This window comes from Notothenia rossii, assembly GCF_949606895.1.
Source record: "Notothenia rossii genome assembly, chromosome: 7".
Lineage (NCBI taxonomy): Eukaryota > Metazoa > Chordata > Actinopteri > Perciformes > Nototheniidae > Notothenia > Notothenia rossii.
Window position 1 is genome coordinate 48,861,369 of NC_136905.1, and position 72,089 is coordinate 48,933,457.

General features: G+C 42.0%; 1 long non-coding RNA gene across 1 annotated transcript; it reads left to right on the forward strand.

Annotated features, from left to right (window-relative positions):
• Positions 1-37,246: 37,246 nt before the first annotated feature.
• LOC307013721 lies at positions 37,247-40,403 on the forward strand. Its single transcript, XR_013801034.1, has 3 exons — positions 37,247-37,311; positions 38,374-38,466; positions 39,465-40,403. It is a non-coding gene; the product is annotated as an uncharacterized lncRNA (long non-coding RNA).
• The last annotated feature ends 31,686 nt before the right edge of the window (positions 40,404-72,089 follow it).

Here is a 72,089-nt window from a genome sequence, read left to right on the forward strand (position 1 = left end):
TCGCTGGTACAACCTGGGGTGCCTCCGCCAGGACGCTACGAATATCCACACAAGCCCTGGTGTTCTCTGCTGCCGAATATTGTGCCCCAGTCTGGTGTAGAAGCCCACATGTGAAGAAGATTGATCCTGTCATTAACAACGCCCTTCGGATCATAACTGGTTGCCTGAAGCCCACCCCCGTGTCCTACCTGCCAGTCCTAGCGGGAATTGCCCCGGCCGGCCTCCGACGAGAGGCCGCTACCCTTGCACTTGCAAGGAAAGCCCAAGAACATCACTGGCATATCCTGCATGAAACCACAACTAAGGCAGCGACCCCAAGCAGACTCAAGTCCCGTCACCCCTACAACAGGAGAGCACAAGAGATGCTTGGTTCCATCCCTGAGGACCTGTCTACAAGGGCATGGTTAGCGACTTCCTGGAAGCAGGAATGGGAGTCGGCTGAGCTCACACGTCTGCACCATCACATCCAAGACCCGGGAGATGGAGTCGAAGGAGAACATCTACCACGCCGGCACTGGACCCTACTGAACCGCCTCCGTACTAGGGTTGGTCGTTTCAAATCATCAATGAAGGAGTGGGGCCTGGCAGACAGCGCAGTATGCGAGTGTGGCGAGCCTGAGCAGACTGCCGACCACATAATCACCACCTGTCCTCTGTACAGACCTCCTTCAGAGGCTGGCCTCTTCCAAGTGGGACCAGAGACGAGAGCGTGGCTTTGTGACACTGAGCTGGACATATGACGACGATACACGAAAGAAGAAGAAGAAGCTACTTTACTTTAGTTGATGAACATTATACTTCTATTCATATGCACATGGAAGCTGATATTGTGCTTTTTACTCATTACTCTGACGTGGGCCAATCTGCAGACAGAATACTTTTACTTTAATTATATTGTAGTTATATTTATGTACTTTTACTTTTAGTACAATATTTCACAAAGGTCTTGACTCGAATATTTCTAAAATAGAGTAAAATAGTTCATTTATATATCATACGAAACCAACACACAATTCTAATAATTACAACATTTTGACACGCTTTCTGGTGTAATGACCTTATAATTCAAACCTTCACTATTTCTATGTTACTGCAAAGAGCCACATCAAACACACAGTCACTGATACCGCTTGTTTCCGTTTTTTGTTTTCTGGAGACAAGATTTCAACCACGTCACTGATGCATTTTTGTGGCATTGGGATATATATTTTTTAAATCCTCTGGAGCAGAGAGAGGAGCTGTGGATTATTGTTATTGATTCATGCATCAGTATTTCTTAGGGTCAAAAACACTAAACTCACTTCTTAAAATGGAAGCGTTTAGTTTATTTAATAAAAGAGCACATGTTCAATGTGAAAAGTGACAGTAGTTATAGATTATTTGCAATTTGGTGCTATATATATATTTTAAAAAAAATGATATATATTTTTTAAACACCTTGAATTTCAGGGGGGGCGCGGAGCTCCGTTGGCGGGGCTCCGTTGGCGAGGCGCAGCGCCCCTCCAAGACAATGGTAGGGGAAATACTGGATATTGTTTAATCAACGACAGGTTTTCCCCCCCTCAAAGGTGATTGGTTCACTGCATCGCAGGTATTAATGTGATTGGCTCTTGGGCCACATCAAAATTAGATGCGCTGTCATCCTTTCATACTGACACCTGACACCACACATACACACGTAGGAAGAGCCTGGACGAAAGTAACACGGGACGAAAGTAACGGAGCGATTTTATCCGAGCCCAAAAAACTTTGACCGGCCAAATTATGTCAGAATTATCAGCATTCAATACTTAACAGACCTACTAAATATCAGGTTTAACTGTCAGGAGGAGTGTTGTCACGATACCAACATTTTGGTTTTGATACCAAGTCAAGAATTGCGATTCCGATTCTTTTTCGATACTTTTCTTAAAAAAAGGATCCAAATGGTAGATAGGTTATATTTACACCATAACGGTGCACAGCTTTCTGTAGTTGTTAAAGATATTATTTACTGAACTACCTTTCCAATTCCTCATGCAGTTGACTGTTACAGGTCTATACAGGTTCATGGTACAATGCATAAGCTTCAAATCGAGAGACTGAAACTGTATGTTCCTTTACCGTTCTGTTTTCACAATCAAGTTAATATTCATATTATGTTTGATATTATTATGTTTTATTAACTACACCACTGGTTTTTTAACCCGCACCGCCTAGTGGTTAAAGCACGTCATTGAATTTTGTTGTTGAATAAGTTGTATTTGATGAAAACATTTAAATATTAAGAGTAGCCTACATACAAAATCGGGGGAAAGTAGAAGGAATGATAGAAATATAGAATAGAAAATATCAAGAAGATACTGTAGTGATCTCTACAATAAAACAGTTTAGTGCAGGACGTCCAAAGATATTAACAGGAGGATGTGCAAAACAGACAAACTAATAAGGCTTTATTTAAACATTAAAGAATACTTTAAGTTAAGGTCTTCTTTTGAATAAGAAAAAAACGTTGGGGTTATCCACAGATAAATATGAAGTCTGACAAATCACCTTCCCTGAATTTGATTCAGGTGTAACGAAAGTTTGATTTAAGGGTTGTTTATATTTCACATCATTAATCAGAATCTGCAAAGTAACTAAAACAAATGTAGTGGAGTCAAAATACCAGGTTAACCTCTGAATTGTAGTGGAGTACAACAAAGTAGTATGCTGCTGTAACAAAAACATTTCCCAACTTGGGATCAATAAAGTACCTTATCTTATCTTATCTTAAGATGATCGATGGCTACTGCCATATTTGCTAAATTTGCCTCTGAACCTTGACAAGTGCATGTTTCAGGCTTATCAATGAACAACAGGAGGGGTCACAAACATAAGACCAGCTGTTAAATAAAGCTCTTCTGACCTTATGTGGGTATATTAATTCACCCATTTATTAATTATATGTTTTAAATTTGATAACGCCACTGTGTTTCGTATCCCCTAAACCTCCAGGGTGTACACAGTTTAATACTGGCAACTTCTAATTGTGGGAAATACGAAAAGGTCTTATAAAGAGACGTGCCATAGAACATGTTGCGAAAAACACAATAGCCAGCATGTGTAGTTCTGGGGGGGCTGGACCTGTCCAATTCCAGTTTTGAAAAGTCTGCCGTGGTTCCATTCCATTTCATAGAGCTTTTTGACGCTCAGCGTAACCTTGTCGCACTGCCACTCCAACATCCAATCACAGGGCTTGATGAATAATCACAGGGTTTGTAAAGCAAGGCGGCTGTTGTAGTCCCAAGCGATAGCTGGGGATTCTGGGTAGTGTAGTGTCTTCGGAAACTCAACTCCGAAAAAACTATTTGTTTCTCTGAATCGAAGGTTAAAAACACAAAAGCATTGTACACAATTTAAACCAATCAATATTGTGTAATTAACAAGGATAAACTGATGTTTTTTAGTGGATGAGTAATGCAGATATCACTGTATAATCATTTGACAGTGAGGGGAATATATCCTGTTTTATTATGAAAAAATCGAGACTGGAAAAACTGTTTTCACCCATGCTAACTTTACATGGAAGCTGCATACACGTTATCCTGGCGAGACCTCAAATCATCTTCGTAATATCTATCAAACTATAGTTCCTAGTCTAGGAATGTCCCGATCACCTTTTTTTGCTCCCGATCCGATTTCGATCATTTGATTTTGATAATTTGCCGATACCGATTTTTCCCGATCCGATCTTTATGCAATGCATTAAGACAAAAAAAAGAAAAAAAGCATTCAAGTTTTCCCTTAAGGTTATTTTTTTTATTTAAATTGCATATTCTATCCAACATGGATATAGCTTCTTTTTTTAACAGCAGCATTGGATCAGTTCAGTTGTGCAGCATTGGATCAAAACAAAAATAAAGCTTATCAGTACTCGTTAACTTACTGCTACAATTAGACACTGCGCCCTGCCCACTCTGTTGCCAGATTTGAGAGAAATAAGCAACCAGGTCTATGAAATCAAGCCCTAAAGCAACACATACATGATTTTGTGTAATTTGAAACCAAAACTAAGGCCTCAGGGTGACTTTAAGACTTGAACATGATCATTTTTGTTTTGTAACATTGAATACAACATTTAAAAAAAGTATTTAAAAAAGAAAAAAAAATCCCGATCCCCGATTTTTTCCTCCCGATTCCGATCTTTTGAAAATCACGTGATCGGCTCCAATCCCCGATCACGTGATCGGAACATCTCTAGTTCCTACATATCGACTGGACGTGGATTCTAAGAGTACAATATACACTTCTCGCCAGAAATCGAATCAAAAAGCATTTTAATTGCCAAACTATTTCACAATTTAGGATTTTCCAGAGAGGGTTATTTGTGAATAAACGTCCCTCCGGAGTGTTTGCAATGAACGGGCCGGGAGCATGTTGTTTCGTACACGACCACTAGAGGTGCTCTAGTGGTCGTGTAAGAAACAGCATACACTTTAAAACGTGCCTCTGGCTCGTAATAAGGGCATGAACTATCAGCCTATATGGTCGTTTTTTGTGGGAGGACAGGCTATTCTGTTTATGTAACCCAGTCTCACGGCATTTCGTGTTATAGTCACGACATTTAATCTATTGATTCGTGTTCACCAACACCATTTCCCCCTTTTTTTCGTGTCACACAGAACGATTATAAAAGCAATGTATTTCTATTGGTAGTATTTTTCGTGCCTGCAGCACGTCTTTTTGTCCGTTCGGGTCTTGGAAGACCGGAAGCTGTGGGGTTCATAAAAACATGTTTTTACTCAATATCAAGCCACGATTATTGTTTTTATTTTAAATCCTATAATGTCTGACTTTTTTTGTCGTCTGCTACTGACAGTAGCTACTGACCATTCTACAGCAGTGAGCAGCAGAGGTGGGGAGAGTTGGGGCTATGCCTTCATCGAAAACAATGTATGTAAACAATGGAAAATGAGAAATCTCCAACGAGATGTTTTGGGGTAGCATAGACTGTGTTAAAGTTTTACTCGCTACAGGGTGTACTTTGAGGGTGTTTGACTCTGCAGACCGTTTACATGCATAAAAACCTTAATAACATACAAGGGGATGGGTAATAACCGGAAAAGCATGACATGGGACCTTTAATTCTGCGTGGTTTGAGTTATATCTCACAGGCTCCGCCCTCTACTGGACTCTATGGGTACTGCCCTTGACCTCACTATGCGAGCGTTCACCTAATGAGAAAGAGAGAGAAGATCGAGAAGAATGGAAAACTCACCAGTCCTTGAGCACCAACCTTGTCCTACGTGCACCGGCATAATCGCAGGTGCCAATCCCCACCGCCTGTGTTTCGAGTGTATGGGGCCTGAACACGCCGGGGACGGCTTGCAGTCTCCCTCCTGTAATGCCTGCCGGATGCTACCACAGCTTAGCCGCTGGCACCGCATAGAGCACTTTCAAGCCTACTATGTGTCGCCGGAAGAGACGGACGACCAGGTGGACCTCGAGGTGGTGGAGATGGAGGAACAGGAATGCGGCTGGGGGGGTTCCATTTGTTTTCGCCATCCCGGCGGGCCGGCCGGCCCTGTTCGTCGAGGAGGAAGACGACAAGGGTTCCTCGATGTCGAGTGCTTCCGGTTCCGGCGCACAAGACGGGCCGCCACACAGGTCCGCACGTCAGGACTTCCCAGCGGTGATGGCCATCGTGGCGGAGCATTTAGGGTTGACGCTCCCCCCGCCAGTCTCGCGAAAGCCGGTGAGTCGCCTCCGTCAGGGGTTTTACGGCCCGGCTTCCCCAGCGCAGCCGGCCTTCGTTTCGCCCACGTTGCCAGACATCTGGCTGTGTGGAGGCGACGTGGCAACAGCCACTGAGAACGAGGGCTCCAGTGGCAGGTATGACAGGTATCTTGAGGGTGCAGGGCCGCTTGGACACGGTGTGTCTGTCACGGTTTTAAGTTTGTGTGTCTGGTAGTGAGTGTTTTTCTGTTGTCCTTGTCATGTTTTCCTCCCTGTATATTGTCTGGTCTTTTTTCCCTGTGTTTTCCTGTCTGTTGTTAGTTTTCCCTGGTGTGTCTAATTTCCTGATTATTTTCACCTGTCACCCCTTCTGTGTCTCCTGTGCTAATCAGCGTCAGTCCCGCCCCTGATTATTCCCACCTGTGTCTTGTTACCCTGTGTTTAAATTCCCCTATCTCCCAGTGTTCAGTGTCAGTTCGTTTTCGTCCCTTGTCATGTTTAGGTCTATGTGCTCCTTTTCCTTTGCCTTGGTAAGGTCTATGCTCTTTTTTGTACTCGTGAAAAGATTTTCTTTTTGTTCTCATTTTTTGTTATCTCATCCTGGGATTAGTTATTGACCATTTATTGCTTTATTTTGGAAAATAAAGTATCCTACCAATACTTTACCTCTGTATCCCGGGTCGTGTAATTTGGTCCTATCTCCTAAGTGCATGAGTTCGTAACAGAACGAATTGACCAAATATGGACCCAGCGGATTTGGAAGATTTTGAGTTAGATTTGTTCGATCTAGATTGTTCTCTTCAATGTTATTTTGCCGAGTGGAGTGGAACCTCATCAAGAAGGGACAAAGAGACTAAACTCAGAAAGGCACAAATGGAGATGGCCAGCATGCAATGGTTGAGAAGCATGTTGCCTGAATGGCTCAGAGTTTTCTCACCCAGCCCTGAGTGACAGTCTTCATTTTCTGACCCTTTTTTGGGATCCCGCCTGGCGTTTGGAGGTCCACAGAGCCTCCAAAAGACCTCAAAGGAACGCAAGGTCAGGAAGCCAGCTCGTAATCTTGTTCCTGCTCCAGAACCGGCCCATAAGGCCATGGATCCGTGCACCAGTACCGGCCCATGCAGCTTTGCTTCCGTGTTCCATTACCTGGCTTACAAAGCCAGGGTCCAGGCTTCTGCTCCGTGCCCAACAGCCATGGTTCCGGATCCAGTGCCGGTCCCAGCAGCCATGGTCCTTGCTCCAGAACCGGCCCCAGCAGTCATGGTTCCGTGCTCCAATGCCGGCCCACACAGCCATGGTACCGTGCTCCAGTACCATCCCACACAGCCATGGTTCCGTGTTCCGGTTCCTTGCCCAGCAGCCATGGTTCCGGCTCCAGTGCCGGCCCCAGCAGCCATGGTCCCTGCTCCAGAACCGGACCTTAAAGCCATGTTTCCGGCACCAGAACCGGCCCATGGAGCCATGGTCCCTGCTCCATAACCGGCCCATACAGTCGTGGTTCCGGCTCCACTTCCAGCCATGATTCCGGCTCAAGTACCGGGCCCAACAGCCATGGTCCCGACCCCGGCACTTCGTCTCCTGTTGGCTCTCCAGCCGACGCCAGCTCCCCGAGTCCTGTCGGCATACCGGCCGACGCTAGGTGCCCGAATCCTGTCGCCGTACCGACCGTCTCAAGTCACCTCTCCAGTTCCCTCTCAAGTCTCCTCTCAAGTCCCTGCTTGAGTTCCCTCTCAAGTCCCTTCTCAAGTCCCCTCTCAAGTCTCCTCTCAAGTTTCTCTCTCAAGTATCCTCTCGAGTTCCCTCTCAAGTCTACTTACAAGTCAACTCTCAAGTTCCTTCTCGAGTTCCCTCTCAAGTCTCCTTACAAGTCAACTCTCAAGTTCCTTCTCGAGTTCCCTCTCAAGTCACCTCTTGAGAGCCCTCTCAAGTCTCTTCTCCAGTCCCCTCTCAAGTCATCTCTCAAGTCTCCTCTCGAGTTCCCTCTCAAGTCATCTCTCAAGTCTCCTCTCCAGTTCCCTCTCGAGTCCCCTCTCGAGTTCCCTTTCAAGACACTTCTCGAGTCCCCTCTCGAGTTCCCTCTCAAGTCAACTCTCGAATTCCCTCTCGATTCCCATCTCAAGTCTCTTCTCCAGTCCCCTCTCAAGTCATCTCTCAAGTCTCCTCTTGAGTTATCTCTCGTGTCCCCTCTCGAGTTCCCTCTCGTGTCACCTCTCGAGTTCCCTCTCAAGTCACCTCTTGAGTTCCCTCTCGAGTCCGTCTCTAGTCTCTTCTCCAGTTCCCTCTCAAGTCATCTCTCGAATCACCTATCGAGTTCCCTCTTGAGTCACCTCTCAGTCACCTCTCGAGTCACCTCTCAAGTCCCCTCTCGAGTCTCCTCTCGAGTTCCCTCTCAAGTCCCTACCCAATGTCTTGGTCCGTTGGAGGTTCCGCTGGGGGTCCTGCCAACCCTATGTCCTGTGCCGTTGGAGGCCAAGACGACTACTGTTCTGCTGGTGGTCCTGCCAACCCTATGTCCTGTGCCGTTGGAGGCCCCGCCGACTACTCTTCTGCCGGGGGTCCTGCCAGCCCTATGTCCTGTGCCGTTGGAGGTCCAACCGACACCTGTTTTGTCGGGGGTCTTGCCAACTCCATGTCCTGTCCCGTTGGGGATCCCGCCGACTGCTCTTCTGCTGAGGGTCCTGCCAACCCTATGTCCTGTTCCGTCCAAGGTCTCGTCTACGCCGGACCCGCCAGAGATTCCACCAGCTACTGCCTCGACCCGGGTCGTCCGCCCAAGGACTCCATTATGAACTCTGCCTTGCCCCCGGGCCGTCCGCCCGAGAGCTCCATCATGGACTATGCTTTGCCCCCGGGCCGTCCGCCCGAGAGCTCTATCATGGACTCTGCCTTGCCCCCGGGCCGTCCGCCCGAGAGCTCCATCTTGGTATCTGCCTTGCCCCCGGGCCGTCCGCCCGAGAGCTCCATCATGGACTATGCTTTGCCCCCGGGCCGTCCGCCCGAGAGCTCTATCATGGACTCTGCCTTGCCCCCGGGCCGTCCGCCCGAGAGCTCCATCTTGGTATCTGCCTTGCCCCCGGGCCGTCCGCCCGAGAGCTCCATCATGGCAAGGCAGAGTCCTACCAATACTTTACCTCTGTCTCCCGGGTCGTGCAATTGGGTCCTATCTCCTAAGTGCCTGAGTTCGTAACAGTGTCGGCGTGCCCATCTGCTTCCGCAGGCAGCAGGATGGGCGGAGGGGAAAAAGCCCCCGCTGCCGCGTGACCGAGAAATGCTGGATTATTGCCGGAGTAGTTTTTGTCTATGATGTAACAATATATACAACTTTATAAGCTATCAACCTATCAAATGTGACCTGCTCTATCGGAATCAGTCGGAAGTCGCAACGGCTCATTTAAAAATAAACGTGGATTTGCGTATAAAAATTGTTCAGGTGTTTTGTTTGATTTTAAATAAACAAAGTCTTGGCTTTCAGAATATGAAACTTTTATTTCCAAAATCACATGATAAATGCATTTTTGAAGCTTGTAAAGGGAAGATGACAGCTCTCACTCGCCACTTTGCTGTTCCGTAGCGCAGCTTCCCCTCCCTCCGGCTGAAATTATGAATGTAAGGTGTATAGTAATCATAGATAACACGGCAGGGTCCGTTACAGTTTGTTTTCATCTGATTTCAATTAAACAAGGTCTTGGCTTTCAGAATGTTAAACTTGTTTCAGCAAATTCAGATGATAAATACAACTTTGAAGCTTGTAACGGCATAATTACAAGCAGAGTAATTTAACGTCACAGCAGGTATAACAACAGCCGGTGTTTCTCGTGAGTGTTTCCCCGGGAAACAAACGCAATGCACACCAATGTAAAATTACACAAACACACCCGTATATACACACACACTCGCGAGTTTCCCCCAGACCAGTAATCGAAACTAAAATATCTTCCATCCGTAGTATTTTGATAATTTGCTCCGCTAATAATCAATCAGATCGATGGGTTCCAGAGAAGAGGAAACTTTAAAGGCCTTTTTTCTCAAAATGATGACTCGTTGACAGTCATTATGTGACATATTTTGCTTAATATTTGGAGTACAAAAACAATCCTGATATCATTAGAAAGCTAGGAATCTCCTCTTTCCAACAGTGTATACAACTGAACATGTGTCTTCGGCTCAATGCGACTGATTTCGATGAAGCAGGTTACATATGTTTTGCGGCTCCAGACAAAAGAAATTGGTGGAAAAGGGGACAAAATGGCTCTTTTTGTCAAAAAGGTTGCAGACCCCTGGTATAGGGCGTACACACGGAGCTGTTTGGCCCACCAGAGCGTTCCGTTTGCAGATCTATCCACCTTGGGACCCGTTATCGTTTGCGGGGTCAGTTTCCGTGTTTCCGTTACGGCCTCGTGTGAACTAGAGAAAAAGTAGCGGATGCAACCGTTTTTGTTCTCGTGTAAACAGCACCTACCACTGGACATGTTTTACAATGCCCCAGTGATGTATGTTCAAAAAATAAATAAAGCATGTGCAATAAAGTTTACACTATCATCCAACACGATCAAATAATTTAAGAAGAGTGACATGAGGTGCCAACTCTACCAAATTATATAGTGTGTGTGTGTGTGTGTGTGTGTGTGTGTGTGTGTGTGTGTGTGTGTGTGTGTGTGTGTGTGTGTGTGTGTGTGTGTGTGTGTGTGTGTGTGTGTGTGTGTCTGTATGTGTGTGTTTTTACTCTTTCTTAGACCACACCTGTTGTAGGGCGAGTGACTGGGAGTACAGGATAGGCATCTCCTGATCAGCTGATAGACGGTGATTAATAGCCTTGCTGGTTAGCCAATCATAGTCCAACACACAGGAATAATCAGTTAATTGATCATATGAAGACTCATCTGGGATAGAGTGTGGGCAGCTTCCAATCCTGTAGCAGTGAGAGAGTGGTCACAGGTACAGAACAACTGTATGCCCCACAGAATACCAAGTTAAAGAGTGATGGTCTCAAGTGGGTTTGAACAAGATTATGACTTCTTAACTCTAATGAACCATACCGTGAATACACTTTAATGCCACATAAATATTGTGCTTACCAAGTTAAGCTAAATGTTCATTTAAATCTCACTACACTCAGCCCTGACAGTCTGGTCATTCTAGCTAAGAAGGAACGTGTACTTTCTTTATATTTCCTAGTATGAATAACATGTGTTATTAGTGGATAAGTAATCCTAAAGTAAAAAGTAAGTAACCTAAAGCAAAGTAGCAATTATTGCCATATCTCAATTTCTGACAGTGGAGCCTATCCGTCTTTACATTTAGTACTGCTCCCTGTTCACTCTAAATTAAATCCTTTGTGATTGTAATGGAATTCACATGATTTCATAGTCAAATCACCAATGACAAAGAAAAATGTTTGCTTTGCCCAAAACATTTTGTTTAAATAATAATCTTTCTGAGCCGCCGTATAGCTCACCTGGGGGGTATACTACGAAGCAGGATTTTCGCTTAGCCGGCTAACTTCAGGGAAAACTCTGGGTTTACGGTCCTACGAAGCTGGTTCTCTTTTTAGCAGGCTAGATCTCCAGGTAACTTATGCTGTGTGGCTAACCTGCCCCAGAGCAGGTTAGGTTGCAGGCTAAGAGCTCAACTCAGTGAAAGCACTGCCTGGTGACCAATCAGAGCTCAGTGTGCGGAGTTTAAAGCGATCAAGTCATATGAAAGGAAATACAAAAAAGCTGCCGTTGCAGGAAAGACGGCCGGCAAAAATCACCGACTGTGTGAACGTGAACATTAATAGAATATCACCTCCCATCTTCAGAGCAATCTGACTATTATAATATTAGCGTTAAGAAAGCTTACTTAAATATCTGCCACAACATAAGTAACCGGATCAAAGTAACATTAAGTATAGTCCGCGGTATATCACATCATAATGTATCATATATTTCCTTATCTGAGTCAGCTGAGCAGTATCTGGCCGTGCAACACTCACAGTGTCACATACTGTATGCAGAAGTATTATTTTAAGCAACACCTTAAGTTGACGAAACACTTGAGACAAATGTAATTAAAATCAGATCCACTCGTGTCTTAGACGGGGCAGTGATATCATAAACCTGTTAATGTACGCATTCAAATACTTTTTCTTTTACCAGCTGTATTCACCTTGCAGGTGCAGCTATGTGACTTTGATCCTGGATAAAGTGTTTAAGTCATGGATGTTTAAAGTTTAACTTCTTCATATGTCTAATATTATAGTTGACTTTTCATTCAGTAAAATGACGCTGCGCTGTCAGTATGCTTCTCCATGTTTGTGATTGGTTGAATGCTCCAAATACCACCCCTTTCATTTGAACGCGCACCTAACTAGATAGGACACGGCTGGCTTGAGCGATCCACTTGATAACCCGCGTCGTAGTACCGTTTAGCGACAGCGCGTATGTTTTGGATTAGGCCAACCTGCTAACTCAAACATATCCAGGTTAGGTTGAACCAGCTTCATAGTACAGGCCTCTGGTGGAGTTGGCTGCCCGTGTGTTGGGACTCAGTTCCAAGCAGAGGACCCAGGTTCCAATCTCAAACATTTACTGTCCCTCTTCAATATAGGCCAATCTGGCTAAAATTGTATTAAAACAATTATAATCCTTCTAAAAGATGTCAACATGTTAATTTGACACATTTTCCTGTAGCCTAAAAAGGTAAAAAGTTTTGTTTGTGTTAATTGTATTCACCATCACAGGTTCAGACATTTTTATTGTCACTGTGACTGATGAAAGTCAGGCACTCTAAGCATATTAAGTCAGATACACATTTTATGTTAATCCTAACACTCACTTCTCTCTCATTCTGTGTCTCACACACACGCACACACACACACACACACACACACACACACACACACACACACACACACACACACACACACACACACACACACACACACACACACACACACACACACACACACACACACACACACACACACACACTAGGGGTTTCACCAACTAATCGACTACTCGACTAGTCGACTACCTTTACCACTAGTCGGCGCTGTAGGCCCTAGTCGACTAGTCGTGGAAAAAAATGGAGGTAAACGAGGTGCTGCAAAATGCTACAAAACACGTCCGACATTCTTATGTATGGCAGTACTTCAACGAAGATGTAACCAACTCCACAGTGAAGTGTCAGTTGTGTACAGCTGTACCGAAGTACAATACAAATGCATCTGCTATGCGCAACCATCTGAAGATGAAACACCCGCTGCCGACAGCTAGCACTAGCAGTAAAGCTAGCACCAGTGAGCAACGGACCAGCGTCAGCACTGAACAGAGGCAAACGAACAGCAAGAAAACACGGGTCAACAGTGATGCGGATGATGAGCTACGGGATTACTGCCAGCGGACACCGCATATCCCCACAATGGATAATCCACTGGAGTGGTGGGCAGAAAACGTGCACCGCTTCCCCCGCTTTCGAGGAGCTACCTGGCTATTCCAGCCACAAGCACCCCGAGTGAGAGGGTTTTTTCCCTGGCAGGCAACACTGTCACCCGAAAGCGGTCAAGCCTCCTTCCCTCACATGTCGATGCGTTGGTGTTCAAACCAAAAATATGGAAAGGTGGACGTTATCGTGGAGGACAGCGAATAAAGTGTTGCACAATGCGCTGTTGCGCACTGGATTTACGTGGCATTTATGTAAACAAGAGTTTTTTGCGGTCGATTTTGGTGAGTCCAGTGTTTGTTATTTACTCAGCCATGTAACACAAATTAAAATGCAGTGTTTAATGTTACTGTATGAGTTCCAATAGAAAATACAGTTGTAAACCTCTCTTTGTGTGTCTCTATTATGACGTAACGACTAGTCGACTAGTCGACTACTATTTGAAAAACTAGTCGACTAGTAAATATTGGTAGTTGTGAAACCCCTAACACACACACACACACACACACACACACACACACACACACACACACAATGTTTGAGTGTTAAACAGAAGCCTTCGTGGGCCTATCATACCGCAGCTGAACTGACTGTATGGGATAAAATATGAACAAAGGGCAGCGGACGAGAGACATAGAGGCACATAGAGGAGAGGGACATCAGAGAGAAGAAGAAGACGGCCGAGGGAGTCGCTGACACCTTCACATCAAAGAGGTGCAGAGGTCCCACACACACAAACACACTCTTTCCTTTGGTCACTTCATCATTATGTGCACTGTGAGCTGAGCTGTGAGTGACATGCGTGTGTGTGTGTGTGTGTGTGTGCGTGTGTGTGTGTGTGTGTGTGTGTGTGTGTGTGTGTGTGTGTGTGTGTGTGTGTGTGTGTGTGTGTGTGTGTGTGTGTGTGTGTGTGTGTGTGTGTGTGTGTGTGTGTGGGTGTGTGTGTGTGTGTGTGTGTGTGTGTTTTCCTCTTACCTTTTTTTACCCAGAGAGGTTGACAGAGTACTGTGCAGTTTCTGACATTCCCAGAACAAATGACTATATCTTCCCTTCTAAAAGCGGTAAATTAATAATCTTTTTTCTCAAAGCAATGATAAACCTGTGAGTTGGATGTAAAAAAGGTCAGAATTAATCTAGATATTTTTTTAAATATATGTAAATTCAGATTGAACATAGTACTTACTTATAGTGAAAAACACCCTTGAAGGATGGGATAGTAGACTAAAAGCTTTTAACGCATAATAAGTACCCTGTATCAAGATTGATGCAAAACAAGTGAAATGTGACCTTTTTAGAGGTTTAGAAAAAAAACACCTCTGCGGTCATTTGGGTGCATTTTCCATATCTCTGGCTCCCCTCGTTCGATTTTGATGATTGATTACATTACATTGCATTTTACATTACATTACATTGCATTTAGCTGACGCTTTTATCCAAAGCGACTTACAATAAGTGCATTCGACCAGGAAGATACAACCTTGAAGAAAACAGAATCATATAAGTACATCAGGTTTCATAGAGCCAAACATTTCAAGTGCTACTCAACTGGCTTTAGATAAGCCAGCCCTTTATTAGTATATAAGTGCTTTGTTAGTAATTCTATCGCTGGAAGTGGAGTCTAAAGGGATGAGTTTTCAGTTTGCGCCAAAATATGTGTAAGCTTTCTGCTGTCCTGATTTCAATGGGGAGCTCATTCCACCATTTTGGAGCCAGGATAGCAAACCCACGTGTTTTTGCTGACGGGAACTTGGGTCCCCCTCGCAGTGCGGGTGCAGCGAGCTGTTTGGCCGATGCAGAGCGGAGTGCACGTGCTGGGGTGTACGGTTTAACCATGTCCTGGATGTAGGAAGGGCCAGATCCCTTCGCAGCATGGTACGCAAGTACCAGTGTCTTGAAGTGGATTCTAGCAGTTACTGGAAGCCAGTGAAGGGAGCGGAGGAGTGGTGTGGTGTGGGAGAATTTAGGAAGGTTGAAGACCAGACGAGCCGCTGCATTCTGGATGAGCTGCAGAGGTCGGATGGCACATGCAGGTAGACCAGCCAGGAGGGAGTTGCAGTAGTCTAGGCCTGAGATGAAGAGAGCCTGGACCAGAAACTGCGCTGATGTCTGGGTCAGCTGGGGACGTATCCTCCTGATGTTGTAAAGTGTGTATCTGCAGCAGCGGGTTGTTGCAGCAATGTTTGCAGTGAAGGACAGTTTGTTATCTAGGACCACACCCAGATTCCTTGCAGTCTGAGTCGGGGAAACAACAGAGGTGCCGATGTTGATTGTTAGGTCAAGAGTGGGACAATCTTTTCCCGGAAGGAAAAGCAGTTCAGTCTTGTCGAGCTTGAGGTGATGAGCAGACATCCAGAGAGATGTCTGCTAGGCAAGCAGAGATGCGTGCGACGACCTGGGTCTCTGAGCGGGGAAAGGACAGAATTAGTTGGGTGTCGTCAGCGTAGCAGTGGTATGGAAAACCATGCGGGCTAATGACAGACCCGAGTGAGTTTGTGTACAAGGAGAAGAGGAGGGGACCAAGAACAGAGCCCTGAGGGACCCCTGTAGTGAATTGACAAGGGTCGGACTCAGACCCTCTCCAAGTAACCCTGTAGGTGCGGTCTTTGAGGTATGAGGTGAGGAGGGAAAGTGCAGTGCCTGAAACTCCAAGTTCTTGGAGAGTGTCAAGGAGGATCTGATGATTCACCGTGTCGAATGCAGCAGACAGGTCCAGAAGGATGATGACAGAGGAGAGGGAGGCTGCTTTAGCAGTGTGCAGTTCTTCAGAGACAGCAAGGAGGGCAGTTTCTGTTGAGTTACCTGCCTTGAAACCAGACTGGTGTGGATCCAGAAGGTTGTTCTGATGGAGATAACAGGAGAGTTGTTTAAAGACAGCGCGTTCAAGTGTTTTAGACAGGAACAGGAGGAGAGAGACAGGCCTGTAGTTTATAACATCAGACGGGTTGAGAGTGGGTTTCTTTAGGAGAGGGTTTACTCTTGCCTCCTTGAGACTGTTTGGAAAGTGACCAGAAGTTAGAGAAGTGTTGATGAAATGGGTGAGAAACGGTAAAATATCATGAGCGATAGTCTGAAGGAGGTTTGAGGGGATAGGGTCCAGAGGACAGGTGGTAGGACGGGCAGAGGTAATGAGGGTAAGAACCTCACTTGGAGAGAGAGGGGAGAAGGAGGTCAGTGTGTGGGTGAAAGGTGGGTCTGGTGACCCAGCGGTGATTAAAGGTGAGTCAGAAAAAGAAGAGCGAATATCATCAACCTTTTTTTCAAAGTGGTTAACAAAGTCGTTTGACAGAAGGGAGGAGGGGGGAAGGGCTTTGGGGGGGTCCAAGAGGGTGGAGAAGATAGAAAATAGTTTTTTGGGATTGGAATAGGAAGATTGGATCTTATCTTGAAAGAAAGTGCTTTTTGCCTGAGAGATGGAAGCAGAGAAAGAGGAGAGGAGAGCCTGATAGGTTAGGAGGTCGTCATGGTGTTTGGATTTCCACCATTTCCGCTCTGCTGCCCGAAGGATGGTTCTATTAGCACGGAGTGCGTCATTTAGCCAGGGAGCAGGAGGGGACTGACGAGCCGGCCGAGATGTGAGAGGACAGAGAGAGTCCAGAGAGGATGAGAGAGTAGAGAGGAGAGTTTCTGCAGCCAAGTTTGGAGGCAGGAGTTGGAACGAATCAGAGGAAGGGAGGGCTGAGAGCACCGATGAGGCAATGTAGAGGGGGAGAGGGAACGGAGGTTGCGGCGGACTGGTGCAGAGTTAGAAGAGATTAGGTTGTTATGTTTGGAAAGGGGTAGAGAGAATGAAATAAAGAAGTGATCGGATGTGTGAAGCGGGTTTACAGAGAGGTTAGAAGTAGTGCAGTTCCTTGAGGATATGAGATCAAGGACATTGCCAGCGTTATGTGTTGGTGGGGATGGAGACAGTGAGAAAGCAAAGGTGGTTAACAGAGATGTTAGTTCGTCTATCTTCCCTGTCTGGAGGTTGAAGTCTCCGACATCTCTTTTTAATCGTTAGAGCCAATAGAATCGAGGGGAAGTTCCTAAAATCCATCTAAACATTAGACATTGGTGAATGAGAGCTGCACAGACAGAATGCCCCAGAACCGGAAGCTGCGATACAATTAGCAGCTAATATTAAATCAACGATTTTTACATAAAAATTGAATGATGGATTATCAATAATTTTTTAAGATTAAGAGACACATTGGATTAACCTATGGATTAACCTTCAGCCGCATTTGTATCGCTTTAATGCCATTGAACACGACTTTTGTTCAGAAACCAACAGCTAAAGTGAGAATATCTCCGCGAATGCTCCGTAATGCTACGTCTGTGTTTGCTTCCCCTGTCGCAAATTCTGATTGCTCAGTGATGATACCAATAACTATAGAATCTGTGGAATCTCAGCTTTAATCGGATATCTTGTATGTGCAGTTACGATAAGTAATACGGGCATTTTTACCTAGAGTTCTGTGCTATGTGCGTTAGCATTTTTTCGCTCAGGGCTAATTTAGACGCTTCTTGTGAGACTTGTGCTTTGTTTCGGTAAAAAAAATTCATATCTTCCGTTAGCTGAGTTTCTAACCATTAAGTGAGTATGACACATTAATAGGTTTTTAAATATTAAGAAGCCCTGAGACACAGTTTTGTGAAAAAACTACCCGGATTAGGGTCCTCCTAGGTTTAATAGGTTAAGGAAGAAGTTACCTTTGACCTTGTCAAAAAAAGCTTGAGTATAATCCCTCTGTGTTTCCACAGTTTCTCCTTTACAGCACCAACACCCAGCTACTTTTTTTTCAGAAGACCGCTGCCCAACACAGGATATATTTTGTTTCCACTTTCAGGATGTATTTTTATGAACTAGAGTTCAAACAATTTCTACTTTGAAAAGGGTCTCTCCTTTTAGAGTTTTAGCCTCTTTAAGATAATTGTTCTCTTTTCAAGCCAGAAAACAGCACTCTGCTCAGCCGATCTCATCAGTCGTATCCAGCAGAAACAGGCAGGTGCTTCCACTGAAACTTTTGATAAACCCACTGTACAGTAGCAATAATCTCTCAAAACAGATATCTGCATGTGGATGCTATAGGCAACCAATTATTTGCTGATCAGACTGTTCACAGTGACCCAGGCATGGAAAAGTACGGTGGCTGAGAAGTGCAAACGAGAATTACAAAGTGTGAAATACTTTAACAAAGCTTGAGACAAATTTACATTTTATAAAAAAAAATTACATTAGCGAAAAACTTTTACGAGAACAGTTTATTTAATTTACAAGTCCCGAAACACTTTAACATTTGCCGAAACACTTTAACAAACTAGAGAATCAAACCGGAAAGGGAATGCCCATTATACCAGAAGTGACGTGCAAGTGATTGACACAAACTTAAGTTTGTTTTTGCGAATAGACCGCCGGTACCTATGGACGGTACGAATGTGTTTATGGTCGTTAAACATGTTTTGTCTGTTCTGTGGAAACCACCTGGGCCAAGTGACACGGTTTTGCTCATCACGATATACTTTCTCGTCTGCACGAGATACGTTCTCATGCGCACGAGAAAGTTACCGGTTCGCCAAGTGGAGCTGTGCCTTTGCACCGCTTTCGCTGTGTTTACCTTCATTAGAACAGCTAAAGAGCAACTGCAGGCTGCTTCGTTTAACCACACACACACACACCTCCACACACACACCTCTACACACACACCCACACACACACACACACACACACACACACACACACACCCCCCCCCCCCCCCCCACACACACACACACACACACACACACACACACACACACACACACACACACACACACACACACACACACACACACACACACACACACACACACACACACACATCGAACATCGAACTGCCCAATTATTACGCCTTATTACTTGTTTTATGAATGTCCTTTCACTGTAGTAATTCTAGAACCCCGGTGATGCGGTGGTGTACAAATGACATTTCAAGAGGAGGCGCTCTCCCCATGTCCGGTCAGCCCAGGTCAGGAGAAGAAGAGATCAGGCTTGTTTGAGACGTGTTGCGGCTCGCCTCGAAAGTAGACGAGAATAGCCGATCGCAGCCGGGGGAGGTCTCAAAATGCTTGTCTGAAGTCGGACAGCTTCGAGTCGGCTTCTTCTTCTTCGCCTTCTTCTTTGCCTTCTTCTTCTTCTTCTCTCGGTTTTTTGGCGGATTGCAAACAACTTTAAAGTGCATACCGCCACCTCCGGAGTCGGCTTGACTCGGTTTGCATTTATAAAGAATGCACACATGTGTTTAATCGTTAATGTCAGATATGTACAGTACTAAGTATATATACATTTTTTCCTGCTCAAGATTAGATTCAACTTTATTGTTATTACACATATTACAGGTACTGAGACAACGAAATGCAGTTTAGCTTCCAACCAGGAGTGCAACAAGCAGTAAAGTGAAAAGTAATGTACACAATCTACAGAATAAAATATAGAATGAATTGAATGATGAATAAACAGTGAGGAGGGGTATGAATACACTAGATATACAAAGCAGCCTGTGAGCAGTATAAACAGTGTGTATGAATATGCTAAGATATATAAAGTATGAAAACGGTAAGCAGTGCAAGTATAGTATAACATAGATATTAATTTCATGATGATAAACATTGTGGAACAATTATGAAAAATGTTAATGGAGGGGGCGACGTAAAACTGACACAAAACAACAACAAACTTTTGCCGAGCCAATTGGTGTTTCATCACCAGCACTTGGTAAAAACCACCAATGAGCGCTCAGTTCGAGCAACCCAGTCTCATGACATTTCGTGTTCACCAACACGATTTTTAATCTATTGATTCGTGTTCACCAACACGATTTTTCCCTTTTTTTCGTGTTGCACAGCACGATTTTTAAAACAATGTATTTCTACTGGTAATGTGTTTCGTGCCTGCAGCACGTCTTTTTCTCCGGTCGGGTCGTGGAAGAACGGAAGCTGTGTGGTTCATAAAAACATGTTCTTACCCAATATCAAGCCATAATTATTGCTTTTATTTTAAATCGTATAATTTCGGACTTTTGTTTCCGTCTGTGAGGAAAATAAATGGGGCTCAGAGCCTCAGAACACTGAAATCTGTATTTTTTAAATCTTTTTTTCTTCTAATTTGTTATTCTTTTCAAAATAACACACTGTTATTTACTCACCAATAACACACAATTATCCTTGCTTTTATTTATTGGTTTAATTCCATAATCTCGGGCTTTATTGGCGTCCTTCAGGAACTGAATTTCAAAATAAAAATAACCGGAAACAGACGTAGGCATTTCGAGCGATTACCCAAGATCCTCAGCTATGGTTTAAGCTCGCTTATTGGATGGTTTAGCCGCAATGCATGCTGGGATTTGGTGTTTATATGATATGAAATCCGGAAAACATTTTAAAAGAATAAAATAATACTTAATTCCGAGTGTTCTTGCTTTTCTCTTTGAAAGTCATCACATAACGGCATTGTAATACACGGTTCGGCTGCATTACATATTACAGATCTGCCGTAGTTCTTTATTTATAGAGCCCTGATGAGAAGACCTTTGGAAAAACTGGAAGAAATGCCGCCGAAACTGAATACTTAACGTGGATCATAAATATATCAACAATTAAACAACATCTTCAATTTCTCTTCACACAATAAGTCTCCTTGCAGTATCAAACTTAATTCGGCTGACTTTTATATTTGATCTAATTCGTAGATAGGTTATATTTACACCATAACGGTGCACAGCTGATATAAAAGGACTTTGATTTTCTTTGAATATGAGAATGTAGGCTAAATACTGAGTCTGAAATAGTATAGCAATATGCTATAAAATTATGTGAAAACATGAATAAAACTACACATCGTCAGATGTTGTACATACACAAGTGTCTTACACTAATAATACAAAGTTATTAGCTGTGTGTACCTTGTGTGCACCGCCTAGTGATTAAAGCACGTTATTTAATTATTGTTTTTATGTGTTATATTTGATTACAAAAATATTAAGAGTACATACTTTCATAGGGGGAAAGTAGAAGGTCTGTGATAGAAATATAGAATATAAAAAAATCAAGAAGATACTGTAAGTGATCTCAATAACAACAATAAAACAGTTTAGAGCAGGATGTACAAAGATATTAATAGGAGGAGGTGCAAAACAGAAAAACGAATTAACCTTTATTTAAACATTAAATAATACTTTAGATTAACGTCCTCTTTTAAATAACAAAAAAACTTTGGGGGTATCTACTGTTAAAATGTGTTCTTTATTCTCGCGTCCAGGAGAGAAGCTTTAAAATGAGACCAAATGGAGTCTCTGAAAAGATTCAAATGGGATACTTTAATTAAAAAAGGCGCGGTAGTGTTACAGACAGAATATTGTTCCGTCAGACAAACAGCTGTGGTCCGGTTCTCCTGAGCAAGAAAGACAGCGGATCTCTCCCCCGGCGCTGCTATATATATCCTCTGCTGGCTCCTCCCCGCCAGCCGGCTCACCTCGTCTCCAATGTCCGTTATTGCATTTAAACAGAGGATAGGTTCTTTTCACATTCAATATATGCTTAACACGCCGTTTCTCCTCATATTCTCTTTCATCACTTTTCATTTAACACATTCTAAACGCTGTAATCAATACTCTAAACAATACTTCTCGGCTCGTTTGGTTGCCGGTCATTCCGGATGTTGTCACATGCTACTCGTCTGTAAACAATAATGTATTCAAATAAACTGTACCTTCATTTAATATTCAGCATGGTAATATCTCGACATCTATCGTTGTAGTGTTAAATCAGTAGGTTTCGGTTTTCACCACACCAAGTCATTTCGCTCCTCAATTCACCTCTTTAGGAAATCGTATATTAGCCACATGCTACATGCTAACCGTAGATGAAGGATTTTCAGAATAAAAGCTTAACTGCTTGTGCACAAGAATTTCTGTTTTTTCACTATAAAAGAGCGTTTGAACTGACGGTATGTTTAAGCTACATTATACCATCAAAACATTGATTTTAATTTCTAACACTACAGATAAATATTAAGCCTGACAAAGTACTTAACGTCTAATATATTGCTTTCCTGCAATGTTAACTATGTTGAAGCACTTATTTTATCTGATATTATACATATGAATTATACTCACTTATACTTATAAGAAATGTGCAGAATATGAAAGTTTAATGGTGGAGGTACAAACACATATTGATAGATGTCTTGTAATGTGCTGTTGAGGAACCTGTGACCCAAGATTTTCATTCATTGCATACACCGTAGTTGTGTATATGATAAGTCAATAACCTTTGAAAATCTTGAAATCTTGAAAGGGATGTGCAAAATAGCCATTATACAGTCTTTAATTAACTATTAGTAGAGAGTAACGAGTAATGAATATACTTTATTACTCGTTTCCATTCATGTCAATTGCAGATAAATGTTTAGTCTTCTCAAGCACCAACTATCAAATATCTCTCCTGATTGTTGGCACTTGGCAATCAGGTTAACCTCTGTATTGTGGAGTAGAATTACAAAGTAACAATGATCTGTCACGTGGGTATATATTAATGCTGCGCATTATGGACACAAGCGATTTTCAACCATTTATTAATTATATGTTTTACATTTGATAACACCAATGTGTTTAATACTGGCAACTTCTAATTGTGGGAAAGACGAAAACGTTCAGTAGAGACGTCCCATGGAACATTTTGCGAAACACAATAGCCAGCATGTGTAGTTCTGGGTGGGGGGGCGTTTGATTCCAGTTTTGGATAGTCTGGCGTGGTTTCGTTCCATTTCAAACAGCTGTTTGACGCTCGGCGTAACCTTGGCGCACTGCCACTCCAACATCCAATCCCAGCGCTTGAAGATTAATCACGGGGACTGTAATCCTAAACGATAGCTGGGGATTATGGGTAGTGTAGTGTCATCGGCCATCCTAAACTCCTATAGGCCTACGTCTGTTTCCGGTTATTTTTATTTTGAAATTCAGTTCCTGACGGACGCCAAAAAAGCCAGAGATTATGGAATTAATCCAATAAATAAAAGCAAGGATAATTGTGTGTTATTGGTGAGTAAATAACAGTGTGTTATTTTGAAAAGAATAACAAATTAGAGGGAAAGATTTAAAAATACAGATTTCAGTATTCTGAGGCTCTGAGCCCCATTTATTTTCATCACAGACGGAAACAAAAGTCCGAAATTATACGATTTACAATAAAAGCAATAATTGTGGCTTGATATTGAGTAAAAACATGTTTTTATGAACCACACAGCTTCTGGTGTTCCACGACCCGACCGGAGAAAAAGACGTGCTGCAGGCACGAAACACATTACCAGTAGAAATACATTGCTTTTAAAATCGTGCTGTACAACACGAAAAAAAGGAGAAAATCGTGTTGGTGAACACGAATCAATAGATTAAAGAACTTGTTGGTGAACACGAAATGCCATGAGACTGGGTTGGCTCGAGATACCAGCGAGTCGTTTCCCATCAAGCATTTCGCTTCCGCAGCCCGTGGAGAGGAACTGCGGCGCCTCGCCTCGCGTCGCTCTCAAGGCTGCGGGCGTCTTTGTCCCGCGAGATTTCAACGTCTCATGTAGGCGAGCCTCCAGAGCAAGTCGGACAAAATGACTAACCATCATGCAACGCACTAGCAAGACGTTGATCGAAATTGTGCAGTTCTGCGCAGGTTTCGCTTGTCTCAAACAAGCCTACTGATTCTTGGCTTGCCCTTCCTGTTGCCATCTGAGGTCTTCTCCTATTGGCCGGCGTCGTGGGGGACGGGTCCAATGCAATTCCTGCCTTTTTCTGTTGCTAGATTACATCATTCTGGTGTCTGTGGTTATTTAAACATTCCCTAATAAACATGATTTCAGCGTCAATAAATGAGTGTTAAACCGTGTGTGTTTAGGGTACAACATCACAACATTTCACCTTCAATTCTCCGTTTGAAAACGTAGCATTTCGCCACATGCTAATGCTAACCGGAAATGAAGAATTTTCAGAATAAAAGTGTTAAGTTAATAGTTAGTGTGAACTTCCGTTTTTTCAGAATAAAACTGATTTAAATTAAATACAGTGTATTTAATTCAAATTACGCCATATCAACATTGATTTTAATTTCTAACATCACCAAGGCGCATTATGTGTGTGTGTGTGTGTGTGTGTGTGTGTGTGTGTGTGTGTGTGTGTGTGTGTGTGTGTGCGTGCGTGCGTGCGTGCGCGCGTGTGTGTGTGTGTGTGTGTGTGTATGTGTGTGTGCTCTACTCAGCTTTGCTCTGTGTGTATGTGTTCGGTTTGTCTGTGTTTGTCAGACACCGGCATTTGTTTTCAAATGACCAGAAACAGTAACTTACACAATGGCCAACTCCATAGGTATATGTTTGTGTTCCCAAATGAAATAAATGTGTTTAATCTTAATCTCGATGTCGTGTGCTCAGTGCTGTCGGAGTGCACCGGAACAGATACTATCATAATATCTCTCACACACACACACACACACACACACACACACACACACACACACACACACACACACACACACACACACACACACACACACACACACACACACACACACACACACACATCATGCGCCACCCACACATCATGCGCCTTGGTGACCAGACATCTCCTTCATAAAACTAATAATAAGGCGTAATAATCGGGCAGTTCGATGTGTGTGTGTGGAGGTGTGTGTGGTTAAAACTTAGCAGCCTGCAGTCGGTCTTTTGCTTTTCTAATGAAGGCAAACACAGTGAAGGCGGTGCGTAAAAGACACAACTCCACTACCTACTTGGTGAACCGGTAACTTTCGCACGAAAAAGTATATTGTGATGACCAAACCATGTCACTTGGCCCAGGTGGTTTCCACAGAACGGACAAAACATGTTTAAGGACCATAAACACACTCATACCATCCATAGACCGGTGGTCTATTCGCCAAAACAAACTTAAGTTTGTGTCAATCACTTGCACGTCACTTCTGGTATGATGGACAATGCCTTTCTGGTTTGATTCTGTCGTTGGTTAAAGTGTTTCCGCAAATGTTAAAGTGTTTCGGGACTTGTGCATTTGTCTCAGTTCTCATAAAAGTGTTTCGCTAATGTAATTGTTTTTATAAAATGTAATCTTGTTTTATAAAATGTAAATGTGTCTCTAGCTTTGTAAAAGTGTTTCGCAACTTGTTAATTTGTTTTTGTAAATGTTAAATCGTTTTTTCTTTGGTAAAAGAGTGTTTCACACTTTGTAATTCTTGTTTGCACTACCCGCTAGAGCAGCATTTCTCAAAGTGTGATAGGTAGGTCGCAAATGGACGAGATGAAAGGGAGATTATTATTTATTTTTTTCCAATACATTTTTCGGACCTCAGGCCGGAATCGAACCTGGGTCCTCCCGGGGGGTAGTGGACTGTTACGGCCCGTCTACACTACAGGCATGAACAAATCTTGAAGCTGGGCGTGTCTGAAGCTTGGCAATTTTTTGCGAGCAACCAATCACATGAATCTCCCGCCCCCGACATACAAAGCAATAGCAATGTTAAAACGAAGTAAACTGGATATAAACTCTCCAAACAGGCGAAAAAACTATCAGTTTCACCCACTGTCTCTGCCACCTCCCTCCATGCCTGGTTCCTCCGGTTTGTATCCCGGTAAATAGTTCCGGTCGTAAAGAACCGGGTGATTTGCTACCGTAATATCTCGTTTGGAATATGAGGAAATGAACTGCGGTCTGGCTCTCCCAGCTTGCACGCGGTTTGATTGGCTGCGCTTGCACTGGCGGGATTTGCATAAACGGGATTTGATTGGCTGATGCCAAGCATCGAGGCTCAAAAGTTGAACATTGTTCAACTTTTGATGCCGATAGATGCTCGTGATGCTTGCAAAGCCATGCCATGCTTCCCACAATGCAGTTCGGCGAAGATTAAAAATCTTCTACGTCACCCCATTCAAGTGAATGGGCGAAGCGTTGAAAGCATTTTTTGATGCCTGTAGTGTAGACGTACGGCTACAGCGGAATACTCACAATGGCGGTGGACTTTCACAGCGCTGCTGCGCTGGAGCCTCGCAACGGCGGATGTTTGCGGCGGCGGGTACGGTACAGCGCTGTGAAAGTCCACGCCCCACCTATGCCAGAGCCAGCGGCCCACCGAAGGCAGCAGCCCACCAACGGCCCACTGGGAAAAGTCCCGAATCTCCCGATGGCCAAATCCGAGCCTGCTCACACACACACAACTGAAACCAAAATCATTTACAGACATATGTAAAAATCTCTCATACACACATGTGAAACGCTCTCACACACACACACAACAGCGTTGCAGTCGGGAAGAAAAGCAATGTGGAGCGGCACCTCACCACTTCATAAGGAGTTTAACCGTGACACTTTTCTAAATCCCGTTTGTGTCCTCCCACTTTACAAATAGGCCTATGTTTATTTTTTAACGCAAGCCGTCATCGCCAGGGAGCAGCACACAGCCTCTGTCAGCAAGCGAGACAGAGAGAGAGCGAGAGAGCACACCTTTATCTGTTCAATATAGCTGTAAAAAATAAAGTAAGAAATCATTCCAATGTGTACTATAGGACAGTACAAAAAAAGAAAACCAGTTTAAAAGGGAAGTGATTAATAAAATATGCATAAATAAAAAGAAAGAATGCTAACTAGGTAACATAAGAAAAGAATAAAAAAGTTGAATTGATTTGTTATTGGTTGTGATCATATTCTAAAGATGTTTGGATTATTGAAAAGTATACAGCTCCCTTTCATATGAGTGTTGAGAGCTGTATCCATAAATTCATTTTGCTCTCAAAGTGCACCAGATTGATGCATTTCACTTCAGCATTTTAAAAAAACATCTTCCCGGGTGTGCATGCCCCCAGACCCCCCTAGAGGAGGTGAGGTCCACCCCCAAATAAAGCAGGTTAAAATAATTAAATTGAATGCATTTTATTTTAGTAAACACTGAAAACGGGTCCCACAGACCCAAACAGCACACAAAGGTTAAAGGTCAGCATATAATAATATACACTGCAAAAAAACAAAAAAAGTAGCCCACGATTTGTTTTATTTTTTGAAAGTAGCTCTCACTCTAAAAAAAGGTTGGAGACCTATGTTATAGAAAGATACATTTGACAATTTTAAGCTTGGCCTACCATTTTATTGGAGCAATGAGGAACAGGTGGGGCTTGAAAAGGCCCACCTGTTCAAAGTGGGGAATGACTGAAAAAGTTTGAGAGTTTGAGAGGTCTAGAGAGATGCATTTTTCCATCAGTAAAATGTTTTGCAATTTCCCAGACTCCCGCTTCTCTTTGTCTTTTGTGTCTCTGATGACATTATTATAACTTATCTTAGGAGAGTTCTCCTCTTGGGCAGTGCTGAGGTGTCCTCGAGCACCGCACCCCCAACTGCCCCCAGCCCCTTCAGTCTGACGCTCTGCATCCATGCCTGGTTTTGTGCCCGTGTGTCGGGCCTAATGTCTACAGGTCCTGTGTGTGCATGAATTTACTTTAATTTTATTTGTACTTGATTTTTGCCTCGGGCAGGGGTCAGCAACCTTTTGCCCACTCGGCCACAAAATAGGGGAGAGTGGGGAAGATGAGCCAGTGGGTAAGTTGACCCACCCCGTTTATCTAGGGAACGTTGCACATTTGTTCTCATGTGACCATAAATTCAGGAAGCACCCATAATTTATATTTGGCTGTGATGGAGAGAAGCACATGGTAAAGTGGTAAATGTGTTTTTTTCACAATAAACCATGTTCTGCTTGATAAAGTACATTTTCAGGTCACATACATGTCAGGTATTCAATGTGTGTAGAGGTGTGTGTGTGTGTGTGTGTGTGTGTGTGTGTGTGTGTGTGTGTGTGTGTGTGTGTGTGTGTGTGTGTGTGTGTGTGTGTGTGTGTGTGTGTGTGTGTGTGTGTGTGTGTGTGTGTGTGTGTGTGTGTGTGTGTGTGTGTGTGTGTGTGTGTGTGTGTGTGTGTGGTTAAAACGTAGTAGCCTGCAGTCACTCTTTAGCTGTTCTAATGATGTGATGTGTTATGTCAAAGTGAATGAATCCAGGTCTGAAAATATGTATCCTACATGTTGGTTGTTTAGCAAGGTGTAAAACCATGTGAGTCATTTAGATAAAGATTAGCATGAAGGACTAAGCTATCAGTTTATTTCCAAAAAGTGGCTGAGGGGCAAAGTGAGCCACATGCTGGGGGGTAAACTGAGCCAGTTGTTGTAAAGTATCTATGTAGTATAAAATGGTATTTCAACATAGTTTTACACAACTGATGTTTTTTATGTTTGAACATTGTAGAAGCAACACCATTCCTGTACCAAACAGCTGGAGAGAGAAGGGTTTAGCAGGTAGATCACATGATCCAGTAGGTCAGCTAAGGTTAACTGGTCTCTAAATACAGTATCTTGATATAATTAATTATATTCTTTTAGGTATAGATTGGTTCAATAATTTGAAGCTTAAAGTAGTTCTATACAGTACCACACAAAAATGTGTATTTTTGTTAAGATAAAGGCTGAAAGTCTATTGTTATTTTGCCTCAAAATGATAAAATAAAAAGTACTAAATGCTGTGTGTTAAGTAAAACGCAATGTATGCCTGCAGAAATATACTCTATATTTCCTGTATGACTTTTCTTTTTTTGTATTTATCCATGGTAAGTTTTTCAATGCCTTGGATTGTGACCTCCAGGGAAATGCTGTAGATATAAGTTGACAAACAATTAAAGCTTTTACAAATGTTATTGTCATAGTATCACCTCAAACTCCAAATAAAAAAAAGTGTGTTACTTTCAAAAAGAGAAAATAGCCCTAATTTATTTTCATGTTTTATTTTTGTCAAAGCTTCAGGGAGCACTGCAGAGGGGGTCAAGAGCCGCAGGTTGCCTCCCCTCGAGGGGATTAATAAAGTAGGCCTCATTCCTTCTTCTTAAATCTTGGTTAATAAGGCAGCAAACATTATATTCAGTGCTATTTTTGTAGCACATTTTAAACCTCTGAAACAGTCTTATTTTAGCTTACTTTTGATGATATCGTTTTAAAGACATGTGGGCACCTTGATACTGTGTGGCAGTCTGGGCCGTTGCGTGGCTGCGTGCCCCCGAGCAGAAACTTCTGCTGGCCTGTGTAACATCCATAAAGTGTTACGACGATCACCTCAGCGCTTTAACTCTTCCTCGTCACTCCGCGGCCCTGAAACAGTGGCCATTAACATTTGAAACAGGAGCAGAAAAAAGCCTTTAATTGGTGCTCCGGTGATACCACAGCCTGCTATTCTGAGGAAAGCAGAGCTTCGGAGGGCCATTAATTAACCTTAGTGCCATGATTACTACTTATATTAGAGGGGAATACATTAGAGGTGGCAGCGGGCCCCTTTTTTCTGCCCTGCACTTCAGAGAGGCCCCGGCGGAGCGCTCCATGCCCCCGCGAGCCACGATATGTTCACGGGGAAGCAACTAATTAGATGTCTAAAATTCATAAGGCCTCTCTTTAATATTGCATATCTATCCCTGGCCTGTCACTTCAAAACAAGGGGGATTGCATAAACAGGGCGACCGCAACACAAGCCCCCCCCTGATCCCGATCATGGGAGCTGGGGGGTGACAGCTTGAAGGTGAAGAGGAAGAGACGGAACACATTGGATGAGGAAGAAGAAGTAAAGAGAAAGAAGAAAGTAAAGAAAGAAGAGACAATCAAAGAAAGTTCCCGGCAATCCCTGAGAGTAGGCTCTGCAGCATTGCATTGCAACACACACACACACACACACACACACACACACACACACACACACACACACACACACACACACACACACACACACACACACACACACACACACACACACACACACACACACACACACACACACACACACACACACACACACACACACACACACACCTGTAATTGTCAGGACCTGGGACTTTTAGGACTGAAATGCAGTTGTAAAAAGACAAAATAACAAAAGGCGAGCTTTATTTACCAAAAAGCTGTAGACGATAAACAAACAAGACATAACTTAACTTCCATAAATCCGTAGCATGAGCATCCAAACAAAACTGACAGTCAAACATGGAGGGTGACAGGAAAGGTAATGAATCGACATGGAGCACAGGACAAGACAAGACTAAATGCACAGAAGGGTAATCACAGGACAAGACAAAGCTGGGCAGGGGAGGCAGAAACACAAGGGCAACAGGTGAACACAATCAGACACAGGAGGGCAAACACAGGAAGGAAGACAAGACACAGGGAGAACAGATTTTCAGAATAAAACCATGACAAGACAGACAAAACTAAAATCGTGACAGGTTTCACTAAACATAGCTAGGAAATCTCAAGTAGCAGCAAGTATGTTCTCTTCAAAAGATTTTCCCAAACTCCCACAGGCAAAGGAAAGCTCCACAAAGTGTTCACATAATTGTGTGATAGGAGAGGATGCATTGATTGTTAATACATACACATTTGTGGCATTTATTGGAAAAGTGGTGAATGTTGCTTTGCAACAAACAAAAAACAGGTCAAGACTGAAAACAATAGTGGAAGCAGCAGGTGAATTTTTGGGGGATAAAGGATATAACCGTTGAAATGATACATGATATGCTAGCCACCAATAATGAGGATTAACAGATTAGTGAATAGATTAATGGTTTTTCTCATTCTGCAATGGAATGCTAGAAGCCTTATTGTAAATGGACAAGAATTCAAGACCTATATATATCAGTTAAAAGAAAAACCAGACGTTATTTGTTTTCAAGAAACATGGCTGAAGACTCATTTGGACTTCATAATTGGGGGATATACTGCTATAAGACAAGATAGAAATGATGGCCAGGGAGGGGGATGTGCAATCTTTATCAGAGAAGTAATGTCTTATTGTAGACTAACATTTAAGAACAGTCATGATTTAGAAATTGTGGGTGTAGAAGTTTGGATTAATAAAAGGAAAATGAGTGTCCTGAATTTTTATAATCCATGTAATAAACTCAAAATAGAGGAATTAGACAGTCTTTGCCAAGGAAATGAATTAATATGGTGTGGTGATTTTAATGCACATAATACAATGTGGGGAGGGAGATCAACAGATTACAACGGACAGGTGGTGGAGGACTTAATGGAGGCAAAGGAATTAGTTTGTTTAAATAATGGGCAAGGTACAAGACTCAATTTTAGAGATGGAACAGAGTCTGCGATCGACCTAACTCTTGTAACAAGTGAATTAGCTTCTGGTAGTAGTTGGGAAGTATTGGCAAATAACAGTATTGGGAGTGATCATCTTCCGATTATAATCAAGTTTGATATAAGTCATGTGGTTGAGCTAGACGGTATCATGAGATGGACTTTTTCTAAAGCAAATTGGGAGATGTTTGCTAAATTGTGTGATAATGAATTTGATCAGATTGATATGGCAGGAAGTATTGATGAAATAAATGAGCAATGTACTAAAAATATAATTAAAAGCGCTAATCAAACTATTGGGAATAAAACTGGTAAACTTAGTAAATGTGTTAAGATGGTACCGTGGTGGAACAAAGACTGTAATGATGCAATCCGAAACAAAATCAGGCTGTTTGGAAAGCTAAGAAAGACACATTCATTACACAATTTATTAGAATATAAAAAGGCACAGGCTCAGGTTAGGAACATTGTTAAAAGAGGGAAAAGGGAGTGTTGGAGAGGATTCTGTTCAAGTATTGGGAGAACTATACCATTAGATAAAGTATGGGGAATGGTTAAGAAGATGAGGGGAATAAGACAGCAGAGTAACCTGCCAGTGTTAGAGAATAGAGGGGAAATTGCCACTGGTGCTATGGAGAAGGCAGAAATTCTAGCTAGAAATGTTGTCAAAGTTCATTCTTCGGAAAATTTGACAGAAGAAGGTAAGATCAGGAGGCAGGAAGTGTTAAATGAACATCCTAATGTATATGAAGAAAGACATTCGTCGCAGAGTGTTGTAAATATACCTTTTTCTATTCAAGAGTCTGAAGTCAGGAAAGCCCAAGCGAACAAGGAGTGTGTTGTAGCTGTATTCTTTGATGTGGAAAAAGCTTACGATATGATGTGGAAGGAAGGATTATTAATAAAACTGGACATTATGGGTCTGGGAGGTAATGTATATAATTGGATTATGGATTTTTTGTTTGGCCGTGCCATCAGAGTCCGAGTTGGCAATTCATATTCCCGAAGGCATGAAGTTGAAAATGGAACCCCACAGGGGAGTGTCATCAGTCCTCTTTTATTTTCTATTATGATCAATGATATATATACACAAGTAGGATCTGATATTGGTAAGTCACTTTTTGCAGATGATGGAGCTATTTGGAAAAGGGGCAGAAATGTAAAATATATTGTAGCTAAGATTCAGGAAGCCATTACGGAAATTGAAAGCTGGTCTCTGACATGGGGGTTTAGATTTTCGGTGGAAAAAACTGAAACTTTATTTTTTACGAGGAAAAGGATAGGTGAGGAGGTCAGGTTAAAACTTTATGGACAAGATCTAAAGAAAGTGAAGACATTTACATTTCTGGGAATATGGTTGGACGAGAGAGTCACATGAAGTACTCACATTGATAAAGTAGTAGATAAATGTAAAAGGGTTTTAAATGTTATGAGGTGCTTGGCAGGCACTAAGTGGGGGGCTGATAAAGCTGCTTTGAGGAATGTATACACAGCCTTAATAAGATCAGCCATAGAATACGGACTAATAGTGTATGGTTCAGCTGCATATTCTTCTCTTCGAAAATTAGATAGAGTCCAGGCACAAGCACTAAGGATATGCTGTGGGGCAGTCAGATCTACACCAGTGTCGGCACTTCAGGTAGAGGTCGGAGAAATACCAATTTCTTTGAGGAGAAAACAGTTCATTGTTAATTACTGGGCAAATCTACAGGGTCATAAAGATACTCACCCTACTAAACAAACTGTACAAACAAGTTGGGAAAGTAACAAAATAAAATTTTTTAGTTTTTGTGTTTCGGAAATATGTAAGGAATTCAAAGTTAAAGAATGGAATATTAGTCCAACGGTGTTGTTATCAGCTGTTCCACCATGGTTGCTACCTCAACCTATAGTAGATTTATCATTATTGAAACGGTTACAATCAATGAAAAACAAAATCAATGTACAGGCTTATGTGAACATGGGTTCTCCATGAACAATATTGGCAGTTTATACAAATATTTACTGATGGATCCAAAAATCCAGAAAATGGTCTAGCTAGTTGTGCATTTTATGTTCCTGAGTTAAAAGTCAAAGTGGGAAAGCGTACAAGTGATCACATTGCAGTATATACAGTAGAGATGATGGCTATCTCTCTAGCATTTCAGTGGGTAGAGGAAATACAGCCAATGCGAGTGGTCATTTGCTCTGACTCCAGTGAAGCTCTGGAGAGTATAAACAACTTATCTTCAGAATGTCGTCAGGATATTTTACATGACATTTTACACATCATGTTTAGGTTAGTTCATCTGGGAATTGTTGTGCAATTTGTGTGGCTTCCAGCGCATGTGGGTATTAGAGGGAATGAAGTAGTGGATCAACTGGCAAAATGTGGTTTGAAAGCAAAACAGATTGATATTATGGTACCCATCAGTAAAGCAGAAGTCAAATCTTTTACAAAAGTGGTTATCAAGCAACAATGGCAAAAACTATGGGACAGTAACACAAAAGGAACACATTTATGCCAGATACAAAGGGAAGTAGGAACAGGAAGCACTTGGGGGAGTAGTAGAAGAGAACAGAGCATTAACAGCAGGATAACATTTGGACACTCAAGATTAAACTCATCACTGTATCTGATTGGAAAACATCCAAATGGCAATTGTGATGGTTGCCAACAACCAGAGACAATACATCATGTATTTTTTAGCTGCCCGGATTATAACAGACAAAGATTCATTCCTAAAACTGCACTGGAGCAACTCAACGTCAAAGACATGGATTTCAAGTCAATATACGAAAGTAAATCAAGAAATGAAGCAAACAAGCTGATCTTCAAATTCCTCAAAAACACTGGTCTGAGGACAAGGATTTAGTATGAACATTTAATAACTCAACAGTAGGTGGCGATATATGCTCCAAGTCGAAGCAATTCGCCATTAAAGAGAAGAAGAAGAAGAAGAAGAAGAAGAAGAAGAAGAAGAAGAAGAAGAAGAAGAAGAATGAGACAATCAGACACAGGAGGGCAAACACAGGAAGGAAGACAAGACACGGGGAGAACAGAATCTCAAAATAAAACCATGACAAGACAGACAAAACTGAAATTGTGACAGTAATGTAGCATATTATTTTCGATGGCGTTATTGACTGTATGATCAGCATGGCAGATGAACAGATCGCCACTGGGCTTACAACTAAAGACACAGCCACGCAAAAACTGCGGCATGTATACAGCTCCTTATGTGTATTACAATTTTTGAAGTGCCGGAGACGCGTTCCGGTGCTGTCCGTCAGAACTCTACACCCCTTTCAGACGAGACATATACCACGTGATGACACGTTAGGCTCGTGTTGTGTTCAAGTAACCTGTCCTTGGCCAGGAAAAACCGATACTCGTTTGTTTAATTATTTTTCGTCTAGATTTCTTCCCCTGATTTAAGGGGACAAGGTTCAATGGATGTGAATCGTGTTACTGCAATGCTATATTAATACAAAAATAAACTCTTTACAGAAAGTGTGTCTTCTGGATAATCTACAGAACACACTGTGCTTGGTTTACATTAGAACTACTTTCTACTTTACAATAACCTTTTCTCTATTCTGCAGATTTAACAAAAAGCACTCTCTACTCATGGTCCACATACCAGCATGTTCAAAGTGAGACCTGGCTTTTTCTTCTCTCCAGTACAAAACTGCAAACGTAACTTTGAATATACACACACAATCGCAATATTATTAGTAATAGTAAAATAATCTAGCATAAAGCCTCAAGCTGCAGAGAGCACAGGGACAGAGAGACCTCCTAATAGTTTCAAGCGGCAGGAGAAAAGTTAAAACAAACCTCATTGGTGCAAATTATGTGTTTATTTGCCAATATACAGGGCTTAGCATCTAATTTTATGAAGCACTTGGCTCATTAAATGACCAAAATGCCTCTAAAAACCTGACCAGGCAACGCCATCTTGAAGAAGATTCAATTTCTGTTCCTCTCCTCTCTTTAATCACCAGCCTCCCTCTTCAATATAAGAATCATCGAAGGTCTTTATGAGAGCTCAACTTGTCCATAAAACAAAAAAGGAGGATGTGTTTGTACTAACCACTAAACTCAGCCCACAAAGAAAGCAAAATGCTTTTTGAAGGTGATCCTCGCTGGCTGTGCACGCTCAGATTTAGAGCAGCAGCAATAACCAATCAGTCCTTCCTGTCATATTGTGGGCTGTTTAAATGCACAAAGACCATTCAGTCATTCATGGCTGAAGTCCTATTGTTTCAGTGCAGCCAGCGGCGACACAAAGTGTTACTGTGAGGAAACATATTTCCGAAAAGTCTAAAGTAATTTGTCTAAATACATTTCCTCCTCCGTCTGTTTTTGTTGGTTCACATGAAGCATCCGTATTCATGTTCTCTGAGGCTTTATGGGATTATAATTCATAGTCAAACTGATTGTAATAGTGGAAATAAAGAAGAAGGAACACTCAATAGCTGTTTGATTTTCAATGAGGTTTGATGGGATTCAGATACTGCAAACAGATGTAACGAAACATAAAGGTAGATGTGTCCACATTAGGATTCCCAGATGAAGAACATTGCAAAAACAGGCAAGTCTGCCCTAAATAATGTTCAAAAGGTCTGATCTAGTTAGAAGAAGCAAGCTTTCATGCAAGTGCGATGAATCCAACTAGTATCTTAAAGCTACCCTATTATGCTATATTTGAACAATATATTATATAAGGCCATGTCTATACAAAACATGTCTCTGAAGTGTTTTGCTCAAACAGATCACCCATTGTAGCATGCCTGCCTCATACACCTCTATTTCAGCCCTGTTACTAAAGTGCTGATTCTGGGTCTGGTCCTTTAAATGTAACCAAGCTACTGCTGGCCACGCCCCTTTGGAGCTGCTCCTTGCCACGCCCCTTTGGAGTGTCCGCATGCAAGCAGTGATCTCTGTGAAGAGAAGGCTGTCTACCAGCAGAAACTCAGCTAAATGCTGCCGTGATTAAACGCCTTTTTATGTTCCAAACCACATCAAGGATTATTTCTGAAACAGTATGGAGCTCAAACGCTTTCTCTATCTGATGATGGGGGACGATAGGTTGGGACGTTGCCAGAAGTTCAACGTAAAGCCAGCCCACATTTTAGTAATGTCGCCATGACCGCAGCAAATCTGGATCAGCTCCGTTGTACACCCGTTTTTAGAGATGTGGGTAAGGAGAAAAAGAGAGAGGGTTGTATTTTCTGACACTTTGAGTCTCCTTACACACCGGGGGCACATATTTATGTATAAAAGACATCAAAAAGTGCATTTTGCATAATAGGTGACCTTTAATGCCTGGATCAGAATGCCAGTCCAAATGTTAACTTGCTGAATTATCTTTGCTGGTATATGATGGTTTACCATAATTTCTATGTGACAGAAAATATTTGATATATATTCCCTACATGTGTTAAATGACACATACTGTAGCTGACTTAACAGAAATTACAATAACAATTATTCTATGCAGCATAGAATGCACATTTTTTAATCAGCACTTAGGGCAATAATGCCAACATCCTGAAGGAACCTACGATCTCATGGCAGTTAGCAGTGGGCTTGAAAAAGAGCCAGTTGTGTTCTGATCAGCAACTATCAGAGAATTGTGGAGAATAAAAAAACATAATAGATCCCATGTTAAGTGTTCAATCATTTCTTACATTTTCTCAGCAGCAGCTTGCTACATGTGTAAATATCTTTGATCATGCACTCATAAAAACGATTCAAGCCCTTCTTAGACTTGACACAATATACAAATGTTCGCTTTATTAAATATTTTTAATTAAGAAATAAACCTAAGTATAGTTCATTACTGTAACACAAATTAGTTTAATCAATTCACTTATTAAATGTATTTAGGACAGATGAACTCTAAATGAATTGTTTTCATCTGGGGACCGCCCCTTTGCACATCCCCTTTGCGCATGCGCACATCCGTTCTGTCTTTTGCCTCCTTTTCTCTGACACTGACTGTGGAAACTGACTGGGGAAAGTCTATTCTTTGGTAAGTATTTTAGTAGTTTTCTAGTAGTCTCTAGTAGTTTAGAACGTACCCTGTTTCCAAGTAATGCCTTTTCATACAGTAATATCGACAAGAATATTTGAAACCACTGTGTTATATTTTGCTCCGTTTTTAGTTGTAAACGGCAAGCTAGCTATGGCTAGCCAGATAACTGGTAGCTAGAAGCTAGCTTGCTACATGTGGGTAGCATTGAATACCTGCTGGATAATGTAGATCAGTGGATTGTATTATATTAGATTTAATGTTATTTTCATTGAACACAGTACACCAAAATTGAGTTTATATCCAACCAAAAAAATGCAAAGAGTAATTAAAGTGCATGAGGTAAGCGCCGCCATTTTCTATCATAATGCTCAGGTCTGTCCATCTCTTCTGGCCTTAGCGCAGGCAGGCAGAGGAGGACTGTAGGAGTTCAGTTGAGTTTAGGCAGTGGTCTTTTTTTTACTGCCAAATATTTAATCTAAATAATGAGATAATATATGTGCTGAGTCTTTTATGGGTAACCTCACTCACAAGCAGGCACCCACAATTGTGCAGAAACGTAGGCCTAAGTTACTTATTTGATTCCATTTGACTTCTCAGAGTAGTTTTAATGCTGCATACTTTTTGCTCGTACTTGAGGTAAACCTTTAGAAAAAGAGTCATCACTTTGAATTTGTTAGATTTGGGTTATTCTCCCGCAGTCCCCTTATATCGTCTCCACACTCAACACAATGGCTAATGCTAAAGCTAACGCAGAACTCCCGTCAACTTGTAATAAAGCTAAAGAGACAGGAGCTAATTTATACAGAAGTATTTACAGCGTTGGCCTACAGTGCAGCGGGCTCCAGTAAGTGTCTTCTGTTCTGTGAAAATGTTAATAACGGTCGCACACGGTTTAACGTGCTGCTGCAGAGCCCCCCCCCAATCTTTTTTTCGTCAGATACCATTTCCTGCTTAGGGACATTTCGACTGATTTGACCTTTCTGGTCTTCAGACAACCGCTCTGTCGCACCCACATTAACTAAATTCTGTCCTGATTTGTCGACCCTGCTTCTGCTTTAGTGTGACAACATCAACACCAGGAGGGAGTGCATCCTGAGAAGCCTTGTAATATACCTAACTGAAGATCCAGACTCGTTCTTCAAGGAGTATCTGGTAAGTTTATACAATATTTTTCCCATGTAGCGTTGAACAGTGTTACCCTAATTTATTAATACCATGGCATGTATTTATAATGAGAACATCCTATGGCACACCACCATTCATACCCAAGGCTAGATGTCTATAATGTCAACTTCTCGCTTGTGTGTATTACTTAGGTATCTAACCTGTGTATCCTTGTGACTATTATTATTTTGTTGTTTTGTTTCCCATGGTAAAGGTCCTTGGGTCTCTTGAAAGGCACTATAAAAATTAAAATTATTATTATCAATAAATAAATGAAAAAATAAATACAGGAATAAATAAGGAAATAAATAAATAAATATGGATATTAATGAATAAATAAATGTATACATTAATTCAGGGATAAATAATAAATAAATGCATAAATAAATACATTTAAGAATAAATAAATGTAGAAATAAGTAGGTAAATGCATAAATAAATAAATATGGCAATAAATAAACGTATCAATTAATACAGAAATGAATAAATACATGCTGAAATAAATACATTCTCGAATAAATACATATTGAAATACATATAGAAATAAGTAGGTGAATGGATTAATAAATACAGAAATACATATTTAAATTATTACAGGAGTAAATAAATAAAATAATAAATAGATCCTGAAATAAATACATGAATAAAATAATAAATATAGAAATAAATAGGTAAATGTATGAATAAATAAGTAAAAGTTGATAAGCAAACAGGACATACATGGATAACTATCTTTATTAGATTTAATTTTTTCTACATTTTTGTACAACTATTTATTTCTGTATTTCAGGCTCTGTATGTTGATAAGGTTGGAGGTCCTTATCTCAGTTTAAAGCAGTATTGGTCAATTAGGCGAGCCAAACAGAAGCAAATCTGCTTCTCTAAACTGCAGTTGATGGTTTAAGAATGCTTATTTATATTTCATACAGTTTTCTGTTTGTGGGGTTCAGCTTTTTACTTAACATACGTGTTTGTGTTGTTTTCAGGCCTCCGCCGCTGACGATGCAGAGAGGGACATTTCCAACACAGTCATGGGGATTTACACGATCCGAAGAAATGGGGATGGGGGGCCAGAGGACGTGGGAATTGTTATCGAAGGCATTAAAGTCATGGAAAACGTAGGCAGCGTCATTGTGGGACTCATCATGCTCTTGGGGATCATTTATGCCCTTGATCTCAGCTACCCGGACAACCTGAAGTACACCTTTGAGTTTCTACAGAAGATCGTAATGAACTTGGATGGGCACAAGCTGAATGCAAAAATACAGCAGCTGAAAATCAAGTTGTTTGCATAAGAGGTGAACAAGTGTATTGTCAAGTTTCCTTAACAAATATTTAGCTTTTTTGTAATTGTAGGTTCAAAGCAAATGGCTACACTACACTTATTCAATTACCAAATATACTGTAGGGTTTGTGCAGTGCGCTCTTTTATATATCAAAACCACCCAATGATATTCCCTGTTTGGAGAGCAGTGCAAAGCATCCACCTTTTTATAGTGTCTTTGTTGTTTGTGGCACTTGGAGATCTAGAATAGCTGGGTGTTCATTTTTCACCAGTTTCGGCACTGTTACGGGAGTGCTATTTGCACCACTTTAAAAATGTTCTTTAAAAAAAATATGTTTACATCTTGCTCTGTGTTTTCAAGTAGAGCTAATATTGAGATGTGTATATAAATATTGATGTTGAATTGAGGATTACTGTCACCTTCCTCATCCATGATTGGCATTATTATTATTTTTCTGAGTTGCTTTTATCTCCTGCTCAGTCTGTATATTGATATGTTTTATAAAAAAAGAAATGCAGACAGACAAATAACTCTGACAGAGAACTTTGACACTGTTTACACAAGTAAAGTGAGGATTGGCTATCCACCTCAAGGTGTAATTGTTATCTGAGAATTTTCAATAAAAATATCTCAACTAGGTTTTGTCTCATGAGTGTCTTAATGGGGGAGAAAGTGAAAAATAATTATATTTTTACATTATTTATTTACCAATTAATTATATTAGTTTGAGTTGGACAAATGTAAATTCATTTAATTTACTTAACGTAATAATTTTATTTCAGCTTTATTTGATAAAAATGATTTCGACTAACTCAATTCAATTTTATTAAATGGATGTTTTTAGTTTCAGTTGGGGCTACGAATATTTATTGGATGGAAATCCTGCCCACAATTGAATTGAGTTCATCCAATCAGTTATTTTTTTGAGTGTGTGGATCATTTGGTTTATCCTGCTGTAATAATATCTCCACACAGATTCAGATGTATCAGTTGATCAATAGGTACTGTAAATATGCATGGGCATTGTCCTTAAAGTCCATGTAATGTCCAAAATAAATGTTATTCTTTGTTAATAAATCGCTTCATCACTTTCCACTGTTTCATTTGACATATCAACATCAATGATTCTTTCCATAAATACCTCCCAAATAACATGAAATGTGTGCCACTTTCCCGTGTTATTCCGCTCCGGTAGCAAAAAGCTTGCCAGCCATTAACCCAGCTGTGTGACGTCACACGTGGCAAACACCAGCCTCGTCTGGATTGTTTGTTTTGTATCCTTCCGCTATTTTCGCTCAACATATGTGTAACCGGACCTCGCTAAACTTTTTTTATCTAACAATTCATGATGGGGAAGCGATATGTAGTTGTGAGCTGTGAATGTTTCCTGATTGCTATAAACATTGATCATGGGTGCTGGAAGATTGTGCACAAAACTCGGGTCAGAATTAAGTTACTACAGGTGTTATGCCAGCTTGAGCTAAATGTCACCAGAGTACAGTGAACTTGCCTAGTGACTGAAATATATAAAAGTTGAAGTGAAATAAGTAAGGCCAAAAATGAATTACGTCTGAATATCTTTATTATTTTTACCAGTTTTAATTATTTGTGGGCTCGCACATATACCAAAATAGACTAATGTACACTGCAATAAAGATAAAATGTTACAAGTGAAAAGTTTACAAAAGAACCCTTTTTTATTTATCAAACAGTAAATTAATACAATCTTACAAATTTGCGATTTGGAAAATGTTGTTATATTTACATGTTTCTTTGGAAAAATAATATTGTAAATGATGTACTTTGTAAATTATTTACATCATGCGAAACCATTTTAACCAGTTCAGCTGCATGACTTATGTCAAATTACAGATTTGGCCATTGAAATCCCTGATAGCGGCCTCCCGGCTCAGGGTAAGTCTTCCGTATCTCGGTTACAGCACATGCAGGCAGCGGGACTCTGATTTTTGGGCCGAGTACACCCCAGCACCAACGTACAAACTGTCGATAAGCTGTATATCGATACTTCCTAATGAAAAAAAAGTATACAGATTATAAATATATTTGGAGAAAAATAAAATGTTATGTAGTACTATTATGTAGCAATGGTTACAAATTGGCTTATAACATGATATTTGTATTTTACTTGTACAAAATAAATATGAGGTTATACATGACTGCTTGAAAGAATCATAAATCATATTTCCTCACATGTGTAGTTGTTTCTTTTCCCAAGCATACATTGAACTTGCATACACAGAAAAAATAAAAGCCAAGCTGTTTTTGACTGCTTGAAAGAGTTTAATGGTATCTTTAAAAGTGTACCATATCTGTAGCGACTAAAAGTATTATATGAAAGCAAAGCTGCAATAGGCAGTTGGGTCAATCAATATTTACTTACTGGTGTAGTGGGCCATCAACTGCTCTGTGTTGTTGTTTGTATTGAAGATACGCTATTTTCAGTGTCCAAACACTGAGACAGCCTTCTTTAAAGCCTGGGTGGCTAATAATGCACCTTGGTTTCTCGTCGGTGTCTTCTATCTGGCAGAGTCCTGCACGGGTCTGATTTTCAAGACCCGCTCCCGCCCCGCACCCGTGACGTGCAGTACCGAACCCGCCCCGCTACCCGCACATATTGCCAATTAGTTCCGCAACCCGACCCGACCCGCCGGCACAAGATCCGCAACCCGACCCGAACCCGCATATATATAAGCAGTGACAACGTGCAATTATTAACACACGCAGTTGCATATTTGGCTCAAAAAGCCTGGGATGTTGTTTATCTTCTCCATCTAGGATGACACCAAAAGCCTCCCAGACGTTGGATTTCGCTCTTGAGGAAGAGTTATTGAAAATGCTGTATTCTCCGCTATAGAGAGCTTCACCTCAGCCATCCAGAATGTGGTGCGCTCAGCAGCAGATAGATGCACTGCAGAGGTTATGATTATGTTCGGTACCGCGGAGGAGAGGTCTGAGGATTTAAACATTAAACTAAATTATTATTGTTTAAATATATTTATTATCCAACACCCGCAACCGGACCCGCATCATCTTTGTTTTACCCAGAAGCGAACCCGGAAAAAAGCGTTAATTGGTAAAAATACCACCCGCAAATCACCTTTTTTGCGGGTCACCCGTCGGGTACCCGCGGATACCCGACCCGATGCAGGACTCTGCTATCTGGTCAGTAGGTTGCAAACTGTCTATTTGTTCCATCACCTGCCAGATCTCTCTGCAGCATACACATTCATCTGCAGTGGGCATGCTTTCACAGCATTGACATGTACACCTGAATATTGTACATAACATTAAAAAACAAAACAATATCTGCCAGACGTGTGAGGAACAGATGACAAATTAAGATCGACATTTAGTGCAGGTCAAATTAAATAAAACAGAATTTACCATTCAGTATTGCCGACTCGAGTCTCGCCGGCTGCGGAATCCGCTTCTCTTTCACAAGTTTCTGCCTCGTTGTTCGATTGCTGGGCAGGAGGCTCGTACTTATAAGGCAAGATGCCTTGAAGTGAAAGGCTAGCTGGTTCACTCTCTACTTCTGTAACTGAATCCAGATAACCCACCGAATCTGAGCTTGAATGGTCGCTGTCGCTGTCGCTGTCTGAAGTTATCGCGTTGCTTGCCATTTGGATTGATTTGATCAAATGGCAATGTTTGCCACGTGTGACGTCAACGCTCGTTCGGGAGTGATCGGGGGCGTACTCGGCAAACTTCGGAACCAACATCGGTTTTTAACGTATATGTCATTTAATTATGACAAAACTTTAAACATTTTTATTTATTTTTATTCTGGTGATATCTAAACTACATGTTAAAAAACACCTGTGTTAGATGCATTACATGGCCTTTAATAAATGAATAAATAAATACGACTAAAAAAAAGAATGCATTTCCCAGCAAATTCAATAATGCCAAGTGTTACTTGCAGGGCTCTCAGTTAATGCATGCAGTTGATCTAACCGCTAAAATGCTATCATTGAAAATACCTCTCCATGCTAGCTATCAAGCTAGGTAGCTGAAATTAATCATATCGATCTTTGGCCAAGGTTTTTAGGAAGTTTTAAATCATTAGATTAAATTGGAACCTGCTAGTTAGTATGGTTGTTGCTGAAAAGGTGACTCAGCATTTACTAAATGGGGGCTCCTTTTTCAGTTTTCAGCATCATTGTTGTTAGACCCAACTGGCCGTGTCACACTTGGTTGTACGTATATTCAAATCAGTTCAGCACTCACTGAGATTCCCTTTACACATACTTGCCAACCTTTAGACCTCAGAAATCGGGAGCATTTCAATTCACTCGGTGGTGTCATGCATACTAGCTGTATCCATTCCAGGTTGAATTAGGTGACACATCGCGACTGCTGGCCATTGAAGCAAAAAATTAGCCTGCCGACCCAGTGAAAGGTTGGCACAAAGAGAGAGGGGGGGGGGGGGGGGGGGGGGGGGAATGGAGGGTCACATTTCTCTAACGGTGAACTCCTGCTGAAAGCGAGTCAAGCTGCCAGCAGCCTTGACAAGAGCCAGACAAGAGAGGAACGCTTGATTATTTCAAGAGCAGAGCCCTCTATGTCCTCTAACTGAGACATACACTGTCGTACAGTTACACTGTTTCCACACTTTATACTGTCTGTGGAATCTGAGCAGTGTGCACACTGTATCTCAGCATCATCTCACAGCCTTACGTGAAATGACCAAAACCTCTTTTAAAAACAGGATTATAGTAGTAGCCTAGTTGCCAGCTCATAGAGTCCTATTGTGAAACCGAAAATGTTTAGTACACCACATTTTTATGATAGAAATGTATAGTAGGGGTCCTCAGCACATAGAAACGGCTGAATGCTAATTTGATTATATTGGGCAATTTTGCACTATTTCACAATTTGCATAAGCTGCGTTATTATAATGAATTTCCATTATAACGTATGGGGACAGTGGCGGCTGGTGGACATTATTTTAGGTGGGGCTATTGTAATGGTGAATAAACCACACGGGGAACATTTTGAGAAATTACCCCTTAAATTAAATTGGCTACACTATTTCATCGTTGCTGTTGTATGATTGGTGTTTAGCTAAGGTATTTAGCGTCTACAGCACCTCCGCTTTTAGGGTTGACGTAGACCCAAACGTAGCCCGGAGGTCCACCGGTGTTGTTGCGGGAGCTGCTGCACTAGTGTAAACTGTGTTCGTTATTCTCCCGTCCAGGAGAGAAGCTTAAAAAGGAGACTAAATGGAGTCTCTGTGAAAGTTCAATTGGGTACTTTAATTAAAAAAGGTGCGGGTTGGTCACAAGCATGATATTGTTCAGTCAGACAAACAGCTGTGATCCGCTCCTCGTTAGGGAAGAGAAGAGACCCGATCCCTCGTCCGGTGCTGTTATATATCCTCTGCTGGCTCCTCCCCGCCAGCCGGCTCGCCTCGTCTCCAATGTCCGTTGTTGCATTCAAACAGAGGATTGGTTCTGTTCACATTCAATATACTGTATGCTTAACACGCCTTTTCTCCTCATATTCTCTTTCATCACTTTTCATGTAACACATTCTAAACGCTGTAATCAATACTCTAAAAAATACTTCTCGGCTGGTTTGGTTTCCGGTCATTCCGGATGTTGTCACATGCTACTCTCGTCTGTAAACAATAATGTATTCAAATAAACTGTACCTTCATTTAATATTCAGCATGGTAGTATCTCGACATCTATAGTTGTAGTGTTAAATCAGTAGGCTTCGGTTTGCACCACTCCATATCATTTCGCTACTAAATTCACCTCTTTAGGAAATTGTAAATTTACCACATGCTAACTGCCAACCGGAGATGAAAGAGTTTCAGAATAAAGCTTAACAGCTGGTTGTGCACAAGAATTTCTGGTTTTTCAGTGTAAAACTGCATTAAAACTGACGGCATGTTTAAACTACATTTCCCCATTAAAACATTGATTTTAATTTCTAACACTAGCTAACGCTCCACTAGCTAACGCTACATTAGCAAAACAAACGCTTATTTCTTTTGCAAATTGTGCGGCGGGCTTCAAACACGTTCCCCTCCACTGGTTTCAACCAAGCACTAAATTAGATCTTTTCCAACCAAATAAGGTTGAACTGAACCTTCCCCATATTAATTTGTAAGTAGATTCAAAGATACATGAGCTTCTGACTGCCGCAAGCTGAAGCTTGGTTGCTAGGTTATTAGCTGGGTGTTCTCCAATAAGGGGCCGGGGGAAACAAAGCTAGTGATTACTGGTTCCATGTTGATTTAATTCAATACAAATTGTTGGGGGGAACTGAAAAGCTTTTACCGTACTGTTTACTTTGCAGCCCGGACATTTCCCCCAAAACACATTTAGACGCTGTCGCAACACAGAAGTACCTTTCAAATCTGATCATTTTTAAGGCCTTCTAAATCATATTTAAGACCTTTCTTATTTTTTTGTTCATATTTAAGACCTTTTTAAGGCCTTACATTCAGATTATCAAATGTAAGACTTGTTAAGACCCCGCGGGAACCCTGAGGAGACTAAATATGAACATTATATGCAGACACAGAAGTGGTTCAGAAACACAGAAATATTAGAAAACAGACCATTAAGGCAAAACATCTAGTTTGATGGATGCTGTCAAAACTCAACTACAATAATATGTGTGTGTGTGTGTGTGTGTGTGTGTGTGTGTGTGTGTGTGTGTGTGTGTGTGTGTGTGTGTGTGTGTGTGTGTGTGTGTGTGTGTGTGTGTGTGTGTGTGTGTGTGTGTGTGTGTGTGTGTGTGTGTGTGTACGGGCACATAGGTATCTGTCCCCGGCTGTTTGAAGAGCTAGCATGGGAAACAAAAGACAGTGTTTACCTCTTTGCATCCAGCGAGTAACACACACAGTTACAATCACACTCCCTGTAATTGACATAATTAATAGATAGTTTAGCTTCTCACCATCATTTTGTTCTGGCCCACTGATGTTAACGATCGTAACTGAAAGGCTGCCTGTCAAACGTAAACATTCAGCAACGTGACTCGCAAACTCTCGCAAGAGTTTTACACGGATCCTTTCTAGCCATAACCCTGCACCAGGCGCATCAGATTTGAAGCCGCTGATTGGCTGAAATTATGTTTCGGAGCCATAGCTTACAGATAGCAACAGTCAGCTGTTAGTGGCTGCTGCTGCACTGGTTGAGGGCTCCTCTCTTAGCGCCCAGACGAGAGAGGGTAATGATACACGGGCAAGGCCAGGCAGGAAACATGTGACTTATCAGTAACTTTAGACATCGTAACACCATTTTAAACGAGATTTTATTGTAGATTATACATTTTACTGATACCAATTATATAATATTTACCTTGTTCATTACAAATTCAAATTAAAAAAGAAAATATATATATATATATATATATATTTTTTTAATTTGTAATGTGGGAAGAGGTGGGGCGGCGCCACTAGCGCCCCTATGGGCCGGCCGTCACTGTATGTGGACAATAGTTAAAAAATTGCTTGGCTAATTTGGACAGTTTTGGAGTGGTTTGGAGGGTTATTGAGGATGCTGAGTCCATTCCTGACATTTACAGGATCAAAAATCTCAGTTTTAACCTAAACATGTCCATATTTGTACTCCCGGTGGAATGATTTTGATGAATATTCGGTCAATATTTGAAGATTTAGGGAACTCTGGATCATTTGGATTGGACAGAATCCTTGTTTATTTGAAAAACAATTGTCCACACTAGTAGTCAAAATCAGTCCACCGAAAGAACAAACATAGCCACTTTCTGGTTAACACTAGAACCGCCAATGGGTACATTTTACCCGCAGCTGTTTTTTGATTGTATATAACTTTTGTTCAATAAACTATTAAAGTCTCCCAGTCCGTGACTTTTCCTGAAAGTGTGTTATGTAGCACCCTCTGTTGTTAAGAATTGTCAATATGAAGTCAGATTGAAAAAATCGCCAAAAAAAATGCCATTTATACCTATATCCGCCAGCGGGTAATATTTACCTCAAAGAAAATGCAGCGTGAACATAACGTGTTGCTATAGCAACGCCTTTTGTCTACTGCGGTTCCTTAGATTGAGAGAGAGAGATAGATAGATAGATATATTGATAGATGGATAGAGAGAGAGATAGACAGATAGATAGTTATAGATAGTGTAACATCTTGGAGAATACAAGATCTTGGATGACTGAGCTCGCGTTGAGGACGTAATGCATGTGTGCAGGTTACGTGCCAGTTGAATAAAGATGGACACTCGGAATGAGAGAAGTAGTCCGCGTCGTCTATTTATGTAGACAATTATATGTTCATAGAACAGAACATTACAGATATATCGATAGAGAGAGATAGAGAGATTTGTACCTAAACAAAACACAAGTCTAACACCAAGCGTTTAAATCAGCACTCTTAGCGATATTTTAAACTTCATGCTATCTGCACAACCTATATCATATGAAAAGCTGAGAGTCCACAGATTATATTGGTATACATTTCATCCCTGTGCGATCAAAACTCACTGTTCTGTATGATAATTAAAAGAACATTGTACCTTGAAAATCTATAGCGGGTACATTTTACCCATTGGCGGTTTTAGGTATACAGCGACCTCTGGTGGTCCTAGTGTTAAACCATCATGCAAGTAAGCATCCGGCCGTATCTATGTGCTGGCGACCCGTACTATACATTTCTAATATAAAACTTTGGTGTACTCAACATTTCCGGGTTCACTGAGGTTGCAACTAGATTATAGTGGCACGAAATTGCCAGCTCCTCAGAAACAATGCCAATGGAAAGACAACACTGTTATTTTAAATGATGCACTTCAGTTGGGCTACACGTTACGAACATAGCCTTCTTGTTTACCATAATCGTTATCCTTTCATGAACCTAACAAAGAAGTTGTTTGCCTAAACCTAACATGTTCATGATAATAACTCACCTGTGTTACATTGAATTACTGAATAAAATCTTGTTTATCTCAAACCTCCACAATGAAAGTTACTTTATTCATATGGGACGAGAACAAAATTGACGTTTTCTTTAATATTTCAAGAGAACATGGGGTGAGGAATTAAAGCAGTTGGTCAGTTTGTGGGTGAAGTTTTCCATTAAGAGGGTTTGGGCATTTCACATATTTCTCTGGGATCACATAGATTAATCCATTGTGCTACCTGAGGCTAACAGATAGTATCACACTCCTGGTCATCAGGTTAATTGTAAATCAGCCCGCTTCTAGGAGACATGCAATTTTGTTCGACTTGTTTATTTAACTCCATTTACTTATTATAAAGATAAACACATTATAACAACAAACAAAGAAAAACGAAAAATTTGATTAGCTAGTGGTTTGTGAGTATGCACTGTATCAGCTGTTTTCCATACAGAAAGGTGGATATTGTATACCTCACTGATATCATTTAATTATTCACTTAGGGCGCATTCACACCAGCCTTTTATAGTCCGGTTGAATCGAACCCTGGTGCGTTTAGCCGCTTGGTGCAGTTCATTTGGGTCGGTGTGAACACAGTCCGAGACCTCTTAAGTGAATTAAACAACCGGACTCTGGTCTGCTAAAATAGGTGGTCTCGGAACGCTTGCTTGCGAACTCTGGAGCGGTTCATTGCTGGTGTGAACACAGTCCGCACCAAAACATAGGAAGCGTAGTATTTTCGTTTCACAAGAACGCGGATGCCTTCAAAATCTTTAGCGAAAGAGTCTTTCAAGACATCCTTGGTTCTTTTGTTAAAGACTGAAGCAGAATGAAGTGTTGAACAGTGTCATGTAAAGTAAAAATTCTCCGTCAGCTACATAAAAGTAAGAACACATGTCGTCGGTGAAACGCCCCTCCTTACTGCAGAACGTCTCTCATTATATGTGTTATAATGTTTTTTTAACGGACATTTTCTGATTATTTAATCATATTCGCGGGCCGCTAGTGTCTGTTGATCTCCAGATTAACAGCAGCATGAGAATAACCTGCCGAAAGTGCCGATGCTCCATGGCACCGGAGGCTCCGGTAGAAATTGCCGGGATTTGCGTTTTTACCCCCATAATGTCTGACCAATGGTTGAACAACATTTCCGTGCACATAACTTGTGTTTAAAGTTTATAGTCCGTTTTAGTTTTGCCCGTGTGAATGCAAACCGAAACAATGCAACAAACTGTGGTCTGGTGCGCACCAGAGAAGCGGACTATAGGTGTGAATGCACCCTCATTCTATTACCTTGGGTATATTAAGCTAAAGCAAATAAGAATCACCTGACTTTAGAAGGAATTATTATAACTATGACCCTGTAATTTAATTCATTTTCAAATAGTTTTAAAATGAAACAAGATGAGCTGATGCACTTTGTAGTTTGACATGTCTGGTTACAGTTCAGTGTGTTTCAATGGGGAAATCAATTTAAAGTTATTTGGTGGTGCCAGACTAACTAATTCAAACATTTCAACATTATCAGCCCCTTCCTTCCCATAGTCAGGAGATAATGTTGAAATGTTTGAATTAGTTAGTGCATGCACACAGTCCGTACGGCACATTGGAGTGGTGGTGGAGGTAAAGGTGTTGTCATGGCTTGATAGATATGGCTGTACATATTTGTTTATTTTAGGATATAATCAGTCCTTCCAAGCATTAACTCTTATCTCTCCCCTTTGAGAAAAACAGCAGCGGATAAGGATAAGATGCAAAGTTTCCATTTGCCTGATGTGCAGTCTTAAATCTCCCTTTATCACTCCCAGGTAGCTTTCTGGCTCACGTGCCTCTTATCAGCTTCTACGTCTGGGGTCACGAGACAGCCGACAGATTGTATGCCAGCCGTTTTAGCTCGTCACCTGGAGGATTTTGATACTTCCATCTCCATAAACAAGTAGCAGATCCCACTGCCTCACCTGGAGTAAAGCAATTACTGAGAGGTTTCCTCACTGACGGGATGCCAATCACAACTCCTCCATGAGTTTAGATTTGCTGCACTTAGTGCAATTATTTTGCTGCTATTTTGTTGACACTTGCCTTTCAAAGATATTCACACCACATTAGGAGCAAAGTAGTTTAATATCACGGCAGGAAGATGTTCAAAGCAAATGTATTCAGAGAAGAAATGTCCTTAAACTGTTGACAGCAAAGAAATCATTTAAATAAAGGGCGCAGTTAATAAGTTGACAAGAAACCATGCGCTATCTCTGGGCTGAACTGTCAGCAGTACGTTTGCAGTAGAGATTTAGCTAAAGGAGCCCCATCATTAAAAACTCAGCCGGCCGCCACACCACTGCCGCTTATTTCAAAGAAGAGAGTCTGGACTTTGGTCTCTTCCTCCCCATTACACAGGGAAAGATCAGAAAGTGTGCGTATTCTTCAGGAGGACATCTGTGCCCTGCTCCTTCAGATGATTCCACCCATTAAGGAGCCAATCAGGTATAATGAAGCGTGGGCACCCTTGCTGGCTGAGCTGGATAAATAATTTACTAGGACTTGTCATCCTTCTCCAATCGAGGTGCTGCAGTCACAGAGTCACATGAAGGCTTTCCGGGGTGGAGAGACTCCGCAAAGCTTGGTGACACCCCCCCACTACCCACCCCTCCACATCACTGTGGTCCTACTCCCACATTCTTTCCTCCCTTGCTTCCTCTTCCTCCTCCTCCCCTCAGTAAATCCCTCATCCTCAAATCAAACAGCCTTTCCCAACCCCACCCCTCGTTCTCCCCACCTGTCAGCCAGTTGGAGATAGAGGGATGGAGCCGGCACCACTTCGTTACCAGCTTCTCACTCTGAGGTTTCAAACATATTTCAACTAATGAGGGAGCATTTAGAAACTCAGGGATACCGACATCCAGGAGAAAAGGGAGGCGATGGGGTGGTGGGCTACTTTATGCAATGGGCACACACATGCGTACACACACCAACATACAAAAACGCTGCATTCTCACACCCTTTTTCTAGCGTGTGAAATCCACACATGCATGGATGGATACACTCACCTGTACACACTCTTCTCTCACACACAGCTAAGGGTTGTCAGTGCAGGTGAACAAAGTGAATAGGATATGTGACTGACAATAAAGATTTCTTTTAACACCAGTGGGAGGAAGGCGGGTGGAGCGGGGGTATCGGGGGGGTGAGTCTGGGGAGACAGGCTGCAGAAGTTCACATTACTCTGAGGGACCCGTCGGCTGCATATGCCATCTTTAATAACGAGACCTCGCCAAACTGGCACGCAGTCAGCCAATCAGGAGAAAGCAAACCTATTATTTCAAACCCTTTTACCCCCACAAACACACTTCTTTAAATGTGATTTTTAATAGACACCACTACATTTCCGCTGCCGTCTCCTTAAGAGTTTTCTTTCACTCCTGCATCACCATTATACGGCTGAAATAGGTCATTATTATTTCATATTATAAAAACATTCTCGTTAGATGAAGAGAAGGGGAAGTCTTGCTGGTCATGGCATGGTTATAATGGCAGGTTTGGAAGTGAGCAAGAGAGGACCCACTTTTTATTTGACACTAATATCCTCTGCGGGTAGCAATTCACTATTTTCAGAGGTTATGAGAAAAGTTGGTTGTAGGTACATTTGCGGCCCGTCCACACAGCGGCGTGCGTTGACGCTTGGTGGTGGGCGCATCTGAAGCTTGGGGATTTTTTGCGAGCAACGCGACCAAAAACCAATCACATGAATCTCCCGCCCCCGACATACAAAGCAATAGCAATTTTAAAACGAAGTAAACTGGATATAAAATCCCCAAACAGGCGAAAACCTACCAGTTTCACCCACTGTCTCTGCCACCGCCCACCATGCCTGGCTCCTCCGGTTTATATCCTGATAGATGAACAGAGACTGATCGTACAGCACCGGGTGATTCACTACCGCTATAATACATTTTTGGGGAATATGAGGAAATGAACTGCATAGTCTCTCCCAGCATACACGCGGTTTGATTGGCTAGCGCTTGTACTGGCAGATTTGAATAAACGGGATTTCATTGGCTGACGGTTCTGCCGAGGCGCCAAAAGTTGAACATTGCTGAACTTTTGAAGCGAGCAACGCCAGCAACGCGACGCTTCCCAAAATGCAGTTCGGCAAAAAGTGACGTCACCCAATTCAAAGTGAATGGTGAAGCGTCAACACACGCCGCTGTGTGGACGGGCCGTTAAAGTAAATGTGTGCGATTGTTGGCAGAATAGGATAAGGTATGTTTGCGTCCTAGGCTTTGGATACCAAGTTCTTGGTATTTGAAGCTAGGGAGGTTTCAAAAGGACTACCATGTATGATAAAGTATTAGGCACTTTCACACCGGAGTACTTTTCCCCCCGAACTAGGCCGATAGGGGGGGGAGATTTGGTTTCACACCAAAAAGATCTGGAACTAGTCCCTAGTTCACGCAAACCTTTTCACCCCCAGATAGTCCCTGCTAGAGAGGTGGTACTTTCCTGGGGAGAAAATGGTTTGTGGGTGTGTCGGCCACACTAAAACTTTCTGATTGGCTGGGCGAATTGCAAACCACTCCCCGTAAAACTCCGAAAAGTTTTGTGAAGCTGCCATTTTATTTGCTCGCATTAGCATTAGCCCAGCGAAGCAACGGAGAGAGACTAACTTATGGCAACACAAAAGAAAAAATGGGAGTGGTGGAGTGATGAGGAGGTGTCGGCGCTTCTGCCGATTTACTCGGAAGACGCGACCCAGCAGCTTCGACTGAAGCCAGTCCCCAACTCCGGGGGACTCCGGGACTCCGGGTGGCAGCATACGCCGTGAAGTTGTTTGCGGCCTGCCAGTAAACCCAAAGCAGAAGAAGAAGAAGTGAGGTCAGCGGCTTAATTTGCCTAATCCTTCCTCTGGTACTTATTCCGGTGAGAATGCGATCTACTAGGACAGTTCCAGGGACTAAAGAGTTCGGGGGAACTAATGCCCCTTTCACACCAATGCGGTTCCCGTTCTAGCTCCATGCTTGCACTCTTCTGGTTCGGAACCGTTTTTTCTTTTAAGCCCCCGTTTTGCTCACACCGCCCAGAGCCCGACTGGTGCTGCGTCATGAGGTCACCGTTTACGTCGCTGATTTTCTCCCCAAGCAAGTGCTGCCCACTGTTTGGCATCACAACGCTGTTAAGAAAGTTTCTTTGGTATAAAATGGGTGATGTTAGCGTAGCAACCACAGCTAAACTGACTATCTTGACTACTTGTTGCTATCTTATTGTAAGCCGTTTTCTACAGGCACATTTTATCGGCGTATTTTTCATTATGATTCTACTTGTGATAGTCGGACATGAGTCATGACAACCTGTGCAGCCCATGTATTGATTCCATCCGATAGCTGCTAAAATACAAAACAAAACGTCTGCCTGCTCTCCACAATGATCAATGACAGCGAACGGATGGTCAAGGTAAGGTACAAATAAAACAGAATTACACTAAGTCTGGTTAGTGTGATTCTGTGAGTTTTTTGTGTGTGGTTGCGTTCAAGTCAATTTGCTCAGCGCTACTGCTTGTTACAACTTTTGCTCCGCCGCGGTGTGAACAGGAAAAAACTGTGCTTATCAGGCTCTAGCTCCGAGCCGGCCCTGGGACCGCGTTGGTGTGAAAGGTGCTATAGTGTCCATTATCAAAAGAAAAAACACTCACTCGAGGTAAGGTACTCAAAAGGAGGGTCAGGCCGATTGTCGAACCTCAGATTGAGGGGGAACAATGCGGATTCCGTCCTGGTCTTGGAACGACGGATCAGCTTTTTACTCTCGCAAGGATCCTGGAGGGGGCCTGGGAGTATGCTTATCCGGTCTACATGTATTTTGTAGACTTGGAGAAGGCGTATGACCGAGTTCCCAGGGAGTTACTGTGGGAGGTGCTGCGGGAGTATGGGGTGAGGGGGTCTCTACTCAGGGCCATCCAATCTCTGTACTCCCAAAGCGAGAGCTGTGTCCGGGTCCTCGGCAGTAAGTCGGACCCATTTCCGGTGAGTGTTGGCCTCCGCCAGGGCTGTGCTTTGTCACCAATCCTGTTTGTAATATACATGGATCAGATTTCGAGGCGTAGTCATGGGGGAGGGGGTCTGCAGTTCGGTGGACTAAGGATGGCACCACTGCTTTTTGCAGATGATGTGGTTCTAATGGCTTCATCGGTCTGCGACCTTCAGCATTCACTGGATCGGTTCACAACCGAGTGTGATGCGGCTGGGATGAGGATCAGCACCTCCAAATCTGAGGCCATGGTTTTCAGCAGGAAACCGATGGACTGTCCACTCCAAGTAGGGAATGAGTCCTTACACCAAGTGAAGGAATTCAAGTTTCTCTGGGTCTTGTTCTTGAGTGAGAGAACAATGGAGCGTGAGATGGGCCGGATGATTTTTCTCCGCAGGGTGGCTGGTGTCTCCCTTAGGGATAAGGTGAGAAGTTCAGTCATCCGGCAGGGACTCGGAGTTGAACCACTCCTCCTTCGCGTCGAAAGGAGCCAGTTGAGGTGGTTCGGGCACCTAGTAAGGATGCCACCTGGGCGCCTCCCTAGGGAGGTGTTCCAGGCACGTCCAGCTGGGAATAGACCTAGGACCAGGTGGAGGGATTATATCTCTTCGCTGGCCTGGGAGCGCCTTGGGATTCCCCAGTCAGAGCTGGTTGATGTGGCCAGGGAAAGGAACGTTTGGGGGAGAAGATGGATTGATGGAAAACACTCACTGTTGAAAGGTATCAACATGCAAATCGGTCCAACGTCATGATTGTCATGACTAGGCTATAGCAAGATTACACACATATCGACCACGTTGCTGTGAACTTTTTGACATATGAGGTAAACAACTCGTAAAACTGACTTTTGTATAAACCTACCTGAACCCTGTTTGTGAGAATGAAAGATGATGATCAGAATAGACCCAAGACTTATTAGACAAAATGTTTTGATAACAGACCTAAATAAAGAGAGAGCACCAACATTATGGTTCTGATGTGCCACCAATGGAAAACCTACAAAAGTAAGTTGTGTATTAGCTGTTCTTTGGTCCCTGAACTTCACACTCTTAAAGATGAAACGCATTCAATACCAATTTTTCTCCTGCGGTAGTTATGGCAATCTCATGATCATTGCCAGACAATAGATTATCCTCTCCACATGGACTGTTCCCTCATAGCCCACCAAAGACTGCTGTTTACACCCACAGACACAGAAGTAGTGTTAATTTCGTCAGCTATTTTTTTATTTAGTTTTAGTCATAGTCCTGTGTTAAATTTCCTTTTTAGATTTAGTCACCTTCATCCTGTTTTTATTTAGTCAAGATTTAGTCGACTAAAAGTCTGAGCATTTTAATCTTATTTTAGTAAAAAAAAACTAATTATTTTAGTCTACTTTTTGTCAATGAAAACTGTTGAGTCTTTTTTAGTCATCAGATTATATATATGGGCTCAGAACAGTCTCATAATACACACATGCACACAGAAGGATTCACACTTGTATTTCCGGATCCACACTTGTGTTTTTCAATGCACACACAAATGTGTTCTGTTTCATATACATGTAAATAAATCCAAATACAGAAAAAAGTTTTACATATGTATTTTTGATCCTCACATATTTGTTTTCCATTTAAATCCCCTGAACCTGCAAACACAAACCGCTTTCTGTGCATGGATCGTTGTGCATTCGTGTGTGGGTCTTTTGAGACTCCCCTGACGCTCACCCGATTCGTACTTGTAATTTGTTCTATCTATAGCCAATCAGATGTCTCCTCAATTCTAAGCCAATCACATGAGCGCGCACCCACGAGGGTATAATTTATTGCGTTCATGACACTTCATATGCACATTTTGCCCTGTCTGGTCAGCTCGCTAAACAGAGGGCGGAGCTTCAGGTGATCATGCAGAGCTGCGTGTCTCCGTCAGACTCAGCAGCTGATCTGATCTCTCTCTCGCGTCCGGTTATACTTCACTCGCGTTTATGTCCATATCGATCAGATCCAGCTCACCTGATCGGCCTTTATAGAGAGCACCGATCAAACTATTAAGAGTGAATATCGGCCGATAATGACCGGCGGGGCTCCCCCCTGTTGACAGGCACTGGCTTCGTAATGCACTGATCGATTAGGCTAAGCTAACCTGTAGCTGCTCCCTCCACACTCACAACAACTTCATACAGACACAAATAAAGCAGCTGTATTCGCCATACAGGAAACACACATTTAAAACGGTTTTGCCTCCCGTTTTTGTGTACACACAAGCATTCATCAATGGTTCGGAAAGTGGCGCTGTACCTTAATAATATAAAGGCTTGTATTTGCGTGTATTTCCTGTTCGGAAAGTGGCAATGCACTGAGAGTGGAGGTTTCCTGAGATTAGCGCCTGCAGGCAGGCTCCATGGACCTGTCAGCTCCGGACTGCGCAAAATGTGTAGGCCTACATGAAGCGCTACGTCATGAACGCAAGAAATCTACTCTTGTGGGGGCGCGCTCATGTGATTGGATTAGAATTGAGGAGACATTTGATTAGCTATAGATAGAAAAGATTACAAGTACAAATCGGCTGACCGTCAGGGGAGTCTCAAAAAACCCACACAGGAATGCACAGCGATCCGTGCACAGAAAGTGGTTTGTGTTTGCAGGTTCAGAGGTTTTAAACGGAAAACAAATATGTGAGGATCAAAAATAAATATGTAAAACTTTGTTCTGTATTTGGATTTTATTTACATGTATATGAAACGGAACACATTTGTGTGCGCATTGAAAAACACAAGTGTGAATCCTTTTGCGGATCATGAAATACAAGTGTGAATCCTTCTGTGTGCGTGTGTGTATTATGAGACTGTTCTGAGCCCATATATATAGAACATTTCAGTCAAACTAATCAAGCCAAAACCAATAATTTGTCATTTTAGTCAAACTTATTTCACAATAAGATTATATCTTGTCCTTATTTGATGAAAAACACAGGTTGAATGATTAAGAATGCAGCTTTGCAGAGTGTCTGGTCAGGTTTGTGGTGTTTTTACCAGCTGTGTTATGGCCACATTGCTTCCCTTCTGATGAAACAATACATTCGCTTTTTTTCTCCGCCTCGTTGTAGCAAAAATGGGCTCAAATATCACATTGTTTCTTTCTCCCAAGCAGTGGTGGCTTTAGACTTTTTCGTTGTCAGTCATTTTGACGGACAGGATTGCAACATTTCCGTCATAATCCATTATTACCCGTCGAGTCTGTACACAACTCGTCAATCACTCGCACCGACGGGGGCGGGGGGGGAGGGTATTCGGTTAACGCGACCATTGCTCCCAGGCCCTGTTGTTGCCATTTTATTTTCTGTTACATAAGGTTAGTTAGACCATGAGTTAGACCAACCCAGTCTCACAAAAAACGTGTAATAACTACGTTCGTCCACAACTTGGGACGTAGTATTTCTACAAAAACGCCTCTGAAATTGTAAGATCGCTAAGTTTTTTTTCCCCATTCATTCCAATGGCTGGCGTCTATGTCACGTGATCTTCTAATTTCTCCCTCCGGAAAAAAAAAAACATGGCTGAACTTCGTTTTATTCTCTAGTTAGTTTGGCCAATAAAATGCGTTTTGATGTCATTTCATGCGAGAAATATGAGTTATTTCAGATTATGTGTGCAGTGGATGTACATGATCTTTAGTTTGCTAGTTATTACGAAGATTACTTCAGGAAATTGTGTCCATAGAACGTTTTCATTGTTACCAAGGTGGTTGCTAGGGACGCTGCTATCGATATTATTTATGTTATGTTGTGTAACTGTTTAATGGTGTTATCTTTATTGCTACCCCCTTCGTCAATGTATAGTGTTGGTCCACAGCGCAAACGTATTAGTTTAACAAAATCTGCATCTAAAATTGTGGCATAGATAGGCAACGTTATTTTCCCCTTTGCAATACCAGTCTCACATCTCACATCACATCGTCATAAACAAATACCGGAAACAGACCGAAAACATTTTTAAAAATTACTTTATTCCGAGCTGCATTAAATATTACATATCTGCCGTAGTTCTCTATTTATAGAGCCCTGATGAGAAGACTTCTAGACAAACATGAGGAACTGCCGCCAACACTGAAAACGTGACGTGGATCATAAATATATCAGCAATTAAACAACATCTTACATTTCTTTTCACACAATACGTCTCCTTGCAATATCAACACTAATTCGGCTGACGTTTATATTTGATCCAATTGGTAGATAGGCTGTATTTACACCATAAAGGTGCACAGCTGATATAAAGGGACACCTAGTGGTTAAAGCATGTTATTGAATTTAATTATTTTAATTATTAGATATTAATAGGATCCCTGTATAAAGTATATTCATTACTAGTTATTCTCTACTAATAGTTAATTAAAGACTGTATAGAATGACTATTTTGCACATCCCTTTCAAGATTTCAAGATTTTCTAAGGTTTATTGACATATCATATACACAACTACGGTGTAGTTATGCAATGAATGAAAGACTTGGGTCGCAGGTTCCTCAATAGTGCATTACAAGACATCTACCAATATTTGTGCATACCTCCAGCAATGTTAACTATGTTGAAGCACTTATTCTAACTGATATTATACATATGTATTATACTCTTATAAGATGTATGTAGATATTTCCGGCCTTGTTAGGTATTGAACAATCAATAAACAAAGAACACAGAATTATTAAATATAAAACACAGAATTTGTGTGATTATACTAAAAGATTTACAAATAAACACCACTGCATATTTACAACTGTTACACATGCTGATGTAACGCAAATGTTTCCAAATTGGGCTCAATAAAGTATATCTTATCTTAAGATGGTCGATGGCTACTGCCATATTTGCAAAATGTCCCTCTGATTCTTGACAAGTGCATGTTTCAGGCTTATCAATTAACAACAGGAGGGGTCACAGACATAAGAACAGCTGTTAAATAAAGCTCTTCTGACCTCAGCTGGCATGCGGGTATATATTAATGCTGCCCATTATGGGCACAAGCAATTTTCACCCATTTATTAATTATATGTTTTAAATGTGATTTTTTCCTATCCCCTAAACCTCCAGGGATGTACACAGTTTAATACTGGCAACTTCTTATTATGGGAAATACGAAAACGTCTTTTAAAACTACAACTCCCAGTAGAGACGTGCCATAGATAGAGAACATGTTGCGAAACACAATAGCCAGCATGTGTAGTTCTGGGGACGGGGTGGGGGAGGCGGGGACGGGGTGGACCCGTTCAAATCCAGTTTTGGACAGTCTGCCGTGGTTCCATCCCATTTCAAGTGCTATTCGACGCTCTGCGTAACCCTCGGAGCACACTCTCCAATCACAGAGCTTGAGGACTATCACGGGGTTTGTCAAGCGAAGCGGAGAGAATACTTACTTCCGGGTGTAATATTCTCTAAAGCAAATGAGCTGCTCCGACCCTCGGTCCTGACGGACTCCAACTTGTGTTTATTAATCAAACAAATAAATAAACACAAGGATAATTATGTGTTATTGTTGAGTAAATGGAGAATTGCACAGGGGAAAATAACATATCTATGCCACAATTTTAGATGCAGATTTTGTTAAATTAATACGTTTGCGCTGTGGACCAACACTATAAATTGACGGGGAAGGGGGTAGCAATAAAGATAACACCATTAAACAGTTACACAACATAACAGAAATAATATTGATAGCAGCGTCCCTAGCAACCACCGTGGTAACAATGAAAACGTTCTATGGACACAATTTCCTGAAGTAATCTTCGTAATAACAAACTAAAGATCATGTACATCCACTGCACACATATCTGACATAAGAACTCATATTTCTCGCATGAAATTACATCAAAACGCATTTTAATGGCCAAACTAACCTTAAAATAGGTATTTTCCACCGAGAATAAAACGAAGTTCGGCCATTTTTTTTTTTCTGCAGGGAGATCGAATGAATGGTGAACAAAAAACGTAGGGATCTTACAATTTCAGAGGCGTTTTTGTAGAAATACTACGTCCCAAGTTGTGGACCAACGTAGTTATTACACGTTTTTTTATGACACTGGGTTGGTTAGACCCGAGTCTTCCTGACAGTTCACAGTGTGCCGCTGGCCCGGTGTAATTCAAATGTACCGCCGCGCGCAGCACAGACGCACAGCTGATGCACAGCCGCAGCACCGGAAATGGAACTGCTGGGAGAAAAACTGACTATCAGAGATGTAATAATAATAATAATAATCCTTATATTTATTTATATAACGTTATCTTTGATAATATTTCGTCTCCTCATTTTTCTTCAACGAAAGTAAAGAGAGATTTTGGCATAGGTTTTATTTAGTAAACTACATTTCCGTCAGAAGGGTCATTCATTTTATTCATTCCACCTTTAAATCAGTGGACTCCTCCATCTGATGTTAAGTGTTTGTCCTGCACCATCATTGTGTGGCTCAGAATAGAACAGGCATTGAAGGCACACCCCACCTACACATGAACACACACAAACACACACACACGAGTGCAGTTTGCTCTTCAGCAAACACTCAGTTGGTCCCTCTCTCTCGCTAATTAGTTATTAACACATTATTTTGTGCAGGCCTCTCCTTATTTATAGGCCCTTGCTTGCCAAACAGCAGATCCCCACGCCAGGTTCAGATGGAAGCAGAACACGAGGTGAGCGGGGAGCCCCGGCCACTTGATACACACAGTTATAATTCGAGACTAATCTAGTGATTAGCCAAACAGCTCATAATGACTTTTCAAATGAGCGGTTCAGTCGATGTTAAAGTACCGTCATTAAACGCACTGTTGCTCTCTGGTTGACATAGTTTAATTTATAAAATCAACAAGTCCTCCAACTCATACGACCAAATAGGTCGATTGTTCAGCAGCTTATTACGACCTATAGTCATGTTTTAAAGTTTAGCACCTCTAGTGGTCGTGTAAGAAACAACAATTTGCGGAAATTGCAAACGCTCCGGAGGGACGTATATTCACTAATAACCCTCTCTGGAAAATCCTTGTAGGATAGTTTGGCTATTAAAATGCTTTTTGATTAGATTTCTAGCGAGAAGTGTATATTGTAATTTTAGAATCCACTTCCAATGGATGTGTAGGATCTATAGTTTGATAGATATTACGAAGATTATTTGAGGTCTCGCCAGGAGAACGTGTATGTCTTTCCCCCTATGTAAAGTTAGCGTCAACCCTCACGGGGTGAAAACAGTATTTCCGGTCTCGAAGTTTTCATAATAAAACCGTATTCCCCTCACTGTCAAATGATTTCACAGTGATATCTGCCGTACTCATCCTCTAAAACACATCCATTTATCCTTGTTAATTACAAAACATTAATTGGTTTAAATTCTGTACACTGCTTTTTTGTTTTTCCCATAGATTTTTCCCTTTTGATTTTGAGAGACACATTTCTGTTTTTTGATAGGCTAAAACATCAAACTACCCATAATCCTCAGCTATCGTTGAAGCTCGGTAATTGGATGTTCTAGCCACAATACACGTTGGAATATGGTGTTCATGCAATGTGAAATCAGAAAACATAAAAAAAAATAATAATAATAATTAGGGCCGGGACTCAATTAAAAAAATTAATCTAATTAATTACAGGCTTTGTAATGAATTAATCGCAATTAATCGCATTTTTTATCACATATAAATATTTGACCTGAGAACAGTGAAAAGCAATTTTTTTCACATGGATTTTAGTATACCATTGAATAATGACTGAATACATAAGCTTAAGCAACAAAACATTGTTTATTTTTTTCAAGGATGTACTTAACCAAGACCAACAGAAAAGTGCAATTTTTGCCATAAAGTGTAGCAATAGCATATTTAGGAATATAGTACATTTCAGAGATTCAGGTAGCCTATAGGTAGGTAGACCTTCTGTAAACTATAACACTTTGTTTTTTAAGTATAACACAATACTTTCAAGTACATTCAGAACATTGGAAACCCTGACTATTAGAAAACATCTCTCTGTTGCTTCAGAGGCCATAACAGACTTTGTTGATTTACCAACAGTTGATTTAAAAAATCTAATCAATTTCAGTCCAACTCTCTCAATAACCTTGGCCAAAACAATAAATAGTTCAACATAAAGTGCCAGTTGCACCAACAACATAATAAATAGTTCAAAATAAAGTGTACTGTACCATTTAAAATAAAATAAAAAAGTGCCAGTGATTGACCTCAATCCCTCCTATTCTTCCAATATCCTGATGAAAAATAAAATCTCTCTGTTGCATAGGCCACTGTTTGATCAACGCGAATTGGGTGTGGGTCCTTGTACTCCGAGTAGGGCTAACGTCCACGCTAGCTTCCACGCTAGCTGCTATAGGTTTTGCATTGAGGTGATACTTGAGGCTTGATGTGCTGCGGTGATACGCAAATTCCTTTTTGCATAATTTGCAAACAACCGTGCTCTTATCGATGCTTCCATCCGTCCGTTTTTTAAAACAAAATGTCCCATCCACGGGGCCAACCAAAGTGGTCTCATCAGCTTGTTCGTTCATGTTTGACTATTGTTCACTGTGGTTTGTTGTTGTTTGAAGTCATGAGCGTTAGTTGGTACACCAGTATAATCGGTACCCCTGAAACTCATCCAGTGAGAAACGTTCCGCGGTGCAAAAATAAGTGCGATTAAAATGCGTTAATTTTTTTAACGCGTTCATTTTTGTGTAATTAATTAATCTTAATTAACGCGTTAAAGTCCCGGCCCTAATAATAATACTTTATGTGTGCTTGCTTTTCTCTTTGGAAGTCATCACATAACGGCATTGTAATACACGGTTCGGCTGCATTAAATATTAAATATCTGCCGTAGTTCTATATTTATAGAGCCCTGATTAGAAGACTTCTAGACAAACTGGAATAACTGCCGCCGAAACTGAATATGTGACGTGCATCATAAATATATCAGCAATTTAACAACATCTTCAATTTCGCTTCACACAATATGTCTCCTCGCAGTATCAATAGTAATTCGGCTGACTTTTATATTTGATCCATTTAGTAGATATTTACACCATAACGGTGCAAAGCTTATAGAAAAGGACTTGTAGCTTTTAAAGATATTACTGATTTTATTTGAATTAAAGAATGTAAATAATGAGTTGAGAGAATAGTCAGGGTTTTTGGGTGATGGGGGACACATCTATCGTGTATCGGATAGACTGATTTACAAAGCTTATCCAAGATTGCGGCGCGCATGGTTGCAGCGGCTCACGGCTCTCCCTTCTTGTGCTATTTACTATATGTTTGTATATGTTGTATGACTGCGTTCGCTCATGCGAACATACGCTACAATCGTCAGGCACTACTGGATATTGGTTTCCAACACAAGCTTCCCGTTCTTAGGGAATTCCAATGCGATCACAACATCCCAGACGAGGTAGCGAGATCGCCGGGATCCCCGTGGATTGTTGTCGGGCCATGCAGGCAGCGTAGACGGCGAAGAGAGAGGAAGCAAAAGCGGGGCTGCCGGTCCGGTCTCCTGTTGAGGCTAAGGAATCAGCCACACAAGCCTCCCCTGCCGAGTATGTACCTCACCAACGCCAGGTCCATAGTGCACAAAACGGACGATCTGGAATTACAACTCGCCGGAAACACCTACGTTCGTGACTGTTGTTTACTTGTGATCACGGAGACCTGGCTTCATCCACAAATCCCCGATGCTAGCGTGCAGCTAGCAGGCCGCACACTACTCCGCTCGGACAGAAACAAGGACTCTGGTAAGAGCCGAGGGGGGTGTCTCTGTATGTACGTATATAACAACTGGTGTAATAACGGCATCATCATTGACCATCACTGCTCTCCTGACCTGGAGTTCATTTTGGTTAAATGCCGCCCGTTTTGTCTACCTAGAGACCTAACTGTAGTGATTGTCACGGCTGTGTATATACCACCACAAGCTAACGTCAACACTGCACTCTCCCTCCTGCTAAACACCATCAATCACCAACAGCAAGCTCACCCCAATGGCCTTCACATTGTTGCAGGAGATTTCAATGAGGCCAACCTAAAATCTGTCCTGCCTAAATTCTACCAGCATGTCAAGTGTCCGACCAGAGGGAAAAACACTCTTGATCATGTTTACTCCAACATCAAGCACACATACAGAGCCACACCTCTCCCCCACCTAGGCCTGTCAGATCATATCTCCCTGCTACTGACCCCTGCATACACCCCCCTTAGACGGAGAACAAGTCCAACTAGAAAGTCTGTTACAACCTGGCCTGAGGATGCACTTGCTCAGCTTCAGGACTGCTTTGAACACACCCAGTGGGATGTATTTGATCACCAACACCAGGACCTGGCAGCCTACACAGAGACGGTACTGTCCTACATTAAATACTGTATCGACAACGTCACTATGGTAAAAAGCATAAGGGTTTTCCCAAACCAGAAACCCTGGATGACTGGCCGGGTCCGCATGCTGCTCAAGGCCCGTGACTCAGCCTTCAAGTCAGGGGACAGAGCTCTCTACAGTGCTGCTCGAGCCGACCTGAGGAGAGGAATCACAAAAGCCAAGACAGACTACAAAACAAGGATTGAGGACCACCTCAAAAGCAACAACCCTAGGCAGGTGTGGCAGGGCATTAACAACATTACCAACTACAGGGGGTGTGACACGGCAACTGGGGACTCAAGCGTGTCACTAGCAGAGGAACTGAAATGCTTCTTTGCTCGCTTCGAGACACCACAGCAGCAATCAGCAACTCCACCCCTGCCCCCAACCGCCTCCAGCACCCCCCCCCCACTTACTGTGGAGGAGCATGATGTGAGACGTGTGCTCAAAGCAGTGAACCCCAGGAAGGCTGCTGGTCCAGATGGAGTACCTGGGAAGGTGCTCAGAGCGTGTGCCGACCAGCTCTCACAGGTCTTCACCAGCATTTTTAATCTCTCCCTGAAACTCGCTGTTATCCCACCTTGCCTTAAAACTGCCACTATCATTCCTGTTCCTAAGAAAGCAACCACAGACAGCCTTAATGACTACCGCCCCATTGCACTCACACCTGTGATCATGAAGTGTTTTGAGAGGCTGGTGTTACATCACATAAAGGCCTGCCTTCCCCCCACCCTCGACCCAGACCAGTTTGCCTACAGAGTAAATAGATCCACTGAAGACGCCATAGCCATAGCTCTCCACTCTGCACTGAGCCACCTGGAGCATCGTGGGAGCTATGTCAGATTGCTCTTTATTGACTACAGCTCAGCGTTCAACACAATCATCCCGGACATTCTAGTTTGCAAACTGTCAAACCTAGGCTTTCCCCCACCCACCTGTTTCTGGGTCAAAGATTTCCTCACTAACCACCTCCAGCGTGTGAGACTTGGCCCCCATCACTCCTCCACCCGCAATCTCAGCACCGGCTCTCCTCAGGGCTGTGTGCTGAGCCCTCTCCTGTACTCGCTCTACACCCACGACTGCAGTCCAGCCCACCCAGAGAACATCATCGTCAAGTTTGCTGACGACACCACTGTGGTGGGGCTCATCTCAGGAGGAGATGAGTCGGCCTACAGGAGTGAGGTACTGAAGCTCTCAGCGTGGTGTTCAGTGAACAACCTGGCACTGAACCCCAGGAAAACCAAAGAGATCATCGTAGACTTCAGGAGGAATACTACCGACCTCGCTCCCCTCGACATTAACGGTGAGTGTGTGGAGAGGGTCCACACCTTCAAGTTCCTTGGCGTCCTCATCACCAACAACCTTTCCTGGAAGGACAACACCACAGCTGTCATCAAGAAGGCCCAGCAGCGTCTGCACTTCCTGAGGGTGCTCAGGAAGAACAACTTGGCCACTAAGCTGCTGGTGACCTTCTACCGCTCTACCATCGAAAGCCTGCTGACATACTGCACCACAGTGTGGTACGCCAGCTGCACTGAGGCCGACAGGATGAGGCTCCAGAGAGTCGTAAAAGCAGCACAGAGGATCATCGGCTGCCCTCTCCCCTCCCTGATGGACATTTACACCTCCCGCTGCCTCAGTAGAGCCAAAAACATTATCAAGGACAGCTCACACCCCGGCTTTCACCTGTTCAACCTGCTGCCCACCGGCAAGCGCTACAGGTGTATCACATCCAAAACAAACAGACTCAAAGACAGTTTTTTCCCAAGAGCCATCATTGCTCTTAACACCTGACATGTGAATCAATGTGACTCTGTACATATACATATATATCATTACTGTTATTATTATTATAAATACACACTATTATTATTATTATTTATTACATTACAGATTTTATTTGTATACTCCTGGAAATAATTACTGCACTTTATTCCTTATTCCTTTATCCCTTATTCCTAAGTATGTATGCTGCGTGTATTTTGTTGTCTTATGTTGTGATGTTTTGTTTTTGTTTTGATGGCACCCTTGAAAGGGAGAAGCATTTATCTCATTGTACATGTATAATGAAATTAAACTATTCTATTCTATTCTATTCTATCTATGGAATCAGAATTTTAATAGCTTACCAGTAAATGAGGGATATACCTCCATATACCATATTAAAGGTCCCATGTCATGCTTTTCCGGTTATTACCCGTGCCCTTGTGTGTTATGAAGGTTGTTCTGCATGTAAACGATCTGCAGAGTCACAAACCCTCAAAGTAGGCTACACCAACTAGCGAGTAAAACTTTAACACAGAAAATACCTGTCTATGGCCCAGAACGCCTCGTTGTAGATTTCACTTTTTTCCATTGTTTTCTTCCTGGGTACAGTGACGTGCCCATACCCAAATTAGACCCTCCAGAAAAACGCGATCCTGCGATCGCAGAATTTACCGCATAATCAGCAAAATGGCGCAGATTTTTAAAAGGCTGCATATTTATCAAAAGGCCGCATAATCCCCGCATTTTTCCACACAAAGTTGAGAAAAAAACAAGTTAACTCGTAAAGTAGTGATGATGATGACGTGACGTCATCAGCTCGCGCATCACAGAAGGTAAACAACACCGTAGAGTGAACGTGTGGAACTCATACGAAAGAGAAAACACCAAGATGAAAAAATCTGATCCATCTCATTTACCGACAAACATTTCTGCTAAAGACCGGGCAAAAGCATCACCCCGATGTCTTTCACAAAAGTGGAGGGAAACTATTCTGCACCCCGTGCAACTGTGTGTTGGAGCAGAAGTCTGAGAGAAAATCTACGGTGACGACCCACTTTGATTCATTCAAACATTCGGAAATTCTTTCTGCTGCTGCGGACAAGAAAGCCAAACAACTCACGTTCACCGAGGCATCAACCTCCAAAACCCTTTCGAGGGCTAAAAGAAACGAAGTGAGTAGCCTACAAGATTGAAGCTGGTCAGATAACGAACGAGCAAATGAAAACAGAATGAGGCGGAGAAGTGTGTGTGTGTGTGTGTGTGTGTGTGTGTGTGTGTGTGTGTGTGTGTGTGTGTGTGTGTGTGTGTGTGTGTGTGTGTGTGTGTGTGTGTGTGTGTGTGTGTGTGTGTGTGTGTGTGTGTGTGTGTGTGTGTGTGTGTGCGTGTGTGTGTGTGTGTGTGTGTGAGTGAGAGAGTGATTAAAATAGCCCAATTGCTTTTACAATAAATAAACATTGAATGTGTTTAATTGAATAGGAAAGGGGGTTTAACGTTAGTGGCAGGTTTTGTGTGAGAGAGAATAAATAAGACAGCCCAATATTTAAAAAAAAATCTATTATTTTTCGCAACTTTCTGCATATTTCGCAATTTCACCGCATAAAATCACATAAAATCCCTGCATGTTTAATCGCATAATCAAGGATTTTAGCCCGCATAATCAAGGATTTTTGCCCGCGTTTTTCTGGAGGGTCTACCAAATGGACCCATTGGTCCAAATGGACCAATCCATGGAGCCGTTACGTTACGTCCACGGAGCCATTAAGTTAAGTCCTGTAGTCTCTGTAGCACCACTTATGTTTCCAGCGCTCAGAGCCCGATTGCTGCTGCATCATGACGTTACCGTTTACGTTGCTGATTTTCTCCCAAAGCGCCGCTCACAATAAAAACAATGGGGGACTGCGTTGGGTCGATGGTCGTGTTTCTTTTAATCATACGATTAATTTAAATAACTACTTCTCAACCCTTATACTTTTCTCCAGAGGGCAGTGGTTCATTGTTTTTTAATGTGGTTCAGCGGCATTTACCGACCACTGCAGTGCTGCTCGTCCACCGGACATTATTCAACATCCGCTGTAAAGTCTTGACTGTCACAAAGGCAGCTGAAAAATACCCCCCCCCCCCCCTTAAGTGAATGTGTTTCAGTAGGAATTGACGCAGTTAGCATCACAACGCTGTTATGAAAGTTTCTCTGGTATAAAATACTGCGGTCAACTCAGCCGTCTCTCGCGTTTGCTTGGTCAAATGAGCAGCTCTTCATTTTAAAGTGTGCGATTTACCACGCCTTTGCGGTAATCGCCGAGAAGCGGCAGTGACGCTGGTACAAGAGTACAATAATGCATGTTTTCTGCTATCTTTGATGAGTGATACCAGGGGCGTTTCCTGGACCTGGAAACATTCGGAGCTTAGCCCACAGTGGCAGCGCCAGAGATTTTCTTTTTTACGAGGTATCGCTAAACCTTTCATTCAGCTTTTTTTATTTTTAATTTAACCTTTATTTATCTCATTGAGATAAAAGTTCAATGTACTTCAGTCAGTTCGGCAACCCAGAAACCACAACAATGGAGCGGATCATCGATTTTTACTTTGAGCTTGGCCTAAAATATAAAGATATAACATCAGTGTTTGCACATAAGTGAAAGACACTTCAAAAGAACACTCAGAGCGAGGGAACATGCATGTCGCAAACACTCTGAGCTGAGTTATTGACAGACTCGAATTTCGCGGATCAATATCTCATGAACATAACGTTGTAAAAATACAAACAACATGACTTTACAATCATAGCAAGGTAGACAACGAGCTACAGAGTCGTTTTTATCAGAACAGTTCGATTCGCGCCGTCATCCGAGCTAGACATAAATAATTGGTCACAATCTGCAGATGGAGGAGAGAGGAGTGCTTAGGGACCGTCTACAAACTGCAACACTGAAAATATATACTCATAGAAAAATGTAATAACATCTTTTTTTTAAGATGTAGTGCTACCAAAATCTCCTAACAAATCAATGGTTATGTTGTTGTTACAGTATAACACTTATTTTTGAATAAATATGCTTTAAAATAGTTCAGGCTTTTTTATTTCAAACTATTTAAAATGACTTTGACATTTTACAATGTAGTGCAACCAAACCCCATTCACACATCAATAGTACATTGCTGCTCATACTACATCAGGGTTGTCCAAACTGCGTGCACATGTAGGCCTACGTTTTAAGTTGTGGCTATAGGCTGTTGCTGAGTAACGCAAAAGTAATGTAAACAAGTTTATGTAGAGAGTAAAGTAATATATTGCTATATATATAGTTATATTTCTTATCTCTCCTTAAAAAACCTATTTTGCTGTCACACACACTCCTCTCTTCTGTGAGAGTGGTAATCAGGCTGGATGGCTGATCCTTTTCATACATTTTAGTATCTCCTTATTTCAGGCTTTGCTGCCTCCCGGCTGCCATTAGTCCCCCGCAGGCGCCCGAGCCCATCTTCCTCACACACCACTCCTTTTATGAGCTTTCTCTGCTCACAGTATTACTAGGTGTCCTAGATGGGGATTCACACACAGACCGAATCTGTCACCGCTCTGTCACAATGCCTCCCTCTTGCCGTTTATTTGTTATTCTCTAACAGACATATCAACCTTTTTAAAGGGGCTCTGTTGATCTGATTTAAGGAGATAACAAAATCTACTGTAGTCTACCGTCAGAAAACATACACATGTATATTGTATAGCATGGTTCCTCAGATTTAATGGAGTCTGGGGCTGCAGTGTTTGAGTCTGGGGAGTCATTCTGTGAGTGATGGACTGTAAGTCATGCTGTAGAGGAGAAGTGTGAGGATGGAGAAGATGGTGGCAGATAGGGGTGTACAAAGATCTGTGTGAACCTTTAGTCCATGAGCAGGAGTGATTCCTCAAACATAAACATGACCCATATGTGTTTCTCAGTGTCAAGGCTGATGTTTCAGCACACTGTCTTTAGGTAGTACACTCATAATGTCATTGTTGTCAACGGCATTGTTTAAGAGCTTATTGATGAAGTAGTGTGCTAGTTATGATGTGTGGCAGAAAGTAAAGGCGTGGAGGATGTGGATAAAGGCACCTTCATGCAGGTGAAGTTAGTGTTCCATAGCAGAAAACATATTTTCCTTGTCTTATTTGAACCAAAATATTTCTATAAATTGAACTGTGACACATTTGCCATAATATTTTGTGATACTTACATTAACCATGGTTTAGTGGACATGTAGATATTGCTGAATACATAATTTGTAAATGTTTTAATTTAAGGTAATAACGCATGCGTTATCAATCAATGTGTATTCAATCAATCAATGTTTATTTATATAGCCCAATATCACAAATGTTACATTTGTCTCAGTGGACTTCACAGTTTGTAAAGAATATCAGTATGACAATATGACACCCTCTGTCCTTAGACCCTCACATCGTACAAGGAAAAACTTCCGGAGAAAACCCCACAGTTTAAAGGGGAACATGGGAGAAACCTCAGGGAGAGCAGCAGAGGAGGGATCCCTCTCCCAGGAAGGACAGACGTGCAATAGATGCCGTGTGTAAATTGAAAAGATAATACATTTGTAACATAGGTAGTCCAAATGTTTGGAAATGCATGTGTGTATAATAGGAAGATGAATCCACGATTCCTGTGGTCCAGGACTTATGATCCAGGACCAAAGCCACGACTCAAGATCCAGGACTCGCGATCCATGACTCCGGATCCCGGCGTATATAGACACCAAAAAGAAAGAAATTTGGGGAAGCTGGGTTAATCGGAACATGAGAGTACACAGGTATAGACAGAGAGAAGGAAGAAGTAAGATGTCCCCCGACAAACTAAGCCTATATCAGCAAAACTAGGGGCTGAATCTAATCAGCCCTAACTATAAGCTTTATCAAAAAGGAAGGTCTTAAGCGCACTCTTAAAAACGGATAGGGTGTCTGCCGTCCGAACACAAACTGGAAGCTGATTCCAAAAAGAGGAGCTTGATAAGAAAAGGCTCTGGCTCCCATTGTACTTTTAGATACTCTAGGAACAACCAAAAACCCTGCATTCTTGGAACGCAATGCCCTAGTAGGACAATAGGGTATAATGAGTTCTTTAAGGTAAGATGGCGCCTGCCCATTAAGGGCTTTGTAGGCAAGAAGAAGCATTTTAAATTATATCCTGTGTTCTATAGGGAGCCAGTGTAAGGCAGCCGGTACAGGAGTAATGTGGTCCCTTTTCCTAACTCTGGTTAGTACACGAGCTGCAGCAT